The sequence below is a fragment of the Mya arenaria genome, chromosome 5 (assembly GCF_026914265.1).
Source record: "Mya arenaria isolate MELC-2E11 chromosome 5, ASM2691426v1".
In the NCBI taxonomy this organism is placed as follows: Eukaryota; Metazoa; Mollusca; class Bivalvia; order Myida; family Myidae; genus Mya; species Mya arenaria.
The window spans coordinates 31,606,226-31,678,314 of record NC_069126.1 but is presented as its reverse complement, the minus strand read 5'-3'; the positions used below and the strand labels follow the sequence as shown (position 1 = coordinate 31,678,314).

General features: G+C 37.2%; 1 protein-coding gene across 1 annotated transcript; it reads left to right on the top strand.

Annotated features, from left to right (window-relative positions):
- Positions 1–19,604: 19,604 nt before the first annotated feature.
- Positions 19,605–47,794, top strand: LOC128234757 (hemicentin-2-like). The gene is made up of 13 exons (XM_052949248.1): positions 19,605–19,667; positions 24,006–24,048; positions 29,395–29,712; positions 33,696–34,028; positions 35,078–35,392; positions 36,361–36,672; positions 37,339–37,611; positions 38,114–38,425; positions 39,665–39,931; positions 40,954–41,265; positions 42,505–42,771; positions 43,703–43,986; positions 47,663–47,794. Exons 2-12 carry the CDS (start codon positions 24,009–24,011, stop codon positions 43,981–43,983), a joined length of 3,030 nt encoding a protein of 1,009 aa, XP_052805208.1. The 5' UTR covers positions 19,605–19,667; positions 24,006–24,008; the 3' UTR covers positions 43,984–43,986; positions 47,663–47,794.
- The last annotated feature ends 24,295 nt before the right edge of the window (positions 47,795–72,089 follow it).

The following is a 72,089-nucleotide window of genomic DNA, read 5'->3' as shown; positions in this document are numbered from 1 at the left end:
TTGTTTCGTTACGCGGCTCCGCTAACTCCGACCACATCTTGGAGAAGCTTCCTAGGGCGGCGGAGCTGACTCCAACCTTGTCTTCGAGATGCTTCGTACGGCGGGGGAGCTGACTCCGACCTCATCCTGAAGATGCTTCGTAGCGCGTGGGTGTTGACTCGACCTCATCTTGAATATGCTTCATAGGGCAGGGGAGCTGATTCCGACCTCATCTTAGAGATGCTTCGTAGTGCAAGAGAGCTGGGTCCGAAATAAACTAGGACATGCTTCGAAGCGCGGGGGGAGGGGAGGGGGTGGGGGCTGACTCCGACCTCTTTTATTAGTTGCTTCGTAGCGCAGGGGAGCTGACTCTGAACTTATATTGAAGATGCTTCGTAGCGCGGAGGATCTGACTCCGACCTCTATGAGTATATGCTTCGTAACGCGGGTTAGCTGACTCGGACCTCATCTTGGCTATGCTTCGTAGATGGCGGGAGGGGGTGACCTCTTTGAAATGATACTAAGGGTCGTTGAGGCTAAGCCGACCTCGATATGCTGCGTAGTAAGGAGTAGATGACACCAATGTCAAAACGTGGGGGGGGGGCGGCTGTCTGTGACGTCTTCTAGGAGATGCTGTGCAACGCGGCGTGGGAGCTGACTCCGACCTCATTTTGATGGTACTGCGTAGCGCGGGGGAGCTGACTACGACCACATTTTTAAGATGCTTCGTAGCGCTGATTAGCTGACTCCGATAACGTCTTGGCGGGACTTCTTAGGGCGGGGAAGCCTTATCTTGGAGATGCTCCGTAGGACGGGGACGCTGACTTCGACCACATACTGAAGATGCTTCGTAGCGCGGGGGAGGTGACTCCGACCACATCTTAGAAAATCTTAATAGTGCGGGGGATCTGACCTGACCCCAATATCTTCTATGAGATGCTTCAAAACGTGGGGGGGGGGGGGGGGGGGGGGGCTGTCTGTGACGTCTTCTAGGAGATGCTGTGCAACGCAGCGTGGGAGCTGACTCCGACCTCATTTTGATGGTACTGCGTAGCGCGGGGGAGCTGACTACGACCACATTTTTAAGATGCTTCGTAGCGCTGATTAGCTGACTCCGATAACGTCTTGGCGGGACTTCTTAGGGCGGTGAAGCCTTATCTTGAAGATGCTTCGTAGGGTGGTGGAGCTAACTTCGACCTCAGTTCGAAGATGCTTCGTTGCGCGGGGGCGCTGACTCCGACCTCCTCTTGGAGATTCTTCATTGGGCAGGGGAGCTGACTGAAGCGTCTTCAAGGAGATGCATTCTAGCGCAGGAGAGTTGACTCCAACCTGTTCGAGGAGATGCTTGGCAACGCGACGTTGGAGCTGTCTCCGATATCCTCTAAGTGATGTTTCTTAGCGCGTGGTAGCTGACTCCGACCTCATCTTAGAGATGCTTCCAAGCGCAGGGGATATGTGTCCGACATATACTAGGAGATGCTTCTTAGCGCGGGTAAAGGAGGGGGGTGGTGCTGACTCCGGCCTCTTCTGTGAGTTTTTTCGTAGCGCAGGGGAGCTGACTCTGACCTTATATTGAAGATGCTTCGTAGCGCGGAGGCGCTGACTACGACCTCTATGAGTATATGCTTCGTAGCGCTGGTGAGCTGACTCGGACCTCATCTTGGATATGCTTCGTAGATGACGGGAGGGGTTACCCTTTTGAAATGATTTTTAGGGTCGTTGAGGCTGATGCCGATCTCGAGATGCTGCGTTATACGGAGGAGATGACACCAACGCCATCTTTTAAATGCTTCGTAGGGTAGGGGAGCTTACTCCTACCTCTTCCAGGAGATGCTTCGTAGCGTCGGGAAGCTGACTCCGTCCCCACCTTGTAGATGCATTGTATCGCGGGGGAGCTGTCCCCGACCTCATCCAGGAGGTGTTATGTACCGCGGAAGAGTTACTCCCACCTCTTCTAGGAGATGATTCGAGGCGCGGGGGAGGTGATTCAGAATAGAAGTTTACTAAGGGACGAAGCCTTTTGTTCCGCACCCCACCATTGGTTCCAAAATTTATATGGTTTAACCTTTTTTTGTTTGGGGGGTGGGAACTCCCAAAAGAAACAAAATAACAAGTTAAATTAATTTGCGTACGAAATACCTTTTAATGATACCAAAGCTCTATCCCCTCAACGATGAGAGTGTACTTCTAGTGTAAGGTATGCGCCTCTCACCCGAGATTGTGGGTTGGATCTCCTCCAAGGTGAGAGTGGTCTGGTGGTAAAGGTGTCCGCCTCTCACCCGAGAGCTTGTGGGTTCGATCCCCTCCATGGTGAGAGTAGTCGAGTGCTATAGGTGTCCGCCTCTCACCCAAGATATCGTTTGCTCAATCTAACCAGAGTAAGAGTGGTCTAGTTGTATAGGTATCCGCTCTCAACCAAATGTTGTGTGTTGACCAATCCAAGGTGAGAATGCTTAAGTGGTGTATGTGTGTGCCTCTAACCGAAGAGTTCGAGGGTTCAATCCCCGCCTATCACACAAGAGGTCGTGGGACCTATCCCCTATAGGTCGAGAGTGGTCTAGTGGTATTAGTGCCCGACGCTCACCAAAGAGGTCGTGGGTTCAATAGTCACCAGCATGAGAGTGGTCTCGTGGTTTATGTGTCCGACTCTTACCTAAGTGGTCGTGGGTTCGATCACCACCAGCATGAGAGTGGTCTCGTGGTATATGTGTCCGACTCTCACCTAAGAGGTCGTTGGTTTGATCACCACCAGGGTAAGAGTGGTCTCTTGGTATATGTGTCCGACAGTCACCTAAGAGGTCGTGGGTTTGATCACCACCAGGGTAAGAGTGGTATTGTGGTATAGGTGACCGCCTCTTACTCACGAGGATGGGTAAGATCCATTCTAGGGTCAGAATTGTCAAGTCATAAAGGTGTCAACCTCTCACACAAGAGGTCGTGGGTTCAGTCTCCTCCTGGTCGCGAGTCATCTAGTGTTAAAGGTGACAGCCTCTTAATTAGAGGTTGTTGGTATGATTCCCTCCATGATAAAAGTTCCATATTGGTATAGCTGTCCGACTCTCATGGGTTCGATCCCCTCCAGGTCAAGAGTAGTCTAGTGGTATAGGTACCCGTCTCTCTCAGATGGGTCGTGGGATCAATCTTCTTCACGTCGAAATTGGTCTAGCGGTATAGGTGTCCGCCACTCACCGAACGGATCGTGTGTTCAAACCTCTTCAATTCAAAGTCGAGAGTGGTCTGGTGGTAAAGATGTCTGCCTCCCTCCAAAGAGGTCATGGGTTCAATCCCTCCAGGTCGAAAGTGGTCTAGTGGTAGAGGTGTCCGACTCTGAATCAAGAAGTTGTGAGTTGGATCCACTCCAGGGTGAGAGTGGTCTTATGGTGTAATTGTCCGCCTCCCAACCCAGAGGGTGTTGGTTCAATCCGCTCCAGGGTGAGAGTGGTCTAGTGATATAGGTGTCCGCCTATCAACTCAGAGGTTATTGGTTCAATCCGCTCCAGGGTGAGAGTGGTCTAATGATATAGGTGTCCTCTCAACTCAGAGGTTGTTGGTTCAATCCGCTCCAGGGTGTGAGTGGTCTAGTGATATAGGTGTCCGCCCTTCAACCCAGAGGTTGTTGGTTCAATCCGCTCCAGGTTGAGAGTGGTCTAATGATATAGGTGTCCTTCTCTCAACCCAGAGGTTGTTGGTTCAATCCGCTCCAGGGTAAGAGTGGTCTAATGATATAGGTGTCCTTCTCTCAACCCAGAGGTTGTTGGTTCAATCCGCTCAAGGGTGAGTGGTCTAGTGATATAGGTGTCCGCCCTTCATCTCAGTGGTTGTTGGTTCAATCCGCTCCAGTGTGAGAGTGGTCTTGTGGTATAGTTGTCCGCCCTTCAATCTAGAGGGTGTTGATTCAAACCCCTCAAGGGTGATAGTGGTCATGTGGTATAGGTGTCCGCCTCTCAACCCAGAGGGTGTTGATTCAAACCCCTCCAGGGTGATAGTGGTCTTGTGGTATAGGTGTCCGCCTCTCAACCCAGAGGGTGTTGATTCAAACCCTTGCAGGGTGATAGTGGTCATGTGGTATAGGTTTCCGCCTCTCAACCCAGAGGGTGTTGGTTCAATCCCCTCCAGGGTCAGAGTGGTCTTGTGGTATAGTTGTCCGCCTTTAAACCCAGAGGGTTTTGGTTCAATCCCCTCCGGGGTGAGAGTGGTCTAGTGATATAGGTGTCCGCCTCCCAACCCAGAGGGTGTTGTTTCAATCCTCTCCAGGGTGAGAGTGGTCTAATGATATAGGTGTCCGCCTCTCAACTCAGAGGGTGTTGGTTCAATCCCCTTCAGGGTCAGAGTGGTCTTGCGATATAGGTGTCCGCCCTTCAACCCAGAGGTTGTTGGTTCAATCCGCTCCAGGGTAAGAGTGGTCTAATGATATAGGTGTCCACCTCTCAACTCAGAGGTTGTTGGTTCAATCCCCTCCGGGGTGATAGTGGTCATGTAGTATAGGTGTCCACCTCTCAACTCAGAGGTTGTTGGTGCAATTCCCTCTAAGGTGATAGTGGTCATGTGGTATAGGTTTCCGCCTCTCAACTCAGAGGGTGTTGATTCAAACCCCTCCAGGGTGATAGTGGTCATGTAGTATAGGTGTCCACCTCTCAACTCAGAGGTTGTTGGTGCAATTCCCTCTAAGGTGATAGTGGTCATGTGGTATAGGTGTCCACCTCTCAACTCAGAGGCTGTTGATTCAAACCCCTCTAGGGTGATAGTGGTCATGTGGTATAGGTGTCCACCTCTCAACTCAGAGGTTGTTGGTGCAATCCCCTCTAGGGTGATAGTGGTCATGTGGTATAGGTGTCCGCCTCTCAACTCAGAGGGTGTTGATTCAAACCCCTCCTGGGTGATAGTGGTCATGTGGTATTGGTGTCCGCCTCTCAACCCAGAGGGTGTTGATTCAAACCCCTCCAGGGTGATAGTGGTCATGTAGTATAGGTGTCCGCCTCTCAACTCAGAGGTTGTTGGTGCAATCCCCTCTAGGGTGATAGTGGTCATGTGGTATAGGTGTCCGCCTCTCAACCAACTCAGAGGGTGTTGATTCAAACCCCTCCAGGGTGATAGTGGTCATGTGGTATAGGTGTCCGCCTCTCAACCCAGAGGGTGTTGATTCAAACCCCTCCAGGGTGATAGTGGTCATGTGGTATAGGTGTCCGCCTCTCAACTCAGAGGGTGTTGATTCAAACCCCTCCAGGGTGATAGTGGTCATGTGGTATAGGTGTCCGCCTCTCAACCCAGAGGGTGTTGATTCAAACCCCTCCAGGGTGATAGTGGTCATGTAGTATAGGTGTCCGCCTCTCAACTCAGAGGTTGTTGGTGCAATCCCCTCTAAGGTGATAGTGGTCATGTGGTATAGGTGTCCGCCTCTCAACCAACTCAGAGGGTGTTGATTCAAACCCCTCCAGGGTGATAGTGGTCATGTGGTATAGGTGTCCGCCTCTCAACCCAGAGGGTGTTGATTCAAACCCCTCCAGGGTGATAGTGGTCATGTGGTATAGGTGTCCGCCTCTCAACTCAGAGGGTGTTGATTCAAACCCCTCCGGGTTGATAGTGGTCATGTGGTATAGGTGTCCGCCTCTCAACCCAGAGGGTGTTGATTCAAACCCCTCCGGGGTGATAGTGGTCATGTGGAATAGGTGTCCACCTCTCAATTCAGAGGGTGTTGATTCAATTCCCTCTAGGGTGATAGTGGTCATGTAGTATAGGTGTCCGCCTCTCAACCCAGAGGTTGTTGGTTCAATCCCCTCTTGGGTGATAGTGGTCATGTGGAATAGGTGTCCACCTCTCAACCCAGAGGTTGTTGGTTCAATCCCCTCCGGGGTGATAGTGGTCATGTGGAATAGGTGTCCACCTCTCAACCCAGAGGTTGTTGATTCAAACCCCTCCGGGGTGATAGTGGTCATGTGGAATAGGTGTCCACCTCTCAACCCAGAGGGTGTTGATTCAAACCCCTCCAGGGTGATAGTGGTCATGTGGTATAGAGTCCGCCTCTCAACCCAGAGGGTGTTGATTCAAACCCCTCCAGGTTGATAGTGGTCATGTGGTATTGGTGTCCGCCTCTCAACCCAGAGAGTGTTGGTTCAATCCCCTCCAGGGTGAGTGTGGTCTTGTGGTATAGTTATCTGATTCTCATTCCAGATGGGGGTTGGTTCAATCCCCTCCGGGGTGAAAGTGGTCTTGTGATATAGGTGTCCACCTCTCAACCCAGAAGGTGTTGGTTCAATCCCCTACGGGATGAGAGTGGTCTGGTGGTTTAAGTATCCGCCTATCAACCCAGAGGGTTTTGGTTCAATCCTCTCCGGGGTGAAAGTAGTTTTGTTATATAGGTGTCCGCCTCTCAACCCAAAGGATGTTGGTTAAATCCCCTCCAGGGTCAGAGTGGTCTTGTTATATAGGTGTACGCCTCTCAACCAATAGGGTGTTTTTTCAATCCCCTCCAGGAGGGTCAGAGTGGTCTTGTGATAAAGTTGTCCGCTTCTCAACCCAGAGGGTGTTGATTCAAACCCCTCCAGGGTGATAGTGGTCTTGTGGTATAGCTGTCCGCCTCTCAACTCAGAGGGTGTTAATTCAAACCCTTGCAGGGTGAGAGTGGCCTTGTGGTATAGGTGTCCGCCTCTCAACCCAGCGGGTGTTGTTTCAATCCCCTCCAGGGTGATAGTGGTCATGTGGTATAGGTGTCCGCCTCTCAACCCAGCGGGTGTTGTTTCAATTCCCTCTAGGGTGAGAGTGGCCTTGTGGTATAGGTGTCCGCCTCTCAACCCAGAGGGTGTTGGTTCAATCCTCTCCAGGGTCAGCGTGGTCTTGTGATATAGTTGTCCCCCTTCTAACTCAGAGGTTCAATCCGCTCCAGGGTGAGAGTGGTCTTGTGATATATGTGTCCGCCTCTCAACCCAGAGGGTGTTGATTCAAACCCCTTCAGGGTGATAGTGGTCTTGTGGTATAGCTGTCCGCCTCTCAACCCAGAGGTTGTTGGTTCAATCCGCTCCAGGGTAAGAGTGGTCTAGTGATATATGTGTCCGCCTATCAACTCAGAGGTTGTTAATTCAATCCGCTCAAAGTGAGAGTGGTCTTGTGATATAGGTGTCCGCCTCTCAACCCAGAGGTTGTTGGTTCAATCCGCTCCGGGGTCAGAGTGGTCTTGTGATATAGGTGTCTGCCTCTCAACCCACAGGTTGTTGGTTCAATCCGCTCCAGGGTCAGAGTGGTCTTGTGATATAGGTGTCTGCCTCTCAACCCAGAGGTTGTTGGTTCAATCCGCTCCAGGGTCAGAGTGGTCTTGTGATATAGGTGTCTGCCTCTCAACCCAGAGGTTGTTGGTTCAATCCGCTCCAGGGTAAGAGTGGTCTAGTGATATATGTGTCCGCCTATCAACTCAGAGGTTGTTAATTCAATCCGCTCAAAGTGAGAGTGGTCTTGTGATATAGGTGTCCGCCTCTCAACCCAGAGGTTGTTGGTTCAATCCGCTCCAGGGTCAGAGTGGTCTTGTGATATAGGTGTCTGCCTCTCAACCCAGAGGTTGTTGGTTCAATCCGCTTCAGGACGAGAATAGTCTTGTGGTATAGGTGTCTATCTTATATTAAGTCATTCTCTGAGGCTCGATGTTGTTGTATCTTGTGATTTGGGAGAAACTGGAGAAACCGGAAAAAACCTCTTGCTTGGCTTGCCCGGCTTGTTTGGCTTTGCAATCGCACAACCTTTCATTTACCCGTATTTGTGATCGAAGAATCGGAAAGCATTCACCTTTTATAAAATTGCTGTAACAAAATTCAATTACTAAACGTTTTGTTCGCGTAAGAGATAAATTGTGCATGCTTAAGCAACACTGGATTTAATATTATGTGCATGTTTTGCTTCTTTTAAGACAATTCTGTAATTATTTTTGTACCCGCTGGTTGTTACACATCCTTTAATTGTATTGCAAGTTCCGAATTCATGATTAAGTGTTTCTTGGTAAATAATCTTCTTTTAGATATTTGCTTTTATGCAATATTTCAACATTCATATTGAATGAAGAAAATATTTCGGTTGTAATTAAAGATTAACGATCTTATACAATCATTCTCTTTCAAATAAAAATAATTCTGACGCCTGCATGCATTATAGTCAAATGGAAGCAACTACACTTTATAAGTTTCTCATCTAATCACATATCAGCTGTGTATAAACATGCCGTGTTTTTTTATAGTGATATGCTTCGTGTATTTTGTTTTTCGTGGGTCAACATTTTTTTGAAATGTAATTTGTTGATTGAATCTTTTATGTACATACACAATTTGAAGCGATTTCGAATTAGTATCCTAATCGCATTACTTAAGCGGCCACCTTCAGTTGTCTCCTTTTTCACTACCCGTTTCACTTTTGTACCCTACTATTACTATCTGAAGGTGTGTTTTTTTATTGTTTGACACCAACTGCTGTCCGTTACTTTTCTTTGCATGGTCAAAACACCTCACATAATATACCAGCTTGTCGACAAAGTCGTTAACGTCGTTTTGGACACGGTAACATGTAGGTGTGGCTGATCGAATAACTCTTTCATAAGGTCGGCTTAATTTGGCTTTGTCAAGAAGTTAACAATAAGAAACCCCTCGATACATGAAGTAACTGCGTCACGTGTCATGTTGCGAATATAGGTGTCCTTAAACATTTGGGGCTGTGTCACATCGCCATCAAATTCAGGTAAACTGCGTTTTTGGAGTTCGTGAGAAACGGTAGACTGAGAAAGAATCTGTGTTTTCTCGTTGTTAACCTGAAGAACAGAGGCTCATTTTCTTTTCTTCCCACTGTTCTGATCTGCTGTCGTCAACAGAATAGCTTTTAATGATGCAAAAGAGCAACTTTCTTGTGCAGCAGGTCAAAAAGAAGCCCACCTTATCAAGGCAAACGTGCTTATCAAATAGTTTTCAAATATGTTATCATTCCACAAAATAATCAGTGCAAAACCAGTTCAAGTAATTGATAAAAGACAAAACATATGTATTATACAAGATAGTAAATAGTGAAAAGACATTGTCAACCAATTATTGTCCTATAAATACTGTTATTTCAGGACTTGGACTGTTCCCGTACGTCATCTCCGAAATGAGCATACCCAGATTTCACGCGTCGGAGAATATGACGTCACTTCCGCATTTCAACAAACTCATTCATGTCGGGCTGATGTTATTTCTTTGTCAGAAAATGTGAAACCGGGCCAACATAGTGCCATCTTTTACTATTTCTTCACGTGTCTCAAGTTTGCAGTTCTTACGTTTATGACGATGAGCGTTACACATGTGTTTTCTACGGGGAAAATACCACCTGGAAGTGAAACCACCATAGCTGAAGAGCGCGATGATTATTGTGATGAACCAAATTAAACAAAAAATGTGATTTTGAGTGACAGAATCTGATCTGGTCAAAACTGTATTATTTTCAATTTGATTGAATAATGTGTATGTAATTATGTTTTATCACGATTTTATGCTAATGAAAGTATGCATATTAAAATCGCGTTTTCTCTCTGTTTGTCCTGTCTGTTTTCTTGTGTCCGAGCTCTACCTTTGTCATGCTGTTTGGGATTTCTAAGTTAATTTGCACCGTTGTTAAGTATATAATGGGGATGTGTTGCGTGCAGGACCCATGACCCTTCATCATAGCTCTAGGTCACGCTTGGAGTTTTATCATTATAGATTGCTGAATTAATCGCATAAATATAGTTGGTCGTGTCAGTGTCCCATTCTCATTCTTTGGAGGTTTGATAATGATAAATCTAACCTGTTGTACGCATAGCATCATATCGATCTGGAGTACGAGAATATACGAAACCAGGTTTTCAATGATAGAAGATTTTGCCCGTGTTGTTAGAATTATAATTAATTAAGCCCGATTTGTTGTGTGTATGTATATGTACATGCCAAAATTGGTTAGAGGATATACACAGAAAACAGGAACATGCAGAAGAATAGAAACATAAATTAAATGGTAAGGTTAATCAATTAATAAAGATGATCATGTTACTGATTCATGGCATATAAGGAAAAAAAATTATCTTAAAGAGACTTCTTCACAAATACTTTGATATTGGTAGAATTTCAAACTTTGTTGTAAATAAATCATTTTACCTAGTATCATTATGATTTTTCTTAAAATGCTTGTGAATTCTTTCTTTTAATGAGGACATTTTTAGTGGTAAAGGTCACCTTTCGTTATGTTTCATTGAAACAAGCATATTGTCCACTTTTCAATACAACATAAATTTGTTTATTTCCGAGCTCAATAAACCCCATCTGTACGTTTTTCAATTTTGAGTTACAGTGACCTTGACCACAGAGCCTCAATCGCAATCCAATGAAAGGTATCCATAACCTCTTCCTAAATACTAAGATTGGTCAAGAGATGTCAATCCTAAATAAAGATTATTCAGTTTCAACCGTTCTTCCATTTTTGGACGGTGCCCCTCAGGGCCCGTCCTAAGTAGGCACATCAGCCGATCAAACTACAAACCAAAGCACGCCAGTGCGCTCAGTAAATAGTTCGCATCATTGTTTTGAATACACAGCTGATTTAAAGTGGCTGTTACATAGTTTTTTCTAAAATATCTGGGCGAATAGTGAGAGAAGTGGGTCATGTATAATTTATTGACAATTGGTACTGAAATCAAATATTTATATTGATAAATCATTTCGCCAATATTGACTACTTCATGGAAGTAGTTCCACTACATTACTACAAAACTGCATTCGGAACTCCTCGGCCATTTTACTGTATCGATAAAAATAAATCCGTAAATGTTTCGAACTGAATACTGAAGTACATTGTTGCTAAACATAATTAATTCAATACTTTGAACTATCGAAATATTTTAAAATATATATCATACTGTAGACTCTTTAAGTAGAATCATAAAAATATGATGTGTTAATGGCATGACCCAAAATGACCCGGTTTATCTAAGATGGCGGATGAATCAACACATGTCCGTGGAATTTCCGATGTCAAATCGGATTTAAGGCATCACACTCGAGTTTTACAATGGATTGTTAGTGCTAAAAAGCAGAATTAAAAATAAGTAATTGAATAACATCATCACCTTGTGGTCAAATTGGCTGAATTTAACGCAATACAATTAATGACTGAAATACATCTGGTGAAAGGTCACCCACTTCTAAAAGTAAGTTGCAGTAAAACACGGAAATACAACTTAGTGAAAATCCAAAACACAATGATGTCGTTTTGCTTCGTGCCATTAGTAGATGTTAATAATTGTTGCAAATATTGATGTGAAAAATAATGATAATATAAATAACTCGAAACAACTTGCATCTGCGTCACAGTTGTCATCTTTCTGCATAAAACATATATTACAGTACTGTAGGGTATTTCAGTTTTTCTTTAAAATTGTGATATTAATGCACCAGTCAATTGTAACCACGGCCACCCCAGGTCCGGGGATAATACGGGGAATAGCCGGTGAAATGGATCGTGTTTATGCTTTTCAGGTGGCCCCACATTGCCGGGTAAATGCGGTGGTTTTGTCTGTTTTAAATACAGCGGGTAATTGGCCTTGCCTAGAGTCCCCGGGGTGCAGGGACTTTGGTGGGGATTTTACCAACTGTTTGTCTCCGCATGGCATGGAATTTAGCCGGTGTTGGCTGTACTGAAAGTCCAAGTCCCCGCTATTCCCAAGATCTGGGGGTGTGGGGGGGGGGCGTGGTTACAATTGACTGACCAGTGCATAATTTGGTTCCCTTTATGCCATGTTGATCTGATTCATACCATAGTAAAATATTTTCTTCAACTGTAACAACACTTCAATATTAAACATTGCATTGCAAAATAGGAACACGAAAGTTTCACATAATTTATCTTTAGCCAATATCATTGTTTAATCACACAAGTGTGTATAATTACACAAGTGTTTCATTAAACACTTAAATTCCGATCAGCTTCTGTCAACATAGCATTGCTATTTTGGACCTATCTAGCTGATGCGCGTCATCTTGAAGCTCAATATACATCAAGTCGAAAATTATAGATGTGTTCACTATGTGATGTGCCATATCAAAAAATGGTAAAAAATCATTCAACGTACAATTATTTGAACTAAATGAACTTAGTGCTTGAAATGTCATTCTTGGCTAGGAGAAAAAGTTGGATGTGGACATGAAGACATGCCAAAACAAAACGTGTCCAAGACTCTGAAGTTGCTGTTTATTTGGACTAGTCAAGTATCAAACTTTTCAACAAGATAAAGTTACTATAAATGATCCTGGCATTAGGACACGGAGCTAGCCTGTCTGTATTATCTGGATGGTGCTAAGCCCCTGGTTAGCCTTAAATGCCTTGATTTGAAATCTGCCACTTATTATTCTCTATCATTGACTACACATTTTTCAGGTAAGTGTAAATTACGGTATTTTCTTGTATGTTAAAATTAACAATGGTAAAAGATAATGCATAACTTAATTGTGCATGCTGGGGATATCAATATTGTATACATGCATATAGCTTTACGGATATTTACAGTGTTTAAATAGCTCAAAAGGGTCTTACTCAATGAAAAAAAAAATCAAAATACTAGAATGTAGACAGGATTTTGAAATTTTTTGGCAATTTATTAAATTCAAGGTCGTAGCCAGGCTGTACTAAATGTGAGAGGCTATGGGACATGGAATCCCTGTAACCGTTGGAGGTTAAGGGGGGGGGGGCTGCTCCCCACGGAAAATTTTTAAGTGATTTTTAAGGCTGTGTTAGCTATCTAGCACAGAGAAACAATGCTTTCTATAGCTGATCTTCCTTATTCTGATGTCAAAACATAAACCTCGACTTTGATGCCATGTTTGACCATTTTTTCATTTTTCAAATTGATGTTACGCATGTGCGTAAGTGTGTAACGCTGGATACGCCCCTGAAATTGTTCTGTTGAAATTTTGGGCAAATCATTCTCATTGGTATGCCTATCAAACATCAAACATGTATGTCTAAAAAAGATCAATAAAAACAGGCCATATTACTGAAATGTTCAAGGCCAACAGATCCCTTCAGAGAAAATCTTGCATAACCCTTTTATATACATATATTCTCCCTCCAAACAGAGACCTGGTATGTTAATTTGCATATTCAATCCAGGACATCCACATACTATGAATGCACTTCCCCCTTTGGCAGAATGTTACATTACCCTTATTCGTTATTTCAATCAGAAGGAAATTTTGCAATTTTAACATGGCCATGTTTTGACATGCTTGCACAGTGTGTGAATTGTGATCAAAATTGTGCTTGCTTAATTTTGTGCTAATGCGGCAGCGTATATCTTGGACTTAACATATTTCTTAGTTACCACATGGCTTGTTCCAAAGGGTAAAGCATTTGGAAATGTCAGTTCAAACCTGATAAATATGAAATTCTTTTCGTTAATTCAATTTTGATATTTTCAAAACACCCTCTTTTTTAAAAACTTGTTTTAATAGATGTTTATGGATAAGAAGACTCTTAATTTGAACATCAACTTGGTCAGACTAAGACATAATGAGCCCTTAAAGCTGCACTCCCACAGATTGACTATTTTAACAGCTTCTTTTATTTTTTTGTTTTGGAAAGAGCAAATTATTGCTTCAATATATATGTGCAAACCAATAATAAGATATCTGACAAAATATCAGATCTTAGATTTTCATATTTATGTTCAAAAATGGATGCTTAATGGCTTAAACTGATACTAACGGTTAAAGAAAAAATGCATAAAACACCAAAATGGCGTCTTTATTCGGATTTGATGAATATTTCAATGAATAAATAAAACATTTAAACAGGGTAACAGGTTGTCAACGTTATACTTACATTACGGGGTTAGTAGGTGACATAGTATTGGAAATATGGGGGGCAAGAATCCATATTTAGGTTCGAGCTTCACTCCACCGCAATATGGTTTCCTTTACATTGAATATCCCATATCGCGGGCTACCTACTGACCATGGAACTTATAGTATCCTTACACATGTTTTTAAACAAATTCATAGACAATAATGTTTTTTTTCAAATGACAATTTGTCATTTTGTATTCATTGTGATGAAAAAAATGTAAAATTGAATTTCCATCAATTCTTAAGAGGAAAATGTGATATTTATCTTATCTCCTGATAAAAACATTCAATCACGTTGGGTACTGAATGGGGTACTATATTGGTTTAAATAGGAAATGACGTCATGAAAACATAGTAATCTATGACTTCATCTTACCGGTGACCATTATGATGTCACAATTAAAAAGAGTTTAGATTTTTGTTGTTATTCCTTTCTGCTGTACTTGATATCACCTTTATATGTATTCTTCTTACAAACAGTGTGAGAATGATCGCATGATTCTTTGGTTTGAAATTTTTCCTAATACAAATTTTTGCAATGCATGCTTGTACTGCAGAGAATAGCATCGCTTTAATGGTACATGTATCCTGTTATTAGCTCGACTATTCGAAGAATATAGAGAGCTATACTACTCACCCAAGCGCCGGCGTCACACCTTGGTTAAGGTTTTGCATGTAAGCACCTTTAAGTCATTATCTCAGCAAATACATCATGTATTGCATTGAAACTTTAGATATGTATTCCCAACTATCTAACCTACTAAATTAATGAAAATAGATAACACTTATTTGAATTTAATGCAAAAAATGGGCCTTTATTATTTGACTTTGAAATTCTGGTTAAGGTTTTGCATGTAAGCACACATAGGTTGATATCTCAGCAACTACTTGATGTATTGCATTAAGATTTTATACAATGGTACTCAACCATCCAACCTTCCTAATTAACCAAGTTAGATAACTCTAGTTTGCATTTAATGCAAATAATGACCCTTTATTATTCGACTTAAAAATTCTGGTTAATGTTTCGCTTTATTATTTGACATATAAATTCAAATACATCATGTATTGCATTAAAACTCTATACACAGGCTCCCAACTATTCAACCTTCTTAAATAATCAGGAAAGATTATAAGTATCTTCCATGGCCGAGAGTGTAAGGTAGGTTCATTCCGACCCGAGCGAAGGGTGTTTTGCGGAAACGAGGTTTACCGAGTGTCCACAAAACACCCTGCGCGAGGGTCGGGATGAACCTATCTTACACGAGCGGCTATGGTAGATGCTTTTTCTCCCACCTCAGTTTAACAAAATTAAGTAAAAAAGTATTTTTTGCTGCAACTCTTTTGTGCTTAGTGAAAATAATTGCGTATGGATATGCGATAATTCGTGGTTGTCATGGATATGCGCGCAGTGATTCAGATTATGTTAATAGTCAAATCGGTCTTTAAATAGTTCTAAGGAGAGTGAAGCATTATTTCTTAAAAGGTGCGTGAAAACTGTTTTATGGTGATATTTGAAGCGAGAAATAATTAATTAGCGTTCTAAATATTGCCACAAGACAAGATTTCCGTGATGCTACAGACGACAGTCTTCAACAAGGGAGGTAATTACAATGTGGTGACCATTAAAAAAGGAGTTCCATAGGGGCATTTTATCTTCGCCCGTGGGCAAGATAAGAATTTCTAGCATGGTTAAATTATTGGATCTACTTATCTGAGGTGGGAGAAAACTCTATCTTTTATATTTTATCATTTTTGCCCCTTTATTATGCAACTTAGAAATACTGGTTAAAGTTTCAAGTATTGGACTTAAAATTGTCCATGTAACCACATTCATGTTAATATCTCAACAAATACATAATGTATTGCATTGAAATCTAATCTAATTTTACAGTGATCCATGTTTCGCCAAAACCTTTTAATCCTTACACTGAACAGCGGCGTAATAGTCGAGCGCGCAGTCTCTGTGACAGCTCTTGTTTACTAGAGAAGTAAAACAGGTAAGTTGTTTTTGCTGTCTTTACTTTAAGAATATTTTGATAAAAAGATACTAAGACTCGTCATCATATAATAGACTGTATTATTCAACTCGTCAAGGAAATATGTTAGTATGATCGACAAAGGCTAAGTTATTTACACATTTCCTGAAGTTGTTGAATATGTTTTTTAAAGCTTCATCAATGAAAACTTGACATCTGTACTGTTTTGAAAACAAACATATATTTATAAATGTCGTTCTCGGATGACCCTGACTGGGACCTTTTTGACCTAATTATTTTTAGAGCTATAGCATTTTAGACAGTTTTTGAAAACAATATTTAATGTTGTCTTTTGATGACCTAGATTGTGGCCTTTTGACACACATTATAATTTGAAGCTTCAGCCATGAAATTAAGACCATTGATTCGAAATCAAGAATCAAAATTGTGCTTTGATAACGTTGTCCTTTCGACATACTTTCCTATTTTTAAGCTACTTCAATGAAAGTTTTTTAGTACAGTTTTCAAAACAAAAAGCAATGATGTGCTTTGATGACATAGAATATGATTTTTGACATACATTTTATTTTTGAAGCAAAGAAATTTAGACCATGTGTATAACTTTTAAAACAAATATCAATATTGTACTTTGATAACCTTGTTAATTACTGTTTGACCATCTTTTCTATTCTAAGGTACTGCAACGACAGTTCAGTAAGTTTTGCAAAACAATTATCAATGTGGTCCTCAGATCTTCTTTATTGTGACCTTTTGACCCTCTTTCATAAAATGTACTGCTTTAAGAATAATTATAAATGTTGTGATTGGCTAACCATGATTGTGACATTTTCACTTACTTTTTTATTTTTGTGGCCACTGCAATAAAATGTTGCTATGTTTGGAAAACAATTTATCATTGATGTTCTCGGGTTACTTTAAAGGGACTGTACACAAGATTGGCACCAATTTTTTTTCCTGTAACGCAACTCAGGACAATTATTTAATAGAATGTGTTAAGCTTTGAATCATAATTATAGAGAAAGGACCAAAATGTAAAAAAATAGCAGTCCAGTGTTGTATCCACTGTGCTACAAAGGCTTTCTCCAAACGGGTGGTATATTTAAGCTATATACCTTCGTAGACATACTCAGTAATATTTTTAATGAAAAAATACAAAATCACTGCTTAGCTAAAATAAATTGTAAACTATGTGGTACTTCAGTTAGTAAAATTCAATGCATTGTACACATTAATACCAAGTTTATATCAGTTTTCGACAATTGTTTTTCTTGCAAATTGATCATCTTGTGCACAATTTAGCTAAGGCCTACGTTTTTAATTTTAAGTACAACATTGAACTTTGGACCATGTATACTGTTTTAAAAAACATATGTTAATGTTATGCTTCAGTTATCTTGATTGTGTCCTTTTGGCGTATTTGTTATGCAACTGGAATGCAATTTTGACTATGAAGTAGTTCTGCAAACAAACATTAACGATGATATTGCCAGGTGACCTTTTCATCAACTTTTCAAAGCTACAGCATTCAGATGAATAATTATGTTTGGAAAATAAATATCAAGCTTAGATATTTGGTTTGAAGCATTGTCTAATTGTCCTCACCTAAGAGTGTTCAAATTATGCTTCTATATTCAAGATTAGGTTCCGATGATTTTCTGTGTATATAAGAGAAAGGACTTAGTTCTTTACTTGCAGCAGACCGAACAATGTCACCGTCCATCAGCACTTTCAGTGCTTTGATTAGTATCAGCGACCTTGACTTTGACCACAGGGACTCAAAACGCAATCCAATATAAGATATCCATAGACTCTTCATATATATTAAGTTTGGTCAATATATATCTACTCTAACTAAATATTTTGAATAAGTTTCAGTGACCTTGACTCCCAGAGGCCCCAAACGCATGAAAGGTCTTCATGAACTCTTACATAAAACCAAGTTAGGTCAAAAGATGGCCAGCATAACTAAAGTTATTCAGTTTCAACCTTTTTCTTTTTTAGTAACTGTGACCTTGACCCAAACACAATCACATGAAATAAATCCTGAATATTTTCTTGCATACAAAGTCAACCCTAAATAAGGTTATTCACTGCCATGGGTAAGTTTGACACATCCGCCCGGCCGTCAGCCCGCCCATCCACTCGAACAATGATGCACATCATTCTTATAACCAGGTTTAACTATATCAGTGTGGTAAATCCACGTGGCTAGTAACGTCATCTAAAGCCATCGATTCGACTTTTTAAAAGGCTGTATGTACAGTGTGTGTATACCACGTGATAAATTACGTCATATATGCTCATTCGGAAGGCAACATTTTGCTTAAAATGAAATCTTAAATCAAAGATATTTATTGTTTTACAACACCATTTCAAATGAAACAAAGGGCAGTCTATGCCGCTTAAAGAGCCCCGCATATGTTTTATTACCGAAATTTGATAAAGTCATTAGTTTTATCAAACACTTCGACAAACCTGTTTCCAAAATAATGTTTTGACAGTGCTCCGTCAGACGGCAGTATTGCGAAAAGGTTTGTCGAAGTGTTTAAAGAAACTAAACTCGCATTCAAAATCTGGTAAAAGACCGAAGGCAGGGCTCCGTAAGTTGTGTAGACTGCGCTATGTTTCATTTAAAATGGTAAAGAATTTGTGAAGATATCTTTGTTTAAAGTCTGTTTTTAAAACAAAATATTGCTTTCTGACGTAGCATTTATGACGCAATTTATCACGTGGTATACACACACACTGATGTTTTTTAATGGTAAATATATTGTGTGAAAATATAGCCCGTGCTAAGCGGAAAATTGGTTTTTTAGATAAGCTTTCATGCTTCTATCGTGAGTTGCTGTTTAGTCCTCATTTTATAACGAAAGAAATATGATAACCCATGTAATGCACCAGTCCACAGTAACCACGACCCTCCCCCACCCCACCCCACGGTCCGGGCTTGGTTGGACCGAAAGTCAAAGTCCCCGCTATTTTCCGGACCTGGTGGGAGGGGGGGGGGGCGTGGTTACAATTTACAATGGACTGGTGCATATAGATAACACTTTCCTGCTTAGTATGGGTTACATTTCTACACAAAAGACGTATTATTAAAATACGTACAGCCTTTTGAAAATTAAAATCGATGCCTTTTTTGTGCTTGACGCGGTAGCAGAAAATGACGTCGATAGAGACGTGGGTTTACCACACTATATGAAAATCTTGTTAATAACCAGGCCCTAATTTCTCAAAACTTTTTAAGTCCCTTATAACTGGATCAAGCTAAGCTTACTATTTTTGTTTTTCAATAATTTGGGAATATTGACTTCATTGAGAGTTTTTATTCTTTAGAAACGAATTATCTTTTTAATAATCACAATTAACCATTTTTCATGTAATTCTATCGAAATCATATTTATGTATGTATTTTTTGTATTTTTTTTGGCAGATTGAAATAAGCCACTTAAGCTTGTTATACTTAAGAAGTTTCGAGAAATTGGGGCCAGGGTCGGATCCAGGAATTGATATTAGAGGGGGCGTAACTTAGGGACACAACCTTTTGAAATGCACCCCTCTCTCCGGAAATCGTGCATTGTAAGCGTACTTTATTACCTTTTCCTCCGATAAAAACGGGCGCCGGGTGCGCCCCCCTCTTAATCCGCTAGTGATAACCAGTAACCAGTAAACCAAAATACTCTTCCTCTTTCAGCCTCCGATTTTTATTCGTATCAATGACTTGAAGCGTGAACCAAAATATATGTGTTCGCCCGGGCGTAAAGTGGTACGCCTAGTAGGAACTTCACTGTTTTAAGGAGTTAACTATCGAACAGTAAGTTTATTAAGTTTCTGATCTTAATTATTATAGTAATTTTATTGTAGCTACTGCTTTAACTTCACAAAATACTAAAATAATAAGTGATTATCTTTTTCATAATCAGAGTGAATGCCTTTATTGTTGTGCATCCTGTTTATTTTTACCCGGAAGAAAACAGGGAGTATGTACATAAAGATGCGTCACAAGCTTTACCTCACGCTTGACTGACTTAGTTATTAGTGAACATTTGCTGTCATAAACCGGAACAAGGTACAATAATCTTTATTTTAAACTGCACTCTCACAGATATACTATTTTTACAACTTTTTTTTGTCTTTGAAAGAGCAATTTTTGGCGTAAATATATGCAAACCAATGATATTTGATTACTGACAAAAATAAGATCGAAGATTTTCATATTTCGAAAGTTGATGTTTAATTGCTTGATCCGTTACTAAGAAAAATGCATAAAACATCAATTTATATAACTTAATTATAAAAATCATCAATCTAATATTTTGTCAGCAGTCCTATATAACTGGTTTCCATGGTTTTTCGCAAAATTTGGCTCGTTCCAAGAAAAAAAAAGAAAGTTGTCAAAACGTTCAATCTGTGGGCGTGCAGCTTTAACGATTATATAACATTTTAAACAGCAAAGCTGTAACTTAAAGTTACAATATGTACAGGGGAATTACAGCATGGTATGATAATGCGTATTTGGCAAAAAATGTAATTCATTATATTTTATTTTACTTTTGCTTGCTAGGAGGTACTCAATTTTTAATGTAATTAAAATTCTACTAGATTTTGCTGACATTATCAGACACAGTAGCGTACGAAGACATGATTACTCGAACAACTGGGTCAATCCCTTCCTACAGTTAACCATCCAAATATCTGCCCATCCAACCTCCTGGCAAAATCGGCTACGACCACTGTGTAAGAAAGTGAATTTAATATAGCAGATAGCAACTTAATAATCAAATTGTAACAGATCGAAAGTCTGTCAACGCTTTAAGCGTTTTGATTTTAATTTATAAAAAGTGTAGAATATGCATTTGCTAATGCACAAGTCAATTGTAACCACACACCCCCCGCCCCCCAGGTCCGGGGAATAGCGGGTACTTTGACTTTCAGGCAAGCCAACCCCGGCTAAAATCCCCGAAACTGATGGTTAAATCCCCGCCAAATGCCCGCGCACCTAAGGAGCCTAGGTTATGCCCATTCTCCACTATATTTTGCGCGAAGCCAAAACCGCGGCATTCATCCGGCACTGCGGGGCCACCTGAAAGGTAAAAACACGGCCCATTTTCCCGGCTATCCCTGGTATACCCCTGGACCTGGTGGGGGAGGGGGGGGGGGGGAGCGTGGTACCAATTGACTGGTGCATAATGGTAAAAGGTTGTTAGTATGTGCTTACACAAGTAAATGGTTTGATGCATCGCATAACCATTTATTTGTGTAAGTACATACTAACAATGTAAAGGCCGATTTAGGCGAAGGCTATTTTAAACATTTTGGTTTGCTGTCATAGCATTTGTAATTGTATCTCCAATCCATGGTTTTTCTGGGTTTTACCGAGTTCTCCAGTTTAATATCCGGGGAATAATCATGCGCGCATCCGATGACCAAGATTCTATTTTTAAATTATATAAGGTTTAGTTCCCCAGTCGCGGCCAAAATGTAAACACAGATTTATACATGTATTTATTTTGAGTCAGTGCGCGTTCATTTTGAAACTATTTGCGTATTCTGCTTTTTAAATTGCGTTTTGTAACTCGTCGAAATAAATATAATTGCGTTCTCTTTTATTTGAATCGGGTAATTACACAAAAAAGCCTATTCGCATTATATTAACCGCACACCATTACTCATGACAGCGCTACTTTTAGCAAGTTACTTAATATGCAATACGCGGCTTCGTAGTCGGCTACTAGGGCAGATTGGTAATGTAAATAAGGTCGTTGACCACCGCAGCTCCAACATCTCTGAGATCGATACGAGATGGTACATATGGTCCAAAAAAAATGGACGAGGGCTTGTGCACTTGCATCACAATGAGTTTGGACCTGTAACATCTGCTTCAGATACGTGTCGGTGGTTTTTTCGGGTGTTTTTGAAGTTTTTTTTAGGGTTTCTGTTTGCTTTTTATGACATGTTTTACTTTAGCACATTCAACATAATTTCTAAGAGGTCTCCCAACAGAGCCCACACGTTTGCTATTTAATGGATGCATGCCTATAATGTTCACGTTATCGGCAGCAATTATTATTTTCACGACATAAATTATGTAAATCAGTGCGTGTTTTTAATTATTGACAATTGTTTGAGATTTTTTGAAAAAATTGAAAGGAAAAAAATAAACGTTACATACTTTTAATTGATGATTTTACAAGTGTAGAAGCAGAAAATAGCAATCGTTTGTAGGCTAAGAAATATTTTTATATAAAACAAACGTCTGTCAAAAAACTTAAAAAGAAATTAACGTTTTTAGACTATCTGCGCATGCGCGCAGGTAGTCTTAAGACCGCAAAATCCAAAGAACTACTTCTTTTCATGTCGTTTTGACCCATTTTTTGTCTCAATGCGCTCTATGTTTAGCAGAATGAAGCCGTTATCATAAAAATAGATTATCCAAGTATGTGTTCTTGCTTGTTCGGCTAATTCCCCGCTGTATTTCTGTATTCCGGCATTTTTTAGCAGAATATAACTATTTTTAGATCGTTATATTTATCAAATTAGTGTGGGTCAAAATAATAGATGCTCTGGTAGGAAGGTTACATACTGATATTCACTCTGAGTTCAGCCCAAGATGTTCTTGAAATTATTACCGACCGCAAGTGTACCATCGCCTGCAGGGTTTGTTATTATAACCTGGTGTGACCATGAAGCACGCTTATTTGCAAGGGTGATATTACTTTTATGAGATAAGAAACAAAAATGATTGTCTAAAAGTCAAAATAGTTGTATATCAGGTTTCGCGTTGCTAATATTTCAAATACTATGATTTGACTGCTATACAATAACAATATACTATTCATTCTATGATGTTTAGCCGTATACTTTTCTAATTAGATGTTTACATTTTTTGCGTGAACGCCTCGTTCCGATGTGTTCTTGGCATTGTTTCGGACATTAGGCTTTCAATTTATTCTAACACACATGCCCTGATACGACAGTGAGTTATGCATACGTTTGGTGAAGCAAAGTAGTTCGGATTTAACCTGTAAAACACCACAAGAGTGCGAAGCATTCATGATAGCACTAGTATTATTTCTACACAGATACATACATAAAACATAAATAACATTTATCTATCAATAATATTTAAAAAGGCACAATCATATTCCCATTCTTAGAACAGACAATTTCCGATAATCTAAAAATAATTTCAACTACATTAACTGACTGATTTTCTAAAAATAGTTTCTACATACATTAACTGACCACATGTTTGTCCTCACCGCGGGAAAACGACCATCTGATAAGCTCTGCATTTTGATAGGAGTTATTGCTAAAGTTATTCGTAAAAATAAATATTTTCCTGAAACAGGTAAAACGTGTATGTTCATAAAATTTGCATAACGTGTGATATCTAATCAAAGCACCAACAATTTTAAGAAGCGATTGAAAGGGGCATGCATTGTTACTTTAAATACAGGGGGATACGTCGACTGAAGTGATAAGCTGTGCATCTTGAATTGAATTATTGCTGAAGTTGTTTGTAAAAAATGATTTTCCTTAAACAAAACGTGTATGTTCATTAAAGGGAATCCTTTATTTGATGTATTGTATTTTCCTATCGTGTAAAATTAAATCAAAGCAACGAAAAACATTTAGAAACGATTGAAAGGACTTTGCATTGTAACTTTAAATACATGGGGATGGGGGATTACGACAATTGAAGTGACATTTACCTAAACAAAATGACGCAAGACGCCAAAAAATAGATATAGATATGTTTGTTTCCTCGCCCAGTGTTGGCACAAGCGCTCTTTGCCTTCGGCACACTTTTTCCTTTTATCTATGTGCCCTTCACCCCATTCCAATAGTTCAAATAAAATTTGCAACTCTCACATATTTGCCCGCAGATAGTCTTTCAGCGCCTCGCGCTTCGATTTCTTGTTTGTTAACATCGGTTTTGACCCGTTGTGACCCACGTGTAAACCCCGTTGAAGTCACGTGATTCCTCACCATGTTGTTGCAGTGCTGACAGACAAAGGTGTATTTTTTCAAGTCAACGGAAGTACCATGATATCAATTTGATGCGGCCTTACCGATATAAGTTGGAAAAAAGTATATACGAACACATGTTAAAATGAAAAGCTTACATTTGATCTGTTCTTTATTTCAGGCCATGAATGCTAAGAAATGTTCGCAATTGATCTGCGTAGCAGGTATGAATTATCATTTAGTATTAATATTATTATTATCATATATTACCAGAAATGTTTCAACATGTATGGCCTTCTTTGCTTTATATTCCCTTACATCAGTGTGTTAGTGCTTGTGTTTTCCAAAAGTAGCGCGTAAATGGCCTTCACGTTACTTACACTTTTGCGTTACTACCCGTTACCTTACAATCGAGTATAAGTGGCCGTCTCTTTTTTTGCACGGGTGCGTTATGGGACTTCGCATTCCTTAGTGTTAGTGAACCTCGCTAATACATACAAGTGTAAGTGACCGTTGCTTTCGTAACAGTATTGTTTCTGTGGACTTTGTTCCAATAATTGCCAATTTATTATGGCTATTGTTCATATTAAAGTGTAGTGTTATTGGCCTTCGTCTTACCTTACAATGATTTCTTAGTGAACATTGCTTCCTAAACACTCGAGCTCTGTGGCCGTTGTTTTCATAACAGTGGAGTGGTAGTGGCTTTTGCCCCACTTACTGTGGAGTGTTAATGGCCTTTGCTTACGTTTCGGAGGAATATTTATAACAATCGCTTCACTTACAAGAGTGCTTTAGTGACCGAAGTTTCCCGTACGGTGGTGTATTAGTCGCTATTTGTTTTCATCCCTTGAAGGGGCATGTTCACTTTAATTATCCCCTGCCTAACCGTAGGGGATGGGGATATTGTTCTGGCGTTGTTTGTCCGACCGTCTGTCCTTCCGTCCGTCCGTCTGTCCGTTCTATTTGTTCTGTAATGAACCATACCTTGGTAGAATTGGTCAGATAATGTTTAAACTTGGCCAGAATGTTCTCGTTGACAAACTTGTACCTCTTGTTAAGGTGAATAACATTGGGCCAAAAAGGGAGAAGCATATCTTGGTAGGAATTGGTATATTATGTTTAAACTTGTTCAGAAAGTTCTCCTTGGTTAAGTCTAATAGCTTGCAAAAGTGAGTCAAAAACTATGTTACCAGGTCAAATCTCTGAAAATTATTTTTGAATACACAAGAGGCATTACATTGTAGTGTACGTGGTCTTTGCGTTGCTTACAGTGGAGTGTTCGTGGCCTTTGCGTTTATTACAGTGGAATGTATGTGGCCTTTGCGTTTCTTACAGTAGAGTGTTAGTGGCCTTTGGGTTTCTTACAGTGGAGTGTTAGTGGCCTTTGCGTTTCTTACAGTGGAGTGTTAGTGGCCTTTGCGTTTCTTACAGTGGAGTGTTAGTGGCCTTTGCGTTTCTTACTGTGGAGTGTTAGTGGCCTTTGGGTTCGTTAGAGTGAAGTGTTAGTGGCCTTTGCGTTCCTTACAATTCAGTGTATGTGGCCAATGCTTTCCTTACAGTGGAGTGTTAGTGGCCTTTGCGTTTCTTACAGTGGAACGTTAGTGGCCTTTGCATTCCTTACAGTAAGTGTAAGTGGCCTTTGCGTTCCTTTCAATTCAGTGTTAGCGGTCTTTGCGTTCCATACAATTCAGTGTTAGTGGCCTTTGCGTTCCATACAATTCAGTGTTAGTGTCCCTTAGAGTGGAGTGTTAGTGGCCTTTGCGTCCCTAACAGAGGAGTGTTAGTGGCCTTTGCGTCCCTTACAATGGAGTGTTAGTGGCCTTTGCTTTCCTTACAATTCAGTGTTAGTGGTCTTTGCGTTCCTTACAATTCAGTGTTAGTGGCCTTTGCATTCCTAACAATTCAGTGTAAGTGGCCTTAGCGCTTCTAACAATTCAGTGTTAGTGGTCTTTGCGTGCCTTACAGTTGAGTGTTAGTGGCCTTTGTGTTCCTTTGCATTCCTTACAGTAAGTGTAAGTGGCATTTGCATTCCTTACATTTCAGTGTAAGTGGCTTTAGCGCTTCTAACAATTCAGTGTTAGTGGCCTTTGCGTTCCTTAAAATTCAGTGCTAGGGGCCTTTGCGTTCCTTACAATTCAGTGTAAGTGGCCTTTGCGTTCCTTACAATTCAGTGTCAGTGGCCTTTGCGTGCCTTACAATTCAGTGTTAGTGGCCTTTGCGTTCCTTTGCATTCCTTACAGTAAGTGTTCGTGGCATTTGCGTGCCTTACAAGTGGTCTTTGCGCTCCTTACAATTCAGTGTTAGTGGCCTTTGCTTTCCTTACAATTCAGTGTAAGTGGCCTTTGCGTTTCTAACAATTCAGTGTTAGTGGCCTTTGCGTTCCTTTGCATTCCTTACATTAAGTGTTAGTGTCATTTGCGTGCCTTACAATTCATTTTAAGTGGCCTTTGCGTTCCTTACAATTCAGTGTAAGTGGCCTTTGCACTTCTAACAATTCAGTGTTAGTGGCCTTTGCGTTTCTTACGGTGGAGTGTAAGTGGCCTTTGCGTTTCTTACAGCGTAGTGTTAGTGGCCTTTGCGTTTATTACAGTGGAGTGATAGTTGCCTTTACGTTCTTTACAGCGGAGTGTTAGTGGTCTTTGCGTTTCTTACAGCGTAGTGTTATTGGGCATTGCGTTTCTTACAGTGGGGTATAAGTGGCCTTTGCGTCCATTACAGTGGAGTGTAAGTGGCCTTTGCGTTCCTTAGAGTGGAGTGTTAGTGGCCTTTGCGTTCCTTAGAGTGGAGTGTTAGTGGCCTTTGCGTTCCTTACAATTCAGTGTTAGTGGCCTTTGCTTTCCTTATAATTCAGTGTAAGTGGCCTTTGCGATTCTTACAGTGGAACGTTAGTGGCCTTTGCATTCCTTTCAGTAAGTGTAAGTGGCCTTTGCGTTCTATACAATTCAGTGTTAGTGGCCTTTGCGTTCCATACAATTCAGTGTTAGTGGCCTTTGCGTTCCTAACAATGGAGTGTTAGTGTCCTTTGCGTCCCTTAGAGTGGAGTGTTAGTGGCCTTTGCGTCCCTAACAGTGGAGTGTTAGTGGCCTTTGCGTCCCTTACAATGGAGTTTTAGTGGCTATTGCTTTTCTACCGATGAAGTGTTAGTGGCCTTTGCGTTCCTTACAATTCAGTGTTAGTGGCCTTTGCATTCCTAACAATTCAGTGTAAGTGGCCTTTGCGTTCCTTACAATTCAGTGTAAGTGGCCTTAGCGCTACTAACAATTCAGTGTAAGTGGCCTTTGCGTTCCTTACAATTCAGTGTAAGTGGCCTTAGCGCTACTAACAATTCAGTGTAAGTGGCCTTTGCGTTCCTTACGGTGGAGTGTCAGTGGCCCTTGCGTTTTTTACAGTGGAGTGTTAGTGGCCATTGCGTTTCTTACAGTGGAGTGTTAGTGGCCTTTGCGTTCCTTACAGAAGAGTGTAAGTGGCCTTTGCGATCCTTACAGTGGAGTGTTAGTGGCCTTTGCGTCCCTTACAGCGGAGTGTTAGTGGCCTTTGCGTTTCTTACAGTGGAGTGTTAGTAGCCTTTGCGTCCATTACAGCGGAGTGTTAGTGGCCTTTGCGTTCCTTACAGTGGAGTGTAAGTGACCTTTGCGTTTCCAACGGTGAAGTTTAAGTGGCCTTTGCGTTTCTAACGGTGGAGTGTTAGTGGCCTTTGCGTTTCCAACGGTGGAGTGTTATGGGCCTTTGCATTTCTAACGGTGGAGTGTTAGTGACCTTTGCGTTTCTTACAGTGAAGTGTACGTGACCTTTGCAATTCCAACGGTGAGTTTTAGTGGCCTTTGCGTTTCCAACCGTGGAGTGTTAGTGGCCTTTTCGTTTTCTGTATTTCTAACAGTGGAGTGTTATGGGCCTTTGCATTGCTAACGATGAAGTGTTAGTGGCCTTTGAGTTCCACACGGTAAAGTGTTAGTGACCGTTGCATTCCCAACAGTGAAGTGTAAGCGGTTTTTGCTTCTTTTACATTTGAGTGTTAGTGTCCTATGCTTTCCTTCAAGTGGCGTACTAGCGGCATTTACTTCTCTTACAGCGGTGTGTCAATAGCATTTGCTTTCCTCAAGTGGTGTGTTGGCGGTCGCCTCCTCCCTCATAGTAGAGTGCTAATAGCCTTTGCTTTCCTGAGTTATACTGAAAATAGACGTTGCTTCTGTTGCAGTGGCGGTTTCGTGGCCATTGCTTCGTTTAATGTGGTGCGTTATGGTCATCGCTTTATTTAATGTGGTGCACTAGTGACCATCGTTTCATTTAATGTAGTGCGTTATGGTCATCGCTTCATTTTATGTGGTACGTTAGTTACCATCGCTTCTTTAATGTGGTGCGTTATGGTCATCGCTTCATTTTATGTGGTACGTTAGTTGCCATCGCTTCTTTAATGTGTTGCGTTATGGTCATCGCTTCATTTGATGTGGAGCGTGATGGTCATCGCTTCTTTAATGTGGTGCGTGATGGTCATCGATTCATTTAATGTGATGCGTTATGGTCATCGCTTCTTTAATGTGTTGCGTTAGGGTCATCTCTTCATTTAATGTGGCGCGTTAGTGGCCATCGCTTCTTTAATGTGGTGCGCTTTGGTCATCGCTTCATTTAATGTGGTGCGTTAATTGCCATCGCTTCTTTAATGGGGTGCGTTATGGTCATCGCCCATTTAATGTTTTGCGTTAGTTGCCATCGCTTCTTAAATGTGGTGCGTTATGGTCATCGCTTCATTTGATGTGGTGCGTTATTGTCATCGCTTCTTTAATGTGGTGCGTTATGGTCATCGCTTCATTTAATGTGGTGCGTTATTGTCATCGCTTCTTTAATGTGGTGCGTTATGGTCATCGCTTCATTTAATGTGGTGCGTTAGTGGACATCGCTTCAGCGAATTATGAGTGACTACGCTTTGTACTGTGGTGTGTGATAGACCGTTTAATTCCTTAAAATATGCGCTTTTATTAAATTGTATCTTTCCTTTGAGTGCAATATGAGAGTATCAGTTGCATTGGGGTCTTACAGTTGTACGTTAAATTGACCTTCGCCCCTATTACAAATCGTGTTAGAGGCCTTTCCTTCTCCCTACTTTGACGCCTAAAGGGACTAACTTCCATTAATATGGTTCTTAAATGGTCTCAATTCTCCTAACAGCGGAATGTTAGTGGCCGTTGCTTTGTTTTAGGACGCAGAGTGTTTGACTATATCAAGTTATCAGATAATTGTCTGTTCAAAATTGCGTGCAGAGTACTCAATAAATTAACAGAAACAACGTCAGTGAATCACATACTCAACGGCCAATAAAGAATCGTAAAACTTGCTTATTTTTGAAACTAACACCTTAACTTGACATGTTCGACCGATTTGCCCTCCAAATTAAACGCCAGTGCGCAAACAGCAGGGACAATATAACTTATGAATGACATGATTTGCAAACTGACGTTACGTCTGCATTAGATAAGGAGCGCTTTTAAAATAACATTCCATCTGATGCTGTTTAAAATGATTTTAAAACAAAACAAAAAAAGACCTATTGTTTCTTTCATTTCATTTCGTTCTAGGTGCTCTCCAGTTTTGTATCGTAGTTGGTGGAATAACAGTTGAGAACAAATCCCCTGCAATCCTATCATGCACGACCGCTCTGCACGATTATCCAGAATGGACAGGACCACCATTTGTTAAAGGCCGGCCTACAATCTACAACTACCAGAAATTACCCGTGTTCAATTCCGCCTTGGGTGAGGACAAACTCCGCCGGATGACCTGGGCGGATAACAATACGGACCTTAACTTCAGCGCTGTAATAAGGACGGATGAAGGAAACTACTCATGTTCCGATGCATTTGAGCGTGTATCGACTGTAGAACTCATGGTTAGGGGTGCGTATGGAGTACGTTTATGTATGTTAAACTTTTTGCGGAAGTTAGACACGTTTAAGAAATGCGACTAATATTTCAAAACAGTAATAATGATAAGTGATTAACTATCAAACTATATTCAAAACGTCTTCATATGCTCTCTTAAACCATAAAAAAGTGTAATGTATAACAACGGATTTAATGGCCATAATGCTGCGGCGCAATACATGGAACCGGTTGGCCATGATATTTGATATTGACATTTAAAATGAAGCGATCAAACGTGCATTAAGAACACTGAAGAAGACCATTACACTTCAATTAACAAATATTTCAAAGAAGCAGGCGACATTTTAATCGGACAAATAGTTGACATGTTTAACTTCATGCTGCATAGCCAAGTCAAAGTCAAGTCAAAATTTTATTAGCATTATTCAAATTGAACATTGCCAAAAACATATACACAAGATGGCATTTAATGATATCAGTATAACATCAAAAGAGAAAAGTATGTTTTATAATATCATGGTATAATAGCATTTATACAATTAAGCATTTCTTCTATCTGTAGCAAACGATATATATGTTGCTATGTTATTTAACAGCTTAACATTGTCAGTACTTAACAAAGTATTAAATTTGGTCATGTTTGGCCATTGGCAATAATATCTTGGTAAATATTTGACACGAAGGTCTCTATACTTTGGGCATATCAAAAGAAAATGATACTCATTTTCAACAACATTCATATTGCAATGTACACATTTTCTATCTTCACGATTAATATTCCTATATCTCCCTTCTTCAATATTAAGACAGTGTGCTGAACATCTAAATCTAGTTAAACATATCCGTAATTTGTTATTATTTATACAAGACAAGTATTTTTCAATGACAAAATCGTGTTTAAAACCAACATAAGATTGTAATTTATCTGAGTTTCTAACACTCGTATACCATTGTTGCAAATAATTATCATACAACCGTCTTACAACAGCCTCTAATTGCAGTCGTGTAACATTTTCACAATCAAACATAAAAGTAAATCCTAGCTCATCGAGCAGTTCCTTCACTTTTAGTGTCCATGTATTTATATACATACCATTGTTATTTTTCATACTATAAACTTTATATAAAAGAGACCCAGGATAACGTTTTATTTTATACCAAAATCTAATTATTCTAATTTTTCTAAACAATGATAATGGGAATCTTGCCAATTCACCATATACTGCAGCATTACAAGTCTGCTGTCTAACACTTTGAATTTGTTTCAAGAATTTTAATTGAACTCTCTCGATATCCTGAGCTCTATGGAAACCCCATACTTCACAACCATAATTCAGTATGGGGCTTATCATAGCATCAAATAACTTTAATTTATCACGTATATCTAAAGATATAACATCGAACAATCGATTTAAAGAATACAAAGCACGCAGTGCTTGTTCTGACAACTGTTTTTGTGATTGCAAATATGTACCATTTTGCGATATTGCAACACCTAAGTATGTGAATTTTTTAACAACATCAAGTTTATGCCCGTCATACATCAAATTAACATTCTCAGTTCTGTTTCCTTTTTGACATACCATTACAAAGCTTTTATCTATGTTAACAGTTATACCCCATGTATTACAATATACATGTAATTTATTCAGTAAGAGCTGCAAACCTTGCTCAGTATATGAAAATAAGACAGTATCGTCTGCAAATAACAGCATAAATATACGAATTTCGTCAATAGTGACTGTATCAATACAATCTCGACTTAAACTATCTTCCATATCATTTATAAAAAACAGAAATAACAACGGTGAAAGAGGCTCACCTTGCTTAACACCCATATTGCTATCAAAATAGTCACTATATTGTGATCTAACACGTACACATGATTTCACTGATTCATATATTTTTCTGAGCATCGATACAAGTTTGGTTGATGCACCATATTGTAACAATTTGTACCATATACCATTTCTAGACACAACATCGAACGCTTTACGAAAGTCTATAAAGGCACAGTATATAATTTTCTTTTATCAGTATTAATAACCTTATAGCAGACCTTTACTAATGAATGGATGGATGGCATAATTGTTTCAATATTTTAAAAAGAGAAGGAGGATGACGTAATTGATTTCGGCGTTACTCTTTTAAGACGTTTTGCGAAATTGTTTACTTGCGTTGTACACCCTCGACTAACTTTATACCATGAGAAGAAAAGTACCTTTACCGATTAAAATAAACAAAACAAAATGCATGTAAAATACATATATTTTAGTCCTTAAATGATATTTTGATATTAGCTTATTTATTCATTTGTACTATGTATGCAAAATTTGGGGTCGATATACATCGAAGAAACTTGAACGAATGAAATTAAAATATTGGTAAACGAATATTAGGTGTTAAATTGACATGTAGCAATGTAGCTGTTTACGGTAAGTTTTGTATCCATTTAATATTAGCAGGCTTGGAGAATTGTAAAATATAAAGTATGAAAATTGTGTCATACCTGATATACATAATTGTTTTGTTACAAGATTGTAATAATGTTAAATTTGACTTGGTATCTAAATCTAGAGACATTCTGTGTAGGTATGAATCCGCATTTGTGTGGTATGATCCTCATCAATTTGATAGTGCGCACGTTATGCTGCAATTTAAACAAACTATTATTGATATTTTTTTAGAATGGCTAAGAGACAATGCAAATACTATCGTACTTTCACTGTTACACCAATATTTAGAAACGATCTTGAGTATGAACACTATTTGAAATTTATAAGATGTGTTGATATAGGCGAACTTCAACTCACGGACTGAGAATTAAAACAGGAAGATACGGGAGGAACCTTTAGACAGGCGTGAACATGTTTGCCAGATATGCAATTCTTATGACATAAAGAACGAGTGCCACTTTTAAACGTGTACATGTGCACAGTTTAACGGCTTTAGGAAGAGACGCATTTAGATATTATATTGGAGAAATCCAAGTGCTTTGAAAATGATAACATTATTCAATTCTGAAGAGCTGTCGAATAAAACAATTTTGCCATGTATGTTAAGGAGACTTAATAAATCAGACATAAAATTAAAAAAAAACTATTTTGTAAAAATATTCTTTGCTATATTATAAGATGCACTCTTACTCCCAAATATTTATAATTAATTATATAATTGTTACAATTGTTTTAATATACATGAAAAGAATGAATAAATGTCGAAAACAATAGTTCTTATGAAGGATGCCCTGTTTAATTTAAAAGGAAGGTGCAGAAAACAAGGTATTTCTACTTTATGAGGCATTAGTAGACCACAGTACATCTTTTAGCACTTACCAATCATTTCATTTTTTTTTGCGTTTTCAGCTATTTAACACACGGTTACAATCTTGTTATGAGTAATTAATATTTTCCATAAATGCATTATTTAGTAAGTAGTTAAAGGTTTATCATTCAATATTTATGCTTGTCATACATGTGTATATATTGATTTTGAATAATAGTGTCACTTAATATGTATCGTAGTAATATTTTGCTTGATTCATGCTTACCAACTCATGCTCAACTATTGTTTATTTATTACTATTGCATTTGTCCTTTGTTACATGAACTTCATAGTTTGCCGTAATAGTGTAAGCCGAACTAGTGTTCTGCCCTGTTATGTTTATTTTCAGAGGGTAATATTACGTAACACGTAAAAACATTGAATAACTACTCATTTTGAAATTTTGCTTTGTTTGTAATACTACCCCATTTGTTTTGAGATGGTTTCAAAATCATAAACAAACACTCAGATATTGCAGAGGGAAACAAGTGAATTTTTTCTACATTTTTCCAAGCTTTTTTTAAGATTTACAACACGTCTTTACAATCCAAGGGGTAGGGAAATGAAACTGTGATTGGTATAACCACTTGGAAAACAACGTACACTGGTCTAGGAATGGGGTTACTGTCTAAAAATATAATTAAACTTACATTATAACTTTTACACTTCAGTACCTCCATCTCTTCCAACCATTTACAACACGACTATAGGGTCACAGAACGAGCTAACAGTGAGTGGTACAGAGGGCACACCGCTGACGCTAACATGCATTTCCGTGGGAGGGTACCCACAGCAGACGGTGAAATGGTATCGTGAGAGTGTCACATCAACACCCCTGCAACCTGGTCTACCCGTGATAGTGTACGCAGATCTCTTCAATATCACGAGTTCTCATACATTCACACCTACAAGCTTGGATGATGGCTTAACATACATTTGTCAGTCCTCATACAGCGGAGAGCCACAGCTCATTAGAAGCACGAAAGTGAAATTGTTTCTCAAACGTATGTATTGGCAGTTTGATATTAGCTAGCACAGGTGTAAATTAATAGAAAATGCTTTGATAATCTATTAATGTTTTAGTTGCAATTTTGATGTGCGCGAATGACCTTTACTAAATATTCAGATGTTATGTTCGAATAACACTCACACCACAGATACCTGTAGCTTTTCAAAAGCGATTTATTTAGTCTTTCCAGATGATATCTTAGTGCCTCCATTAAAGAAAACTGACATTTTGATAATGTGTTTTTGTGGGTTTTTTTGGTTTTTGTTAAGGCACGACCTCAAAATACAATATTTCATAAAACTAGTTTAAAACTACGAGGTTATGATGTTCTTATCGTCGTAAAGTAAAACTTTATGATTTAAAATGTCGAATTAATTGTGGTCGTTCAGCAAAATCTTAATGCTTGTTAAGGAACCCATATTTTATTTATGATTTATTTTTTGTGCATTACCCTTTTATCCTTAAAGCTCCAAATTAAACCTCTTGGAAGTGACCCCCTCCACACCAACTCCGGGGCACTGCACTGGTTGTGTATTGGTCCCTGCTGTGATACGGCCTTTGATACCCCCAGTGAAGCTTATCTTTGAACACAACACTCATTGGCCATAATTAGTCAATAAAAAATCACAGGAAATTTGGCATTCTGTGTATTAAACAGGAAATGCATAGCTGGGGCTCCCATAAACTAGTCATTTAAATGCCGGATATTTCCATTTGGAATATACATCATAAAATAAAACTACCGAAGGTTGTTGCAGTTTTGGAAAAAATGGCAGTTAAGAGAAATATGCCGTTATCAAAAACTAAAATTCAACGCCTGTTCTATAATCGAAACCTTACGAGTAAATCATACCGTAAATAGATATGTATACTGTCTGTTTCTTTCGAACAGTATTGTATGTGTGGTGAAAGATTCTCAGTTTAAACTATCGGACTAGCTGTATTTTCATTTTTCGCTCATACTGCAAACACAACAATTGGAAGCATACTGAAATGGTCTTATGTTTTTTTTTTATTATTTTACGCGGTACATGTATATTTTAGTTCAACCTTCAACACCGAAGGTAACAGTTTTGGGAACTCTGACGGAAAGCTCCAGCTCAGTAAACATTTTACGATGTTCGTCGTCCGGCTTCCGGCCACAGACCGTGAGTCTCAGCTGGACACTGGGTGGAGAGTCTGCAGAGCCCGTCAGCAACCCGACAGTCGAAGAGAGCACAGCAAACAACACGTTCTCCGTATCCGACACGTACTCGCGGGCAGTTGGCAGGGCAGACAATTGGAAGACACTTACGTGCTCAATTAACCACGAGACTCTGCGTTTTCCGCAGACGGCTTCTGTTGGACTGATTGTCCAGTGTAAGGCAAAAGAAACTCCGTTTGATTATTTAATGAATTTGCGAACTACACATATCATACAGTTTAGACAAAGACATGAAAACGAAGGTTGCACATTTTAAATTTCGCTAATATGATTTTTCTTCGTAATGACCGGTGGTCAAAGACGAAGATGTTGTAAGCAAACAAAACGTATCCTAGTGATCAACGCATGGACCCTGCACTAGTATCACCTAATTAAGATTTGATATTTCATTTGTTTTACAAAATCCCTCCTAGTAAACAATTTTTCGATATAAGTTGGCCGTGCTTATCAGCTCAAGTCCTGACATCACAAAAACGTTTTTCGGCCGGTTCTAGAGAATCACATCTTGAAACATTATGTTATATATGTGGTGGTGTTAGTAGTTAATACTCCGGGTCCCGGCGTGAGAGCACATTGAAGGGTCCCAGAGTGACAGTTCAACCAGCGCACACCTATCCTGGGCAGACTATTTGGCAGTTAACCAGTACTAGGTGCCTTCACCTCTGTAAGGAATTGACAACTTCTGTACCTGCCAGGGGCAGTGGTACAGTGCGAATGGTCGTAGAAAGGATTTCATAACTAACCAATCACAACAAAAGTGACCTGGTCCGCCCGGGAATCGAACCGGGGTTGTTCTATTATATCTATAAACTTCAGGTATTTAAATTTCTTCGTTCTTAATATGCTGCATCGATAGCGCAATTTCTTAACTGAGTTCCAGAAATGAATTGTCAAGTGTTGTGTCACATAATCATGAAACTGAGAAGTGAGTGCTAGAACTGTGCTTAAAGTTCTAAAGTGTTAAAGAACTGATTGTTAGTTTTTGAATTTTTGATTCGATTTGAATACCGAACTGTTACGTTATAAGAAAAAAATACTATTGCTTGGGTGGTTCCGCTGGTTGATATACTATTATCCTCGATGAGAAGTCTCCATTGATTGAAACAATGGCTTTCTTCTTCAGTTCCTCCAGACACTATTACGCTAACAGGAGAGTTTACGACCGTCGCTGATGGCTCAAGTAAAACTTTCACATGCGTATCTGGTACTTCAAACCCTGATGCCGTTATAACATGGCAACGTAACAATGTCATTGTTACCGCTGGCACGGGTACGCCAACATATACAAATGGAAGTTACTACGGTCGTTTGACGACTCAAAGACTGACAATAAAGCCAACCAGAGACGACGATGGTGACGTGTACTCCTGCAGTGCTAGGAACAGTGCAAGCAGAACTACAGCAAACAGCCAGCAGAAAACTTTGGTTCTTACATGTAAGTGTACTCGCACACATTTCAAACTTAGCGTTAATCAGTGCTGTACACAGAAGTAAATCGCTTATTTGTATCAGTATTACTAATGCTTTTATATAACACATATATTTTTAGGTGGCTGTTATTAAAAGATAATGTTGGTAAGATATCAAATTTAATTTGCGGGTTAAACTGAGGTTCACTTACTATCTCAACCATTATATCTGAATGACATTTGATGTAGAGAGTGATCGACTCAAATGATGGGTTTTAAAGCATAACTTGGCGATTGTATATGGATGCCATGAGGACAAGACCGAAATGAAAATAGAAAAAGCGCTACAATTTTCAAACTATTTATTGATATGTGTACATGTATTCTAATTGAAACTGCTAAGGTGAATGGTATTAAAATGCCATTGCAGGAACACATAAATTCTTTATTGGGATGTTAAATTGTAATTTATCTTAGCATTTACCTATAATAATTCCTTCTTATGAACAATTCGTAACCTGTAGAAGCTTTCTTCAGATCACCAAACAAACGGACAGTGTCTTAGTCTATCGGTTAAAGAGGGACCCCCGGTCTCCATTACACTACTACCAGCAGTATACCCGTTCTGTTTCTACAGCGAAACACATACTTGTTTATGTACAATCAAATCATGTTATAATCGTTGTCTTCAGATCATCCAATCACCAATGCAACATGTACAAGTTCTCCAGTCACAGAAGGTTCCCGGGTGTTCCTTTTTTGTACTGCAAGCAGCAAGCCAAGTTCCTCCTTTACATGGGCTCTCGGTTTAACTCAAATAGCCGACAGCCAGGGACCAGTAGCAATTAACAAGTTTAATTACATGATAACCTCCGTCAACCGGGCAGACTATGGACGGTTCACGTGTACTGCACAAAACGGAATATCACCTCCTGCTTCAAGCAGCTGCAACCTTGAAGTCAAATGTAACGGTTATTTCTGAATTGTTAATATGAAATCAACTCCACCAAAAATGGACCTAGGATATACATATATTAATTTGAAGTACTTGTTGAGATAATATAAAGTTTAAAAATGTCTTAATACTCAGTGTAAAGAAGTCATTACTTTCCATGCCGAAACCCACAAATCTATATGATTTAATTATGAATATGCAATATCGGTGGACGTGCATTGCACTTATGAGTTATGTTTTGGTGAAGTAATCAATGTATATGGAAATAATTTCTAACTAAATTTAAAGAGCTGTAATTAAAACCGGTATTGAGAAACTAAGATGTTAAATATTCCACCATGTCATTGGAGTAATCAGAAAAAGACTGTATTTGTCTTATTCTAATAGTTGTTTTTACTTCAATTATAAGTAGAAGCAGAAGTAGTTGCAGTAGCAGACTAAACCGTGACCCATATTTTTCAGATTATGTGGTCAAAGTATGATCGCGGATAACTTATACATATGTCTTTCAGTTCCCGCATTAGTCACCACGATCACCGGAAACCCGGCAATTGTTGCCAACGGTGTGAACACGGTGAGATTGACCTGCACCACCGGGTCCTCTAACCCCGCCTCCAGCATCACATGGTACCTTGATGGACAACAAGACACCAGTGATAAACCTGTCCAGGAGGGTGTTGGTCAGTATGGCGGGAAAGTCTCGTCACAGGTGCTAGTGTTTACACCTAGCAGGGACATGGATGGTCTCTTGATTAAGTGTAGGGCAGGAAACGGACTGTCGGGGAGTAGTTTTGTGGAAGATCAGGTGGCGCTTGATCTAAAATGTGAGTCATGTGTGTTTTACTGTTCTATTTGGCTACCTTTTAAATTACAGTATATCAATGCACTTTTATTTGGGTTTATGAGGTTATTTAACCGATTTATAACATTGATACCCATCTTTATCATTGAGTTGCTTATATTTATTAATTGAATTCATATTGAATTCACGAGTAGGAAAAAGTTAATCGTGAACATAATTTAATACTGAGTCTTCCATGTATATGCATAGATGTAATAATGTATGCATTTTTGTCAGTGAACTATTTAAGTGTTGAAGTGTTATATCCATATCAACATGCTGTTGTTTGATTTGATATGCTAAATAATTATTTACCATATTAGCCGGCTTTTCAAGTGTGACCGAAGTGTTGCCGGTTTTTTTATAATTGCCTAGGCAGGGAGTTTTTCTTTAAGAGGATAAGCAGAGGGTTCCAACGTAAACCATATTTGCAGAATTTTAAGTGAGGGACATATTCAATGCCGAACGAAATGGCGGATTATTTCAGTATTTTGGTGTGTTCGAAGGATATTGTTACCTGGTAGATCGACTTATTCACTAGCGCCCCACCCCCCCTAAAATCTTCCGAATGTATCACTTATTTCAATATGTCTGGAAAAACGTACTAAATACGCCCAAATTGCATCATTTCAGATAAGAAATAAGTTGGAAGTGAATATTTCTTATTTTGTTTCAATTACTTCAGTTTTAGTTATTGTGTAATGCATTTACTGACAGTTTCACAACTTTCCATATATGAATTTTAGTGACATAATTCAATCGTTGCATATGAAACTGCAGACATTTTTCCATTCAATATGCCAATGTGTAGTCTGTCAGACCTTCTACGGTCCTTTCATGTACATGTTGTTTGACTTACTCCTTACCTGAATAATTTAAACAATATTTACAATTTCAAGTGTTCATATAATTGATGGTGCTTTATAATACTTATAATACTTTATAAACACCACATTATACATACTGTTATATGTGTAAAACTCTTTTGTAATTTACAAACAAACAAATTTAAAGTGTGTCAACACCAACACAAGTTTTTGTATATTAAGAAATAGTAATTCGACTAACGTGGTACACTGGATTAGGAAAAGCAAACCAGACATGGAGTCTTTGATGACACGCATCCTCATTTGCCTTGTTATATAACTTAATCAGTTTTAAAGTATTGAAGAAGATATTTTGGGTTAGGTGTTGATTGTATTGCAAGTATACACTGTTGTAGATTCCCCTGTAGTTAACGTCCTATCTAGAACGGAAACGGAAACTCTGCCTGGTCATCTGCGATGTCTAGTGTCCAGCAAACCACCTGCTACAATCAAATGGTTTCGCATTGATTACGGACAGACGCTTCTCCTAGAGGGGACTGGCAACAACAGCCTTGATTACCGCATGGGAGCTGTCAGCAGAGATGACTCCGGGACGTATATGTGTACCGCCAATAACGGGATTGGAGGAGACAATTCCAGTTCGATTCAGCTAGTTGTCCAGTGTAAGTACTACATGAAGAGAGAGAGAGAGAGAGAGAGAGAGAGAGAGAGAGAGAGAGAGAGAGAGGGAGAGAGAGAGGTAAGAGAGAGAGAGAGAGAGAGAGAGAGAGAGAGAGAGAGAGAGAGAGAGAAGGGGGGTTAGAGAGAGAGAGAGAGAGAGAGAGAGAGGGGGGGGGGTTAAGGGGGAGAGGGGTTGTTAGAGAGAGAGAGAGAGGAGAGAGAGAGAGAGAGGTGTTAGAGAGGGGGTTAAGGCGCGAGAGAGGGGTGTTAAAGAGAAAGAGGTGTTAGATAGGGGGTTAAGGGGAGAGAAAGGGGTGATAGAGAGAGAGAGAGGGGTGTTAGAGAGAGAGGGTGTTAGAGAGGGGGTTTAATGTGGAGAGAGGGGTTGTTAGAGAGAGAGAGAGAGAGAGAGAGAGAGAGAGAGAGAGAGAGGTGGGATTACTTGAATATCGTCAAGCCAGTAGTCCATGTATAGGTAATGTATATCGTCACGATTTACAAAATAACGCTTCTCGGACTTTCTAGTGTACTGTTAATTACGGAATACTAGTAGGGTAGGAAAACTTTAATAGCGTCAAGGTATTTGTCCAGTATAAGTGCTATATTTCGTCGATATTTATAGAGAGAAACCTTATAGACTTACCGGTGTACCACCAAAAAGGTTTAGGAGGAACTCCAGGAACGGTTGGACTATTTATATAGTTTGAATACTTTTGTCTTTATCTATATATGATGCCGAGAAATATGAATGTACAACAAGTCAAGGTATATTATTCAGTTCATGTTCCGTCTAGCTTGTTGATCCATTGCGAGTGTTGCACACTGGTTTGGTGTAATAAGAAACAAAAGGTCGGGCACATTTTATGACACTGTGATGTGATTCTTTCAGAAAATCCATCTTCATGATACTTCAATTATAAGTAGAAGCAGAAGTAGTTGCAGTAGCAGACTAAACCGTGACCCATATTTTTCAGATTATGTGGTCAAAGTATGATCGCGGATAACTTATACATATGTCTTTCAGTTCCCGCATTAGTCACCACGATCACCGGAAACCCGGCAATTGTTGCCAACGGTGTGAACACGGTGAGATTGACCTGCACCACCGGGTCCTCTAACCCCGCCTCCAGCATCACATGGTACCTTGATGGACAACAAGACACCAGTGATAAACCTGTCCAGGAGGGTGTTGGTCAGTATGGCGGGAAAGTCTCGTCACAGGTGCTAGTGTTTACACCTAGCAGGGACATGGATGGTCTCTTGATTAAGTGTAGGGCAGGAAACGGACTGTCGGGGAGTAGTTTTGTGGAAGATCAGGTGGCGCTTGATCTAAAATGTGAGTCATGTGTGTTTTACTGTTCTATTTGGCTACCTTTTAAATTACAGTATATCAATGCACTTTTATTTGGGTTTATGAGGTTATTTAACCGATTTATAACATTGATACCCATCTTTATCATTGAGTTGCTTATATTTATTAATTGAATTCATATTGAATTCACGAGTAGGAAAAAGTTAATCGTGAACATAATTTAATACTGAGTCTTCCATGTATATGCATAGATGTAATAATGTATGCATTTTTGTCAGTGAACTATTTAAGTGTTGAAGTGTTATATCCATATCAACATGCTGTTGTTTGATTTGATATGCTAAATAATTATTTACCATATTAGCCGGCTTTTCAAGTGTGACCGAAGTGTTGCCGGTTTTTTTATAATTGCCTAGGCAGGGAGTTTTTCTTTAAGAGGATAAGCAGAGGGTTCCAACGTAAACCATATTTGCAGAATTTTAAGTGAGGGACATATTCAATGCCGAACGAAATGGCGGATTATTTCAGTATTTTGGTGTGTTCGAAGGATATTGTTACCTGGTAGATCGACTTATTCACTAGCGCCCCACCCCCCCTAAAATCTTCCGAATGTATCACTTATTTCAATATGTCTGGAAAAACGTACTAAATACGCCCAAATTGCATCATTTCAGATAAGAAATAAGTTGGAAGTGAATATTTCTTATTTTGTTTCAATTACTTCAGTTTTAGTTATTGTGTAATGCATTTACTGACAGTTTCACAACTTTCCATATATGAATTTTAGTGACATAATTCAATCGTTGCATATGAAACTGCAGACATTTTTCCATTCAATATGCCAATGTGTAGTCTGTCAGACCTTCTACGGTCCTTTCATGTACATGTTGTTTGACTTACTCCTTACCTGAATAATTTAAACAATATTTACAATTTCAAGTGTTCATATAATTGATGGTGCTTTATAATACTTATAATACTTTATAAACACCACATTATACATACTGTTATATGTGTAAAACTCTTTTGTAATTTACAAACAAACAAATTTAAAGTGTGTCAACACCAACACAAGTTTTTGTATATTAAGAAATAGTAATTCGACTAACGTGGTACACTGGATTAGGAAAAGCAAACCAGACATGGAGTCTTTGATGACACGCATCCTCATTTGCCTTGTTATATAACTTAATCAGTTTTAAAGTATTGAAGAAGATATTTTGGGTTAGGTGTTGATTGTATTGCAAGTATACACTGTTGTAGATTCCCCTGTAGTTAACGTCCTATCTAGAACGGAAACGGAAACTCTGCCTGGTCATCTGCGATGTCTAGTGTCCAGCAAACCACCTGCTACAATCAAATGGTTTCGCATTGATTACGGACAGACGCTTCTCCTAGAGGGGACTGGCAACAACAGCCTTGATTACCGCATGGGAGCTGTCAGCAGAGATGACTCCGGGACGTATATGTGTACCGCCAATAACGGGATTGGAGGAGACAATTCCAGTTCGATTCAGCTAGTTGTCCAGTGTAAGTACTACATGAAGAGAGAGAGAGAGAGAGAGAGAGAGAGAGAGAGAGAGAGAGAGAGAGAGAGAGAGGGAGAGAGAGAGGTAAGAGAGAGAGAGAGAGAGAGAGAGAGAGAGAGAGAGAGAGAGAGAGAGAGAGAGGTGTTAGAGAGGGGGTTAAGGCGCGAGAGAGGGGTGTTAAAGAGAAAGAGGTGTTAGATAGGGGGTTAAGGGGAGAGAAAGGGGTGATAGAGAGAGAGAGAGGGGTGTTAGAGAGAGAGGGTGTTAGAGAGGGGGTTTAATGTGGAGAGAGGGGTTGTTAGAGAGAGAGAGAGAGAGAGAGAGAGAGAGAGAGAGAGAGGTGGGATTACTTGAATATCGTCAAGCCAGTAGTCCATGTATAGGTAATGTATATCGTCACGATTTACAAAATAACGCGTCTCGGACTTTCTAGTGTACTGTTAATTACGGAATACTAGTAGGGTAGGAAAACTTTAATAGCGTCAAGGTATTTGTCCAGTATAAGTGCTATATTTTGTCGATATTTATAGAGAGAAACCTTATAGACTTACCGGTGTACCACCAAAAAGGTTTAGGAGGAACTCCAGGAACGGTTGGACTATTTATATAGTTTGAATACTTTTGTCTTTATCTATATATGATGCCGAGAAATATGAATGTACAACAAGTCAAGGTATATTATTCAGTTCATGTTCCGTCTAGCTTGTTGATCCATTGCGAGTGTTGCACACTGGTTTGGTGTAATAAGAAACAAAAGGTCGGGCACATTTTATGACACTGTGATGTGATTCTTTCAGAAAATCCATAAGTGACAGAAACCTAATATAACGCCTGAGTATCACAACCTCTGAACTATAGCGTAACTGCAAATGCAATGTCTGAACTTCAATGCACTATATACAACCTTCATAATGGTTTATTGAATGTTTCAGACAAACCCGACGTGACAATTATTGCGCAGAACGCCACGGAGAACACACAATCAGAATTACGATGTGAACCACGTGGTATGCCAAACTCCTACACCTACATCTCTTGGGAACAGACTTGGCCGGGATCAAGGACTATTCTGAGAACTCTCCCTGGCGCTTCAGTCTTGATATTGAGTGACCTGAGGTACGAGCACACCGGGATATACACATGCAGGGTAGACAACGGTGTGAATTTAGCAGAAACCCCAGTGCAGGACAGGGACAGGTCTTATTTGTCGTAAAATGTAAGTTAAATAAGTATACCAGAGTTCTCGTTTTTGTTAAAGGTATTAAATCAGCGTTATAATATTAATTTCGATTGTAAACACGGTTATAGATTAATATGATATATATTCACTTTAGTATCCGTAAATCCATTGGTAGGAACCTAAAATGTTGTTTCCGTAGAACCGCACTCGTAGCCTCGTGTCCTCCTAGCAAGTTAGATGTGGCAGCGTTGAGAAATGAGCAATTAGTAAATAAAACAAGGATAAATACTAATACAGCAACCGGTTGCAATATTCAATTCATTACAAGTGTTTTTATATCCAACCCTATAGCTTTGTTTCCCCGTAATACTTATGGTAGCATTTTTTTGAAGAAGCAAGTACAAAGGGAGATAAATTCCAAGAGGTACAGTTGTTCCAGAAGCACTAGACCGCTCTCACTCTCAAATAGTTTGTTTCCGTGCATCACAAACTAATATATATACTTCGTTGTTTACCATGGACGAGTTGGCTAGTAAAATTCCATTGTTCCGCAAGGAATCCTTAGGCCACACCAAATTAACGCTTAGTTCCTCGGATTTTTGCCAAAACAAATTGGAGCGAGCGAGCGAAAAAAAAAATAAAAAAATCTTTTTGTCAGTTTTCATAAAAACCGAAGCGAGCGAAGAGCGAAAAATATATTTTTCCTTATATTCAATATAAATAGGAAAGATTGTTCAAAATAATTGCCCTTAAACCCATTGTAATGCCATCTTGAACTGAACCTCTAATGGACATTGGGAAAATGTCTGAATTCATACTATTTATTCATCCGTGTTTAGTACAAACATTATATGGATAAATCTAATTTCTTATTTAATTAAAACGTACTTTAATATGACAACCATTCATAAAAATAAATAACTCTGCTTTTAGTAAAAAGTTTGAAACAACTTATTAAAATCTACCTGAATCAGTTTAACATAATATGCAACTGTATTTAGACATAACTTAGGATTGATTTTGGATTTGTAAAAAATTATCACTTACACAGGCATCATCAAACATCAGACTCCATATAACATAAGACTAAATGTTGTTTTTGTTATCACAGGAAATGCAATGACATGTGCTTTTTAAAACAAAAAGAACAAGGGTATTTTTCAGAGTACATTTTTTGGTTATTTAGATGTTTTTATGCACCAGCCAATTGTATATGCCCCCCCCCCCCAAGTCCGGAATAGCGGGGACTTTGACTTCCAGTCTCTCAAAACCCGGGTAAAATACCCGACCTGCAGGGACACACTGCTGGTAAAATCCCTGCCAAATGGCCCCGCAACCCCGAATACCTATGTTAGGCCCATTCTCGACTATTTTCAATATGAAGACAAAACCGCATTCAGTAGGCACTGCGGGGCCACCTGAAAGGTAAAAACACAGCCCATTGCCTCTGCTATCCCCGGTATACCCCTAGAACAAGGGCGAGGGGTGGGCGGGGCAGTCTTTACAATTGACAAGTGCATTACAATCCCGGATTATGCTGCAAATAAAAACAAAATATAAGGTGATAAACTTAGGCTTACTTGTGTTGAGGTATATCCAGACCAGTGTTTATATCGCTATTTGTGAAAAGATATGTATTCAAAACTGTTGTTTTGTCAGAATTTGATCAAAAATGGGCTTGACATCAATTTGGACCAAACAATGACTCATATTCCAGTTAAGTTGATCTGTTATTTTCAGCATCGTCGTAACGAGGTAAAAGTTTGGTCCCTTGTATTATGACTTGAATAAAATAGTACTAAGTTGATCATTCCGATTTCCATTCAAAACGAGTCACTAATTACGCAATATTATCGCTACCAGTCTCAGATACACATGCTTTATTGCATAATGATTGCTTTAAATAATGATCCTTTAGTGCATGAGACGATCAACAATGACGTCAAGCATGCTCAAAACATATTTATTGTCAAAAATAAATTTAATTCCCAAACTTCGAGCCACATTGTTTATACCGGAAGCCGCCATTTTGATTGAATTTATTGAAACCCCATTCGGAGCTCCTCAGCCATTATTTTCAAAAACAACCTTGGATGTATGCCAGTATATCAGTTGAAGTAGTCCGTAAATATTTGAATAATATCATTGATTAAATGTAGTGTTTAAGAGTTGTATCCATTGCTTTCGGTTTAAATTGATTGCCATTGAAGTGTATTATTGCAAACCTAATTAAGATTCACAAGAGATAAGTCATAAAGTTTAACTACTAAATACGATTACTACGCGATCTATTTGCGGCGGACTTAAACGTACCACTTTTTGAGTATGCAAACCGTCCAAATACATCCGAGGTTGTTTTCGATAACATGGCCGAGGAGTTCCGAATGATTGAAACCCATGCTAAACCGATCGATATACAGTATAAAACACTACGCATCGGTAACTTCCCTTTACAAAAACACGAAAACTAGTGTAGAAAAATTATACTTGATTATTTTTAGCCTTTTAATAAATTATTACCTGAAAAAAATCTGCTTGGCGATCAAAATGGAGGTGCGGGCGCACAAAAAAAAAAAAAAATAGTTTTTTTTACATTTTCAAAAAAATAGGAGCGGTAAATCCGCGGAACGAAATATCAATTTGGTGTGGCCTTAACGGAAATCTGAATCTAACATATGCACAGACACTCATACTTTTTGAATTTGAATTAAATTTGGTCCGCCTGATTACAACAAGTTTAAAACCAGCTTCTTAGACCATTCGCATGCGGAGACAATTTACAATACAGGGTTATGGAAGAATATTAAATTGGAAGTAGAGTTGACTTCCCTGATTAATTCATATTCTTATAAACGATTTTGTTGGTCAATTTTGCCATGGTAAATATGAGGTGTAACGGAGAAAATTACCGTGGTACCGACGATGGTCTGCGGTATGAATTTTCCATAACTCTTACTTGTGTGTTGCTTCATTATTTCCCTTTCTTCTTCTGAAATGGTGACAAACACAAAGCAGATTAAAACATAAAATTACATTTTCTTAAAACCTGTTCCTAACCATACCAGGTATACCACATGTGTATCATATTAGAGCTCCATATAGCTTTTCCTTGATTTATTTATTATGACCTTGGCAAATTAACATTATTTACTTTTGTCAATTATACATGTATTTGCGTGGTCCACAATTACTTCGCAGGATCAAAAAGTAATTAAATGTACACTTACTGAAAATGTAACAATAATGACACTTGGTAAAATACCTTAGTGTTCGATTCCTAATGGCTACTATTTGTTAAATTGAACCACCACGTGTGCCTTTATTAAGACTATATTTTGTTCAAAATACTGTGAGCAATACACGAATATAAAGTTGTTATCTTCTAGAAGTCACAATGGTCATGAAATTTGGTCGCCATACGTTCCGGCTTTGATAGCTTATTTTAACATGATTAATTTATATTTTTTGATTGAACGATTAAGGCGTTTCTTGTTAAATTTTGTCTCATGCATTCGATACAGGTTGGTGTCACCTTTCGCGGGTGACCGTTTCTGCTAGGCACTGTACGACTTCAAAGCATTCGATTTTGTATCAAAACAAATTAATTTATAAACAGTTTCTAACTCATTGTCTTCTTCAAAAGTGAACGTTACCATTCAAAATGGTTTATTATGTTCTTTTATCAAGATATAACTTGTACCACACATTGCAGCACGCCCTTTTGTAACGACCACCCAACAAACAATTCAAAAGGCGGCGCAGCTGGGTAAAGTGACGACCATTGCCATTGAATTTGTTTCCAACGCTCCTGGGACCAAAATCAACATTGAAAAAAGAGGGTGGGACACAGCGACACAATCTACACTGTTTAATTCGACGATTATATCGGCTAGTTTATACGTAGTTGTTTTTAACAAAACTGTGCAGACTGATGGATTCCTGACTGAGATAAACATAACGGTAGTGAATCAAGACGACTTCGGACTGTATGATATCGTGATTGAAAACGATGTAGGAATAGAGAAAAGAGCCATTAATCTGGCCCACAAAGGTGAGTATTGTAGATAACTGTCTATGGCATTTAAGATGGATTTGGGATCGTTAATATATCTAATAAAGCTATTTATTAATCAACTTTTACGTATTTGGCGAGATACAGAGACAATTGCGGTACCAATACCAGACAATTATACACAATATATGCCAGAACACGACCAATATCAACAAAACTCGTCTAATATGAGTTTCCTCCGTTTCGATTGGCTAAAAAACTCGCCTAATATAGGATTTGAGAAATGGGCCATTTTCATTGGCTGTCGAAACTCGCCTAATATGAGAAATATGCTGAAAATTATTTTTAAAGGTAGCCATTTTGTTTTTCGTTTTCCGACTGTTTTGAAAAATGTGTGCTTCGTATAAACCTCTTTGGAATACTTGAACCTATTCAATGATTGAACCACCTTGTACGGTTTGATATTACAGTTGTAATTAACCCGTTTGTGGATTTTACGACTATTACGATTTTGTACACCGACAAAATGGACGAGGAAGGTGAAACATTTGACGTTTTGGCAAATGATTTACGAATTTAAGACGAAAAGACATGCTTCCTTACAATGTACAGTGCTTTATTCATAAATATGTGCAATGTCACTCTAAGGATGCATGTCAAAATCAGCAAAGTCAAGTCTAGAATAGCAGACACCATGAATGAATAAGGGATAAATACGGCTTCACTGTGAACTTAAAGATAAGTTATAAGAATGATTTTAACCAAAATGGTAAAAGTTAATTAATAAAATACTTATTAATTAGGTGATTTCATATTGACCCAGTTATTTGTCCTCGGTCAGCTGTATTTGCCTTCGCCTATTTTCGGGCTCCGGCAAATACAGCTAACCTCGGACAAATAACTAGGCCAATATGAAATCACCTAATTAATATCATTATAATACAGCTATCTCTAGTATATGGAAGTTAAGATGGGTTTAAAATGGTTGAGATATCTCATACAGTTGTTTGCCGCCGTTTGCTTATGTGATAGTTGCAAAATGATTTTTAATCAGGAGATTGTGGGGTCGGGGGCAAACACTTTATTGTTCTGACATTTTGTTTATATATATATATATATATATATATATATATATATATATATATATATATATATATATATATATATATATATATATATATATATATATATATATATACGTTAATTTGGTAGCGGTCATGATACTGTACATTCGTCCTTTAAATCGGAACAGCTTTATGTAATTCAATGTAACGAATGGTTCACGCACGCGCAAAGATTATCTAGTTCGTCTCAGTAATACGCTTAAAGTCCTATTATTAATAAAAAAACAAGCTTTTCTGATAGGCCCCATTTGTATGATACTTAACCCACAAAGGGTAACAGTACATAAAGTTTGTATAAGGACAGTTTCAACGGATTTGTTACCATGAACATCTTGAAATATACCATAATAGGTTTGTCCATCAAGAAGTATACCTCTAAAAATAATGTATGGATTTTGATGGAACTAAATGATAAATATATTTGTAATTTACTCGAGACGAGGGCATTCTATGGTCATCTGGATCATATAACATAATCAAGAGGCATTATACTTATATAAGAAATGGAATATGCCTCATACATAAGTCTAAGAGACTGTTTGTAAAGTTTTTGATTCATTTTGTTTATATATCTCGAAGGATATTCAACAACATTTTTATATTTGGTATTGTTTTTATCCTATTTTCATTGTTTTTTTTCCCTAGTTTGCTCTATGATACTAACATTAGACTAAATAAAGACACAAATTTAAACAATGTTAAGGCGAGCATTGTCATATATAGTTGTCTTTGAATGACTTTAGCATACCTTTTAACAGCTAGCACTGTAGCTCCGCTTCATTCATTCGTATACAGACTGGAAGGAATTCGTGACGATATAACAGTGTCTTTAAGAGGTCTTAGATTTATTTTTAACAATGGTATATTCATGCATCGTTGTCAAGGAAGACATGAAGATATGTCTACCTTCAGTATAAAGAAATCGGTCCATTCAACTAGTTCGAGTCAACGAGGAATTCGAGCAAAGCGAGTTCGAGCCACCGGGTTTCGGCTGTATTTAGTTATGACCCTAAATATTCAATATGTGATTGCAGGCCCTCCGAGTTCACCTGGTATCATATCAATAACAAACATCAAAGAGACTTCTGTCCTTTTAACATGGGCAAGGGGCTTCCACGGAGGATCTGATCAAACTGTTCAAGTTGAAACCAGTCGAGATGGGACCAGTTGGATCCCGACGCTTTCACTACCCCAGGGGATGCTGATTGACACTTCGCCAGTTAACACAACAATAACTGAACTGCTTACAGCCACCCTGTATTACTTGCGGATGTTTTCTGTCAATGCGGAGGGGCAGAGCTCCAGAACGGGCTTGTTTAATTTTACAACGAAAGGTATGATATTACTTAGAGGTTAGTGAATGGTGGAGCCGGACTGGCTCGTGATAATTGGCCCGTAATAGGGGGAAATTATGTTTACAGGGGTCAACTTTCTCCCAATGGCCCGGCTCCGCAATGTTCTAACCTTTTATAAATTTGTTTTTCGTCCTTCGTTAGTTACTGTTATTGTTAAATGTATTCCCGCTGCAATTATATTAACTTGACGAAGAAAAAATGATTTAGAAATTACGTTTGAGAGAAAAATTTATCCAAAAAGGCAACACATAACATTTTTTTGCATTTTTACATTTCATTTCGCATATTGGTTAAAAACGGAGTTTCGCTTAATCTGTATTAATATGAATCATTGATACTCGTTTTAATCGAAAGAAACCCGGGTCTCCGGGCGTCCGTCCATGCGGGCTTTCACTGTTGGTTTCCGCTTTTTATAAAATTAGGATTCATGTATAATTGTGAAACTTTGTATTTAGGAAGCTCACGTGGATACGTACTCAGGAATTGAGTTCGTGGTATGTGGAGTCAAAGTCAAGGTCACTTTTACTTAACATAAATGAATTAACGTCGTCCGCTTAATTAATAAATAACTTCAATTAGGAGTGGTTTATAGAAATACAACTTGATATGTAGCAAGCTTAGGTGCATACGTATTTTGGTATTAAAAGTGGGGCATAGGGATCAAGATCAAGGTCACAGTCTCTATAAATATACAAAACGGAATCCACTCGATAAATTGTTCGTGTTACGTATAGTCATAAAACTTGAAATGTTGCATGCTAACTTAGAGCATTATTTTAGGGTTGTATTTCGGATGTGTTGGGTCAAGGTCACTGTTAATGCAAATATAAAAACTGTTTCCGCACAATATCGTTAGTTAGGATGTAGACGTATAGTAACGAAACTTGACCGTATAAGATGTATGAATATGGATTTGCATTTCGTGAATGTGGTGTCAATGATGATGTTAATGATAAAGAAAATGGACATTCGTATGTAGGAAACTTACTTCAAATTACAGACCAATTATCGGATACATATAATTCTATGCTAGAGTCGAATGTAGATAGATATAGTTCTATGGTAGAGTCGAATGTAGATATATATTTAGTTATATTGTAGAGTCGAATGTAGTTAGATATAGTTCTATGGTAGAGTCGAATGTAGATATATATTTAGTTATATTGTAGAGTCGAATGTAGATATATATAGTTCTATGGTAGAGTCGAATGTAGATATATATTTAGTTATATTGTAGAGTCGAATGTAGATATATATAGTTCTATGGTAGAGTCTAATGTAGATATATATTTAGTTATATTGTAGAGTCGAATGTAGATAGATATAGTTCTATGGTAGAGTCGAATGTAGATATATATTTAGTTATATTGTAGATTCGATTGTAGATAGATATAGTTCTATGGTAGAGTCGAATGTAGATAGATATAGTTCTATGGTAAAGTCGAATGTAGATATATATTTAGTTATATTGTAGAGTCGAATGTAGATATATATAGTTCTATGGTAGAGTCTAATGTAGATATATATTTAGTTATATTGTAGAGTCGAATGTAGATAGATATAGTTCTATGGTAGAGTCTAATGTAGATATATATTTAGTTATATTGTAGAGTCGAATGTAGATAGATATAGTTCTATGGTAGAGTCGAATGTAGATATATATTTAGTTATATTGTAGAGTCGAATGTAGATATATATAGTTCTATGGTAGAGTCTAATGTAGATATATATTTAGTTATATTGTAGAGTCGAATGTAGATATATATAGTTCTATGGTAGAGTCGAATGTAGATATATATTTAGTTATATTGTAGAGTCGATTGTAGATAGATATAGTTCTATGGTAGAGTCGAATGTAGATATATATTTAGTTATATTGTAGAGTCGAATGTAGATAGATATAGTTTTATGGTAAAGTCGAATGTAGATATATATTTAGTTATATTGTAGAGTCGAATGTAGATATATATAGTTCTATGGTAGAGTCTAATGTAGATATATATTTAGTTATATTGTAGAGTCGAATGTAGATATATATAGTTCTATGGTAGAGTCTAATGTAGATCGAGTATGTACTTGCAATCTCTCTACCTATATAGCTAGACAATATGAACATATACAATATAAAATGCAGAACATACACATTCCAAAATATATATTCTCCTAATTTGAAAGCAATGCATGATTTAAATCGAACAATTACATTATAAAGTAAATCATTAACACACAAAGCACCAAAATCAAACACACACATCAAAAAGCTTCACATTATCTTAAACGTGCAGGAAGGTAATTTTTCTTTATACAAATGTTGATTACATAACATATAGACGCATATAATGGATATAATTTTACGATTCAGATTTTAAGTGTTATGTCGGTAAGATGGGATTTGTTTACCATCTACGAGTTTAAGTCTACTTTATTACCTTATTTCTATTTCAGAGCACATACCTCTTAATTCAAATCATGCTCCTGTTATTGGTGGTGTAGTTGGCGGAACTCTCGGGGCAGTTGTTGTTGTTATCGTCTTAGTGTTCATTCTGCGACGAAAGTACGTGTTGAACTGTTCCTGCAACATGTCCCTATCGACGAAAGAAGGTAAAACATGTGTTACACGATAGGTATGTTAAAGATCAAACATCGTAAAATAAACAAACGACGGGTAGTGCAATATGCAGCATGTTTATATCGCTTACAACAGTGAGCCTGTATTTTCGCTGTTTTAAAACTACAAGGGTTATAAAGGTTTTCTTTTAAATATATTCTTGTTGGGTTCACACTCAAAATTAGGCCATAGCAAATTGTTGTTTTTTCAAGCGTCAATCCTAAGTACGAAAACCTACCTCGCAACCCTGAAAAGAAACACAAAATAAAACTTAAAAAACAAATTCTGACTTATAAGAATTATAGGCCTAGTTTAAGCCTTTTATAAGGGACTCCCCCCCCCCCCCAATATCTGTACAGTACACAACCTCTGTGTATTGATCTTAATCTGCTTGCCTTGATCCCTCTTATCAGATCTCTGATCTGGGTATCCTTACTGTGCAGTTTTGGATGTTTTATTATAGAAATGGATCTTAAATGGCCCTGAGCCGATACACGAATACACAGGAAATTTGCCCTTACTGTGACACCAGTGCAATTAGCAGGAGATGCACAGCAGGGGATTATCATACCAAACATTCCTTAAACTAGGCCTATAAGATACCATAGCCTTCTTAGTTCATTCTGGGCGATTCTCAATTGTTAGATAGATTTTCACTTCCAAAGAATGCCAAGAATAATAGTACAAAATATGTAACATGTAGTTTGCATTTTTTTCAGTAGTCGGAATTATAGTTAAAGAAAGTTAAAAATATTCGGCAAGAATATTTAGAGTTTTTTGTTTCTGTTTGTATGAAATACATTAAATTCAGCCTCGATAAATATGACACTTATAAATATACACTTAAAACTACAGAATCAAACCTAGTAGGCATAATGTTCAAGACCAGGAATTATTCTTTTTCTTGTCTTCATTGTGCCGAAAAATTCTCTTAGTGAATTCTTATATTGAAAAACGGACCCCATACCATACTTGTCATTAACATCGTTAAGCGTCTCGCAACGTGTAAGTAAAGCATGTACTTGATGTCAGAAAAGAAGCCACGATTTAAATAAAAGCAGTTATGGATTGTTTAATTAAAATTCTTTTAATAAATGGTGGTCTGAATTCCATTTCAAAATTAAGCGGTATTCCATATTTTGGTCCCATTCCTGATTTCAGAGTGGGGAAAGACACCCTCAAGTGTCCTGTCCTAGGAGTGATTCAGTTCATAGATTACTGGGGCATTTAAAAAAAATTTTGTCTCAATTTATTTTCAGATTTACATTCAAGTCAAAATGGGTAAGTTTATATACTTATGTAGACAAGATTTACAGCATTTTTTAATAATAAACTTTGAGTGAATCGTTTGCATAAGCAAAGTTATCTTTTGTTGTCTGATCGTTATCAGACTGTAAGTATAATGAATTCACCTCCTCTTGCGACCGAACGAGCGTCGCACCATCCACATAGTTGTTTACACGCCATGTCACCCCGGTTACAGAGTTATGGACATTGGATTTGCTTAAATAACTTACAGGTTAACTCATGGCGTAGCCTGGCCGATGCGAGATATTTGGCTCCAATGTCTTATAACGGCCCGAGAAGTAGTTGAGGAACGTTAAGAGCACTAGCTAACGGTGCGGCTAAGCCCTGTATTAATCTCTAATACGCATTCTTTAAAATTCTTTTGTAAGTTTGCTATATTCTTTTTTTAAGTTTTCCTGCACTCAAAATGAACAAACTTACATTTTTCTTCAGACTTGACGACGATTTATAAACGTTATCTCATATTAAATTTTATAAAATGATTAAAAATAGTTTTTGAGAGTAAGCCGAAGTGGGAGAAAATGCAAATAACATTGTGTTGCCAATCCATTTTGCGCTCATTGAATGAAAATGAACTCGTAGCAAGTTAAACAACTTCTGTACTTAAATGAATAAACAAATACCTCGTACTATTGATGTCAACATGTGCAGTGTATTTTTCTATTTTGTTGCTTCTTTTTGAAATTTCAACCCATTCAGAGCTCCTCGGTCATTTTGATCGAAAACTACCTCGGATGTATGCCGGTACATCAGTAGAAGTTATTCGTATTTTTTTAATTATATCATTAATTGAATGTTGTGTTTAGCTTGTATTCATTGATCTAGATTGAATTGATTGCCAGTGAAGTGTATCATTGCAAGCATAATTAAGATTCCCAAGAGTTACGTCATTAAGTTTAACTGCTAAAATGAATTACTGCGCGATCTACTTGCGGCGGACTTAAACATACCGATTTCTGAGTATGTAAACCGTCAATATACATCCGAGGTTGATTTCGATAAAAATGACCGAGGAGTTCCGAATGATGTCAAACCTGAATAAAAAACGTCGCCCGAATGGTCTTCACTGGTTATCGATCACTATCATAATCTTTCTCAACTGCGTTTGCCTCTAAGATTTTAATCATTAATCTATTCAAAGAGATCAATAACTTAGGATTTTGAAGAAAATACATGATTTCACAGTCGCCAACTTGATATTAAGACAGAAATTGAATTCACGTGTGAACGTTCCACCTCTTGCAATATCAAAATTTATAGTCTGTTGTAGCGAATGTTACCTTGACAAATAAAGGTAATTGTTGTTGTTGTTGTTGTTGTTGTTGTTGTTTCCAAGGTTTAATATCCAGCCATGTTTCCAAAGTCCTACAGAGTAACGGCCCTGCAAATCCCAAATAAACAATATCTTGCCGAAAAGTCTCAGTCACTCAAGTGTTTATGGCCCTTGAATTGAACAATCGATATATGGATGGAAAGTTCAATTCATTACAGAGTTATGACACTTGAACTAGCAAAATATGTATTGACAGTGTCCGTTTTCTAAATTTGACTAATGTACACCAATTATTTGCGTTCTAAAATTTGGACCGGCGTATTTCATGGCATTTGGGGCTCTTGTTCTGAGTTACAGGTCATATGTTCAAAGGTTGTTATGGCTGCGTACCATTAAGTTAAAACTCGCACGGACAATAACCTGCAAACGTAGAATAGCAAGTATTCTCTGTTATAGATACGTTTATCATTACAAAATTGTGTCCGATTTAAAGAGTTTTATGTTAATTAAAAGTCTCTGCATAAAAAATCAATTATGGAGGGTTCAAGAGTTTCACCACGTGATTTATTGCTAAAACTATACTTTAAGCCACGGTGCTGAAAACCACGGATATGCCGCCGCAGTAACATACGAAGATGTGTCACCGGCAAAAGAAACTGCCGTTTACGATGATTTAAGTAAGTGAACATTTCCAATGACAAGTTCTGTTTTATTTTCTTAGTGTTCCCGTTTTTAATACTAATTTGTAAAATGTCAGTAACTTTACTTCTCATTTCGATTGCAAACGTGTAACAAATGAGGTTGTTAGTTGGTACCCATTGAAGTATTTTAATGTTGAATTGTTTTTACCATTAAGATTGTTTCTGTATCACTCTCATACTATTAACATTCATTCGGATTGCCGTCGGGGTCGCATATTATAAACAATAGAAAAAAAAAACGTTGCCTACTCAATAACTTGTGTTTTGAATGTATTGGCTTTGGATTTCATGTAGAGCTATTAAAGTCTATTTCTGGGTCCCTTTTACTAAATAAAGTAAATAAGGAGACCGCACAATACTATAACTTAAGGTAGTAATAAGGTATTGTTATGACATTTATTACGTGAAACCTAAATTCAGAATATATTTTGGGTTGCTAGGGTCATGGTCACAGACATAGTTACTATTTAAGAAATTTAACACACCACTGAGGGTCATATGACATTATAAGGACCGGCCAGTCAGCCACCAAAGGTGTATATGGACCGAGGCGTTATCCGATGTCCATTCACCTTCGGGGGCTGACTGACCGGTCCTTATAATAATTTATCCTGTCACCTGCATACAAGTCGGTCCAATAACAAGGTGCCGTGTAAACTTTAGTTTATTAGGATAATAGACCACGTGATGTTTATCTACAGTCAGGTGGTCATGTGACCGCGAAAACGAACTTCTTTTATATATTCTGCAATGTCAAAAGAAAAGCAGAACTGCCGTTTCAGTATCTTATCAATGGACCACTAACAGCCGACCTCAGCAATCACTCGCCCATAAAGTCCCATCATTATGCAAAATAATGACACTGGCAAAACAATCGACCTGAAATCTTCATGAGATGTGAAAATCTTACCCCACCCGCAAATGCTGGAAACTGTGAAACAGCATTCAACGATACTCGTCGATAGTTTATTCCATTTCTGTGGTGAATGACAAAATCTCACTTACAACAGAAATGAATGATCTCTTTGCCGGTGCAGTTATGATCATTCAACACTATCAACATCATTTAAATCCATTTAATATGTTGCGATTGTTTGTAAACACTCGTGATCTTGAATTTTGACCTGTGTACTGTACTCTGACTTGCGGAATAATTGTTACATCATCAGATAATGTTCAGAGACTGATCCATGCTTATGCACGTTTAAAAGTATTTTTATGTTTTGAATTGATATTGACGTATTAAAATGCAATGACTTTGAATATAAACGTACTAAAAAAGTTGAACAGTTTTACGAACTATTTTGGGGGCGTTTTAAACATGGATACCGAGTGTGATGACGTCAACAGGGAAAAACAGTTGTCCCCCTTACTTTTAAAGATTCTTATTAATTTTAAGGTTTTATAGTGTTTAATTAAACAAAGTAACAGGATAAATAGAATACTAGGTTAGTGCCGTGGATGGAGAAAGTTTATCTGGCTCGGCTGCGGATTTTATCGGGTTCGCCTTCGGCTCACCCGATAAATTCCTCCGCCTTGCCAGATAAACTTCCTCCATCCACGGCACTAACCTAGTATTCTCTATATATGGCCCGAAGTGTTGTGTTATATTTCTTATATTATACCGAATACTTTTCATTACAATTCAATATTTTTAAAGCGATTTAGATGTGTTTTATCAAACAAAGCTAATAATGTTTACTTGCGACAAGTTTTCACCGTTGTGAAAATAGCAAGCCGCACTTACCAATTGTATGACGTCAGCGGTCCATATTACATTTTTCGCGAGGTCCGGACCGGCCAAAAATATAATATGGACCGCTGACGTCATTAAACTGGATTTTCATCAAAATACAGTGATTTACAGACCGATCGAGTTTATATATATATAAAGAAGGGACAAATTTATGTGAGGTATAATATATATCTAGACATGTTTCATGTGAATTTGCAAAGGCTTACATCTTGATAGTATTAATTCGAGTAGTTTATGGTTAATTAGAATGTGAACAGAAACATTGAAATTTAATAAATGTGTGTCTTATAATTTTCAGATGATGGAAAGTATGGGTAAGAAATTAAAATCAAAACAGTATAAGGCTGTAAGTACTTGATTAAAGTAGAAAAATAGCTAAATAACAACTTAGGTACTTTTTTCATAGCTGACTGAAATCTCATTCCAATTTGTTTTTCATATTCGAGTTAACAGCAATGAAATTTTGAAAATCCTTCCAGACCCGAGGACCCTCACGTGTACACGCCGCTGGAGGAGGCCAATCAAACGTCACATGCTTATTACGAGAATGTTAATAGAGGTACAATTTATGGGGCCATCTTACCAATGCACGTATCGTACGATCGTTTTTGGAAATAATATATCTAAGTAGTTGTACTATCTTTTTTTTTTAAATAAAAACATTATTTAAGGAATGAAATACTTGATTGATGTTATTATTGTGATATGAACGCAGTTGGGCTGGTAGAAGTGTGGGGAGTCCGAACCAGCCCAACTGCATTCTGCATTATCCTTGATAATGACACGCATTTCGTTACTTATATTTACATCAATAGTTCATTATTTATTTCAGGAATTGTTTAAAAACTTAATTTCATTTAAGAAAACCTTACATTAATTATTTGTTCACCCATCCTGTAAGTAAAACGACACAATTGTAAACGGAAACAATTTTTATATAAAGGAGTAATGACACTTGAAAGTTACCGGGTCATATCCGGAAATTGTGAAATTACTTCGAAACACTTTAAGTGTTCAATTGAAACGGTAATAAAAACAATACATTTAACAATTAATAAATAAACACTTTTCAACATGTTGATTAAAGTATTTCGTGACCTGCTGACACAAACAATAACGAGATAAACAATATTTCAACGTTTCACGATCCGAACATATCCAAAGTCGTTGCGTTCATCGGAAAATATTCGCAATTACCGACAGGCGGTTGGTTTAAGGAATGACAGTTGAGGTGCAAATATTGGTCACTTTAGATAAATTGTTTATAGTTTTGCAAGATAAATTCTCAATTACAATTCTGAGACTAGACTTAAAAATTTAACTAAAATTTTGGTCTTACGATCTTGTGACGTACGGTCGTTGAAACACGTGTACTTGTTTGTATCTTATGTAAAAGAAAGTGCTTACTATATCAAAGGAAATTTTTATTACAAACATATTCGTATAATTTATTCTGGGAGTGAGATTCGTATGAAGCACCGAAGAAGGGGGGGGGGGGGGGGGGGGGTAGGGGGTAGAGTCCTGAAAATTGCTTTGTTTGTCAAACTTATCCTCTTTACGTGTTCAAAACTGGCGACAATGCATGCTTAAACAACGTATATACACTCTCACTTTGAATATATGATACTTTAAATCACAATGTTTATTATATGCTATCATATGGTCTGACAGTTATGTTATTATACCGAACCAATATTTTGTGAAACATCAAAAATGAACCCATGTCAAAATGGTTTACATCAGTTACGTTGAACATCTACTTAAAACACGGATTTTCTGATGTTGGCAGATTATTTCATATCCTTTTTATTTGTTTGCAGAAGATCACATTTACAATAATATTGTATTGAAAAACTCGATGCAGACAGTGCTGTAAGTCGTCAAGTAACAGAAGCTCATTAGATGGATTATCTGCATAGTATCTTAGTTTGAAAGGTACATTCTGATAAACAATGTGTACAATACGGTACACAACTGAAATACACACTTAAAGGAAAACGCCGGTGGTTACCTTTATGACAGTTCTAACAATTTTCAATTGCAATACTCAGTTTTTGATTGGATGATACACATAGCGCTTCATAATTTATGTATTTGAAGTATGTTTATGAATAAATGCTCATTAAGAATAAGAATTATGTAATAAGAACATTTCGTTAATACATTTATAGTACGCAGTATATCATTTATACTATTGCAATACACTAGTGCATACATTAGCTTATATAATATCGTCATTCTTTCGAAGATGATTATGGAAACCTTTTAATCAATGTATTTTTTGCTTTTTTTAATATTTTCCATGTAGCTTGATGAACATGAATTGATTTCATGTGAATGTGCACCTTAAATGGTGTTAAAATGTCACTTAAAGTGACAGTCTTATTCAAAATCAATACATACACATGCATTACAAACATAAATTTTGACTGATAAACCTATAACTACTCACTAAATAGCGCATTTATGGAAAAAATATTAATCACTAAAAACAAGATTGTAACCTTGTATTTAATAGCAGAAAGCGCAAACATATGAAATGATTGGTGAATGCTAAAAGATTTACTTCGATCTACTATAGTTTTATAAGGTAAAAATACCGTGTTTTATGTTCATTTCTTTCAAATTCAAAGTGTTACACTTTATAAAAAAACATTGTTTTTGACATTTATTCATCATTTTTGGAATATTAAAACAATATTATTAATTGTGGTAAATCTTTTTTGGGAGTGAGAGTGCATCTTTAAAAGAATCGCATTGCTTTATATGTCCCTGCTGTAGAAAATATGAAATTTAAAGACAAAAGAACGCATCGGTATTTTCAAAAATTGCAATAAAGCTCATAGGAAGCATGAAGCACATTTCGATAGCTCTGTTCATGGTAATGTAAGACGATTTCGTTTTTATTTGTAATAGTTAGAACGTATTGTGATAAATCTTAATGATAATGAAGGGCGAATTTAGTTGATGCGACCCCTTTCAGTCTGGCTAAAATTATTAGACTATATTTTTATTTTATTTTTATTATCTTAAATTGATTAGAAGTAGTGATTGAGTCAAGCAGTAAGTGCTTAATCATGCTCATAGAATATATTGTAATAAGCGACCTTCCTATCATCATGACAATCTTCAGAAGATGTCTCCTTTTCATTGGTATACAACCAGCTCACAGTTTTATGTTAAAAATAAACAATAATGCTGATTCCACTTTTTTATTCTTGCACACTTACTTGGAATTCTCTGCCATAATTAATTTAGGAGAGAAATAGTTATGTGTCCTTAAATCTCATTTTGAATCTCTTTGCCAAATATATTGTATTTCTGATTGAAAGGTTAAAGTAGCAACGTAATTTACACTAGAGGACTCGGTTGGAATTGAGTGGGCAATCCTGCGTACATGAATATACATATTTTTTTAGAAGGAAACTGTTAGTCAGTTGTTGGATCAGTGAGTTTATTAATTTGAAATTTAACTTTCCAAGATATAATGTGAAACGACTTCTGTTTTAGAAATTCAATGTGAGCATATTTGTGATAATTTGTTGTGATATGTTCTATGTTTGATGTATATTTGCAATAAATATATCCATATTTAGTTCCCGTCGAAAAAAGCAGCTTAAAACAAACTTCAGAGCATCCTTATGCATCAGCTATGTTGTACACTGTCGTCACTCTTGGTATTGATTTATTAACTTTTTATGATATTGTTTCATAACTAAGACTTAACAATGAGAGTGAATTTAATACTTAGTTCTACTCTCATTTTAGTTTATAATCTGGTAGTTTTCATATGTTACATCAATATCGACATGATCAAGGTATATAGCCAACTACAACATCTTCATGAAATGCACTTCTAGAAACTGTTCCTTCCTCTACATCATTGCCCTCCTTCAATAACAATCTTAACAACAATAAACAATCAGTTCCTCATTTCTTCTATGAGGGTGAACGAAAATTGAGTGTGCGGATGCATTGTAGTAATCTAAATAAACACTTGTTCTCTAAAAACAACATGAATTGACCAATTTGCCAATGTAAAGAAATTTAGGACATCTACCATTTTTTCTTCACATGTACCCTATAGTATGCACAAAGGCATCGCATATTCGACCAAATGTCTGCTATAAGGCCTTTTATATGCCATGTCATTTATTACTGTTTGGATCGAAAAAAAATCCACGGATCTGACCAACTCAACGATATTCAATTAGAACAAATTTGATTCTACTACTGATCTGGCCTATTCATGCCCTCGCCAGTCTTCCTGTTCTTTATGTTTCTCTCTCTTTGGCGTATTCCATACTTCTTCCAACGCAGTTTGTCACCTTCTACGTCATACATTTGCCATTCACCTTATCCATCAAATTATAACAATAACACAACCATACAAATCATAACAACATTTACATCATTACAAGCAGCATGAAAGAGTGACAGAAGCGAAACCAAATATTAGCTAAGAAGCTTCCTTCTCAATTATGTCGTTTTGTGTATATATTGCTTGTTTACATTTCATGTATTATTACCTCAGAAATCCTTAATTATTGGTTATGCTCTTTGTGTATCCTCAAAATGTTCTTTTGAAATAAATATTGTAAACTAAGGTTTTTGTATTAATGCTTTGTCCTGTAGTTAAAAATACAAATCCAAATACATATTAAGACAAGGTAAAATATAAGTATGATCTAAGTATGGTTACATCTTCGTGTTCCATTTGTTTTGGATTTCCCTTTGTAATGCATGCACCTAAAAACGGAATGCCGTTATTTTTTTTTCTCATTTATTTTTTGCATAGCATTCATTTTAACAAACAGATCAAGAACAAGATTCATACAAAAACAAAATTCTATGCATTTTCTATATGCGCATACGCACACGTGCACACACGCGCACTCACACACACACACACACATACACACACACACACGCGCACACACACACACACACACACGCACACACACACACGCATACATTCTTGCTCTCCCCTATGGATTTGTATGAGTATTATTATATCATAAATAGTAGAAAAAAACAGCTTCTTACGGTTTGTGCTATTATTGCTGTGATATTTATTTTATTATTTGATTTTTAAACACTGCCATTTCCTTATGTGGGTTTCATATTTGTTGTTTGATAGTGCAATTTGCGATTCAATTTGTTCTCTCAGTATTAAGTATTGTTTAAACGCTTGAAATGTTGGTACTGCTTTTTTATATTTTACTGAGAATATGAAAAATTTCATTAACAGAATAAGGAAATTACAAATAAGGGTGTTTTTTTCCTTTTACAAGAATTCCTAAAAACGCCTCCTGTTTGGTAATGCAAATATTCATTGATTTAGATGTAATGAAATTATTTAGTTCGTTCCATAATGGTTGTATCTTCAGACATTCCCAGAATAGGTGTTCTACAGTTTCTATCTCCATGTTACATAAGTCACATAGATTGGTTTCTTTTAATTTACACATATACAGATATTTATTTGTTGGTATTATTCTTAACAGAAACCTATACTGAAAACTTCGTAGGGACGAGTCTATTGACGTTGTAAAAGTTTGTCTGTAAATAGTTTCCCATGGTATATTGTCATTTAAGTTTGGAAAAACGCGTTGCCATTTAATTTCAGATGGTGGTTTGAAAATATGTTTTTGCTGTATTGAATAAAGAAGTTTATTTGTTTGTTTTGATGCTTGTATTTTATCAGTTAATTTTGCTGTTGTTAACTGGTTGATAGTTTCACCTTTAAGTTTCAGTTTAAAGGCTGCTGGTATAGAGTTAACAAGTGTTAGGTACTTTAAGAAATCCTGTTCATGAATATCATATAAAAATCTAATTTCATCAAATTTGTAACAAGAGTGAGTTCTGTAATCGTATATATGTTCAAACAATTTTATACCTTTCTGGAACCATCCTTTATAAAATAATGTATGTTCATTTTGTTTTAATGATTTATTATTCCATATGACTGATTTACTCAAAGGTGTGTCAAGATTTTCATCATGTTTATTTTTTATGTTTAACCATGACGCTAAAACATCGTTAAGAAAAGTTTTCTCACTAGCGATTCGATTGATGAATCGTTGGTCTATGTCACATTCAAAAATAAGGTTATTTCCATAGTTTTTTAGTTTTTCGTGCAAAAAAATCTTCCAATCCCCTGTATTAGATGGGTCCAGATATCGTTTTATCCATAGTGTTTTTAGTGAGCGAATAAAGTTTTCTATATCTGTTAGTTTCAGACCACCGTATTCATGGTTTTGATGTAATACTTTTCTTTTGATTTTTTCAGGTTTATTGTCCCATACAAATTCATACATCGATTTTTTAATATCATCAATTGTTTGTTTACTTGGGTTTGGGAGGACAGCAAAAGGGTATATAAGTTTTGGAAGAGCAAACGTTTAAACAACTGTAACTTTCCCCATAAGGGTGAGTTTTCTGTGTTGCCATTGTTTTAAGACGATTTTGAATTCTTTAATTTTGCTTTCTATATTTTTCTGTAAGTTTAACTGCTTATTATTTGTAAAAGTCATTCCCAATGTGGTTGCACTTTCAGATGTCCATATAAAGTTTTTGGTGTTACAAAAATGTGTCTTTGTATTTTTCAATGATCCCACTCTAAGAATTACAGATTTATTAATGTTGAGGCTTAGGCCTGAACAGTCAGAAAACAAATCAAGTGTCATAACAAGCGTTTCAAACGATTGCTTACTATCATTATTGAAGAAGGTTGAATCATCTGCAAAAAATGTCTGTTTTATAGTTTTCCCATTAATTGTAATCCCCTCGATTTGAGTATTGTTTGTTATATGGTTGGAGAGAGGCTGTAGACAGATAATAAACAATGTCGCAGACAAGGGGCAACCCTGTCGAACGCCTTTTTCTAATCTAAATGGTTGTGATATGTTACCATTATTTATTATTAGACTCTGAATATCGTTATAAAATAATTTTGTCCAGTTTATAATATCGGGCCCGAAATTAAATGATTTAAGACATTCAATGATATAACTATGGTTTAAGCTATCAAAGGCCTTGGCAAAGTCTGCAAAGAATAAGAGGCCGGGTTTGTTATTTTCTTCTAAATATTCAATAACATCAAATATCAGTCTAACATTTTCCCCAATATACCTTCCTTTGACGAAGCCAGATTGAACATTGCTTATTATGTTAGGTAATAGTTTTTTAATTCGGTTGTTAATTGCTTTTGTTGCAATTTTGTAATCTACGTTCAATAAGGTAATTGGTCTCTAGTTTGTTAATTCCTCTAGATTTTTATTTGGTTTTGGGATAAGAGTTATTATTCCTTGTTTTTGTAGCTGTGTTAATTGACCATTTATAAAAGAATAGTTTAGTGAATTTACTAAATATAGGTGTATGGTGTTCCAAAACAGTTTATAAAAATCTGCCGTTAGTCCGTCGGATCCAGGGCTTTTATTATTTTTCATGTCTTTTAGAGCTGTCTCGCATTCATAACTGGTTAACAATCCTTCTGTTGCACCTTTTTCTTCTTCTGTTAATTTTCTATAAGGGTTTTCTAAAAATATTCTCATGTCTTCTATATTGATTTGTTTATTATTAGAGTAAAGTTTCTTAAAAAAGTTAACTTCTTCGTTTAGAATATTCTCTGTTCCAATTATGGTTTTATTATTAACTGAGAGTTTATTGATGGACTTTTTTTCCGCTCGTTTTCTTTCAAGGTTTGCAAAATATTTTGTATTTTTTTCATTATTTTCTACATGAAATGCTTTTGCTCTTAGTATGTTTCCGTTGGTTTCAGTCATTACGATCTCGTCTAAGTTTTGTTTTTTGTTAATAATTTCTTCTGTTATTTTATCTATTTCATATTTATCGTTAGTATCTAGGTTTTTTTCTAACTGTTCTATTTCGTTTTGTAGTTTAGATTTTTCTTTATTTTTGCTTTTTTTAAGGTGTGTTGTATATTTAATAGTTTATTTCTAATAGAGCCTTTGATTAATTCCCAGAGTATGTCTGGGTTGCATTCTTTGTTGTATTGAACAGTTTCTTCAATACATCTTTTAATATTATTCTGATAGTTTTCATCGGTTAAAATTGAATTGTTAAGTTTGAAGTATCCAGGACCTTTTTTAGTTTTTATCATATTTAAGGTTATAATGACCAGTGAATGATCTGTTTTAAAGCTTGCTTTTATTTGGGCTTTTATTAAAATGTTTATTAGATTTTCGGAAATTAAAAAACAGTCTAGTCTGCAATGGATGCGGGGTTTACTATTTGAATGCCATGTATATTGTAATTTATCGGGGTGTTTCAGACGCCACGCGTCGGTAAGGTTTACAGCTGTCATAGTATTAGTAATAATTTCTCTGTTGCGTTTGTGTTTACCTGTCGCCCCATTTTTCTTATCAATGCATTCATTTATAACTGTATTGAAATCTCCACCAATAATTAATGTTTTATCATCGTTTTTTGAAATATAGTCACCTAGTTTTGTAAAGAAATCTATGTCATCTTTATTTGGGCCGTATACGTTTACTAGTGTTATTTCAAAATCGTTAAAAAATTATTTCAATCGCCAAAATTCTTCCTTCTATTACTTCGGTTTGGCTTATAATTTCCAATTTATGTTTTGTGTTGAACAGTATTGCGACGCCTTCACTATTAGACTTATTTCCACTAAATATACATTCACCGCCCCATTCTGATTTCCATCTTTGGTATATATTTTTTGTGCAGTGTACTTCTTGGAGCATATAGATATCGTTGTTATTCAGATTTAACCATTCAAATATTTGTTTTCGTTTCAAAGTATTGCCTAGACCTCGAACATTAAGTGTTGCTATTTGGGTTTCCATAGTAAGTGTTAAATCACGATAACGTAGCACGCATTAACCATATGTGGTGGGTCTTGATTTATACTAGTGAGTAGCATAGGTGTATATTATGATTAAACCATTAGATCGCGTAATTATTAAAAATTTAGTTAATTTTCAGGTTATGTTATTTAATAATTTATTATACTTCTTCTGGAGTGATGATAAGTTGTTGTATTTACTATTTATATTATGCACTGACTAAAACGGATATTAATTGGTGATTCTTTTAATATACGTGTATAATTATATTTTATAAAGGTTCTTGGATTGTGCAGTATTTATGTTATATATATCGTTGTAGTACCGGTCTTGTAACCATAAGAATAGTCACTTTAGGCAAGATATGTTACACTGGTGTATTGAGACTGGGATAAAGTGAGTATGTAAATCATAACATAAAATACAATGAATATAAAAGGGAACTGTTACAAAAGCATATTCCAAAAGTGTACAACAAAATAATGCTAGGCTACTGTTTGTGCATGAGCTAGAGTAGCAGTCACATTAATAGGAAAAAGGCACAGTCAAATACAAAAATAATAATATAAAACAAAACAAAAATAAAAACATACCTTTTCAAAGTTTAGAGAGTTTTATGTATGTCTTATTCATAATCAAAGATATCTCGTTGAAAAGGTATGAGATGCCTATATAACAAAGTTTTATGCTGCTACCTCTTGTGCATAGTAGCAGACATGTAAGCAATGAATATGTTCTAAAAGTAAAGAAGCCAATACAATAATAACTAGTATACTTCTAAAAAAATTAAAGATATACAGATGTAACATATACTTCAAGTTATCTTGTTGATACAGATTAATAGAGTATTATCAAATTTTGAATTGATGAAAAAAATAAAATAAAAAATATATAAGTTTTTTAATGTGGACATAATGCATGTAAAAATATGGTCTCTTAACCGTCATATAACGTATCATAATTATACAAGTGCGTAACTAATATTACAAATACTATGCAAATGTGTGGATAAGTATATGAGATGGTACTTAAGTTAACAACTTATATATCACTAGTGTAAAAATTTAAACCTTGATATCTTTTACTTCTTATATAATAGATGTATGCTCTTATAAATCAAGTTATTTCTTTCTTCAAATGAAAAATGTTTAAGATACGAAATAGTATTTGAATTACACTTATTTCTTATAAATTTGAATTAAGAATATTTGACGGTATTTTCAATTATACAGTTTTATAAATTACTTGTAAATTCAGTTCACATATATTTGCCCGTATTTAATCCTGAAGGTTCAAGTACATGCTTTAGGATAGTGTCCTATTGTTTAATAGTATAGTGTCCACGAGGTGAAAAAACGAGTTTTGGTATACTGCACTCCGATTAAAGCGTTACTCGGTCATTGATCGTCGCACAATCGTATGCCACTGCTGTAATCCTGTCCAGTATCTATAGTCTCTTTGGTGTATTTGGCGAATTTTCTGGTCGTCCCCTTTGTGGAAAATCTTTCCTTCCCATACCCAAACTCGCTCTGATGATTTGTCTGGCTCCTGTAGACCCTTTCTAATGATACCGAAAACAATCTTGTTCATTTTTGTAAGGTCTTCATTAATATATATCTGGGTACCTTTCAGTTCCTTTCTACGCTTTAGTAGTTCATTTCGTTTCATCCGCGATACATATTTCACTATAATGGGTCTTGACCTTCCAAGCGGTTTTCCTAATCGATGACATATGTCAATATCGCTCTCGGATATATTTAGCCCTTCAATTTTGTTATTTAATGTGTGGATAATGAGCTTTAATGTATCCGTCGGGGTTTCATTTTTCTGCGGGGATGATTCGTTTATGCCAGTTATCACTAAGATGTTTCGCCTGGAGTATTGTTCCATTTCATTCATTTTTCCCCCTTGTATTAGTACCGTCTCTTCTAGATCCCTTACTTCTTGATTTCTGTCATCTATATCCTTTTCATTTCTTTTACTTTGCTCTGTAATTTGCTGTTTAAGTTTGTCGTTTTCTGTTTCTGCATCAAATACTCGTGACTCCAATTTGTCAATTTTTTCTTCAAACGTTTTACTAATTTCTTCTTTCACTTGATCAACTATTTCTTTTATTATTTCTTTCAGTGCTTGGTCATTTTTAAGGACTACTTTGTTTAGCTTTTCGTTAAGCCCTTTGAGCTCGCTTCGTATCCCGCTGATAGCTTTCCCTACGTTCTCTTCTGTTTCGTCTTTTTCTTCTAGCATTTCCGATTTACTTTTTGCCTGTGTCATTTCCTTCTTTCCTTTCTTTTTCCGTTGTTGTTTTTCTGACCGATGTTTACTTGTACTGGATGTACTACTATCAAGTTCACTAATACTACTATCACTTTCCCTAGTTCTTTTTTTGTTCATGTTGTTGCATACTTTTTTTCAGCAGTATAGATTTTAAAATTTTCATGCTGTGTATTAGGCAGCTAGTTTGTTACCATACTGTATTATCTACCTCAATACTGTATCGATAGTACTTGTTTATAACATGTCCGCATAGAATACACGATCTAATGGTTTATATAAAACGTTTATAAAGTCATTTTTCTGGAGTTTTCTCGACGTAAATATACTTTTTTGAGATTACCTGTGGTTTCACTGTCCATTTTTTATAACTAAATTCGCATTTCACTCTAGTTTGTTACTTTAAAACACTTAAAAGGTTGACACGATGTAAACACACATAAACCCATCAGGGGGAGCACTCAATCTTTTCTGCCGTTATGGCCATCGCCTGTGAACGACAGTACGATGATGATAATACGATAAACGATCGTGTTTTCACCATCGTATTTTCGCGTTTTCACCATCGTGGTTTCGTGATGTTGCGTTTTCATAATCGTACTATTGCGTTTTCATCATCGTACTGTCGTGTTTTCATCATCGTACAGTCGCGTTTTCATTATCGTATTTTCGCGTTTTCACCATCGTACTATCGCGTTTTCACCATCATACTGTCGTGTTTTCATCATTAACCTATTGCGTTTTCATCATCGTACTATCGCGTTTTCATCATCGTACTGTCGTGTTTTTATCATCGTACTATCGCGTTTTCATCATCGTACAATCGCGTTTTAATCACTGTACTGTCGTGTTTTCATCATCGAACTATCGCGTTTTCATCATCGTAATGTCTTCTTTTCATCATCGTATTGTCGTGTTTTCATTATCGGACTATCGCGTTTTCATCATTGTACTATCGCGTTTTCATCATCGTGCTGTCGCGTTTTCATAATCGTACTGTCGTGTTTTCATCATTGTACTATCGCGTTTTCATCATCGTGCTGTCGCGTTTTCATAATCGTGCTGTCGCGTTTTCATAATCGTACTGTCGTGTTTTCATCATCGTACTGTTGCGTTTTCATCATCGTACTATCGCGTTTTCATCATCGTACTGTCGTGTTTTCATCATCGTACAGTCGCGTTTTCATTATCGTATTTTCGCGTTTTCACCATCGTACTATCGCGTTTTCACCATCATACTGTCGTGTTTTCATCATTAACCTATTGCGTTTTCATCATCGTACTATCGCGTTTTCATTATCGTACTGTCGTGTTTTTATCATCGTACTATCGCGTTTTCATCATCGTACAATCGCGTTTTAATCACTGTACTGTCGTGTTTTCATCATCGAACTATCGCGTTTTCATCATCGTAATGTCTTCTTTTCATCATCGTACTGTCGTGTTTTCATTATCGGACTATCGCGTTTTCATCATTGTACTATCGCGTTTTCATCATCGTGCTGTCGCGTTTTCATAATCGTACTGTCGTGTTTTCATCATCGTACTATCGCGTTTTCATCATCGTACTATCGCGTTTTCATCATCGTGCTGTCGCGTTTTCATCATCGTACTGTCGTGTTTTCATCATCGTACTATCGCCTTCCGACGCGCATGCGCAGAGAAGAATTTGCTTTTATGCTTTTGATGGTTTTTATTACGTGGCGTCATTTAACTTCATGATGTGTCATTCGCTTGAACGCTGCGCTATCGTTAGTTTTTGTTTCTAAACGACTGGAAAGTTAACGAAACGTTTCATAAACGCCTTTGTAATTGTCATTAAGTTGGTCGTTATTATGATCGTGCATTTACGATAATGGCAGATCGTAAAAATGCACTGAAACGCACCCCTGCATTCGACATTTTGTCACATGGAGGGTAAATTCTTCTATGCGCATGCGCACTGGCAGGCGATAGTACGATGATGAAAACACGACAGTACGATGATGAAAACGCGATAGTACGATGATGAAAACAAGACAGTACGAAGATGAAAACGCGACAGTACGATGATGAAAACACGACAGTACGATGATGAAAACGCGAAAGTACGATATTGAAAACACAATAGTTTATCGCATTATCATCATCGTACTATCGCATTATCGCGTTTACGTTATCGTACATTCAAAAGTAAATGACGGAGTAAACGATTGAGTGTCCTCCTGGACTCTCAGGGGTTAAAGTATGGAAATTATCCGCGGAAGAAATTTGTATTTGATGAAAGTGTTTTACAGTACATTAAATATGTGTCTACATCCTTTTTTATAAGTAAAACAAAATGATCGTACATTTTTTTGATAAAAGTGTTTACGTTCTTTTGACGTGACGATATAGGTAGGTATTACGATTCCTAATTTATGTATTAATCAAAACGATGTTTTGAATGATAATCGAGGTACGTTATTCTAGAAGAATTTCTGTTGAATAACTTTTTAACCATGATATAGTCGTAAACACATACAATAGAAATTAGTCAGAGGTATGTAGTTAATTTTACAGCACATCATGAACAGTTGGACACACTGAAATGATGCATAATGTTGTATGCATTGTCACCAAAATGTGTGTAATGTGTTTGCACTAAATAAAATTGGGGGTTAAGTTACAAAAAAATCGACCAGGAAACGTGAACAGTTGAGTAATAACCATGCCGTTTGTAAGATATGGAATATATACATGAAATCACGGTTACAACATGCAGAGATATGCCATATTTGCCGAGAAAATACGAAAAAATGAGGATAAATTCAACACATTTATTTGTAAACATTGTCTCCCGAGCCACAATCTGTTCAATAAGTTTTTTTTTTTATTTTTAAAGTCATGATATCAAACTAAGATGTCGATTG

Coding starts and splice junctions, on each gene's coding strand:
- LOC128234757 (XM_052949248.1), top strand. CDS start 24,009: ATGAATGCTAAGAAATGTTCGCAATTGATCTGCGTAGCAG. Junction 29,713..33,695: donor TGTAGAACTCATGGTTAGGG/GTGCGTATGGAG, acceptor TTTACACTTCAG/TACCTCCATCTCTTCCAACC. Junction 39,932..40,953: donor GATTCAGCTAGTTGTCCAGT/GTAAGTACTACA, acceptor TATGTCTTTCAG/TTCCCGCATTAGTCACCACG.